The following is a 72,089-nucleotide window of genomic DNA, read 5'->3' as shown; positions in this document are numbered from 1 at the left end:
TTTAGAGTTCCAATCTCATTCTTGCCCGTGTGTGCACAATTTTCTCACACAGTTGTGGGCCGCCCTCTAAAAAAAAACATTTACGACCGGGGTAAAACTTTTGGAATTAAAATTGGGCCCTACAAATCTGACGAGGTATGCATTTTTCACGAGTTTACGGGGCAACGCTTGTGATGCGCGCTTAGCGGAAACTCTGGGCATGAAGCGGGGTTGGATGTAAACGTAATGAGATGGCAGCACGGCTTGCAAACACAATGGCGTGCTTTGCATTAGAGACTTAAATTTTTAACCAACACATCGGTAAAACCGCAACATTTGCAAAAGAACCCTCTCGAAAGCACTCAGGAGTTGATGTCTGACAGTGCTCTCATATTTCGTCTTTTTATTTTTTTTTACCAGCAGCTGATTCGCACGGTCGCTCGCTTCCTTTTTATTTCATTCTCTTTCTCGTCGAGAGGAGCCCGCGATATCGTGGCCTGAAAGCTCTGAAGTCACTCTCGAGTCACTTTGCAGGAAAGTTGAATAATTGAAGGGCACGCTGTGTTGTCAGGAAAAATGACAACCTGCCCCTGCACCCGCACATTACAGCTGTTACCTATGATACGGCTGTCTGACCCCCCCCCCTCCTCCCCTCCCCCATCGCTCGATACGCACGGATGCAGTCGAAAAAACCAAAATAAGCATGTTGCGCCGTGATCTATACGCGCGAATCACGCGTGGCAATTGCTGCGGTTTGATGACCAACTCGATCGATCGGCGGCCAATTTCTGAGACGCGAGCGGCGGCGGTGGTCAATGCGGTTTATCTCGCGGATTGTCTCACCCAAGGAAACAATTTGAAATGCCCTGACAGTCGCTCAACCACTCGCCGTGCTCACCGTCCACTCTGGCTTTTAAATACAGTTCATATGCCGGAGCTGCGGATTTGCACGTGCGACGACGGTGTTTAAGAAAATAAATAAAAACCCTGCAATGCATTTCGAAGCGAGGTCGCGGCGAGTGATGTGTGCTTAAACGATATTTAATCATAAGCAACGTAATTGCCTATAAACAAACGTCTCCGTAGAGGTGTAAGGTAAAATCTACCGGTAGAATTGATGTTTCTGTTGGCAATCTCAACACACACGGGTCGCTTCCGAGTCATGCTTTTTCCTCGCAGGGTTTATAGCAGCGGTCCTCAACCTTTTTGGCACCATGGACCGGTTTCGTGGAAGACAATTTTTTTCACGGACGGACGGACGGTCGGACGGGGGGGGGTCATCATTGGGTCTTTCCCCCTTTTCAAAGAAGCTCTCCAGCGACGTTTGTTTTTTACTCATTGTGGCTACTAGGGGTTAGCAGCTTGTGGGCTTACCAACACTGTGACTGTGACGAGTGCGCAGTGCGGGAAAGAGGCGCGGACGGAAGTGGTCAATAATAAAATGATGGGCGCGGGTTTCACGCGCGGACTCACCGCCCTCACCTCCTGCTGCTGTGCGGCTCGGTTCCTAGCAGGCCACGGACCCGTAACGGCCCGCGGCCCGGGGGTTGGGGACCCCTGGTTTACAGAGACTTCAAGCCCCCTCAAAGGCATACAGACTAATGGGGCAAGTGCGATTAGGGAGCACCTATTAAGGCCAGCACAGCACACAGGGGGATGGATGGCCAGCACCACACCCAGCCACCTTTGTCTCCCCAGTGCCGACGCTTACAAAGCACACCAGCTACTCATTTGGGGCTGGAATCGACCTAGGGGAGGCCCAGGACCGGTAGAGATACTCTTCTCCGATCTTGCCCGTGAGCTGCAATCGAATTCGGATCGCCGGCTTCGTGGCACAGCGTGCCAACCAAAGCGCCACCGCTCCCCAAACTGGCCGTGCGTATATACACAAAGACAAAAATCCCCCAGAGAGCCTCAACACACTGTCGGGTCAAGTGCTATTAGCGAGCACCTATGAGGGAGTGGCCAGTACCACACCCGACCACCTTTGTCTCCCCATTGCATACGGGCACACACACACACGTGGGGGATGTCTGCTCGGTTAAGAAGCCAATATGTATGCAGGGAAACACAAAAAAGCACTCGGCGCATGTTTACATTGATCAGCGGCTGCGGCAGTGAGGAGCACGGCCGCACGCGCCTCTCGGTTGCACGCGTCGAGTCGGGGCCGTGCGGCTGCGTGGGGAAGATAGCCGCTCCCTCGCCTCCTGCCTCGCTCGCTCCACGCAGCAGCAGCAGCAGCAGCCTGATGGTGTTGGGGCGTCGTCTGGGGAGAACAGCTGAGAAGCTTTTGCTGCCTCCAACTCCACACAGCAAGCCTCGCCACCGGCAAATACTCACTCACCTCCACTCACTCACTCAATCACCCTCCCCACACACACAACACACGCTGCGGGGAATTATGCGTGCAACATTTTCAGTTCATCGCGTGAATAGTTGTTTTGAAGCGGAAATTGTTTCGGATTTGGCTTTGTTTTGCTGTTTGTCAAATGCTGATGGCCCAGGTAACTCTCGCAATTGAGACTCCTAAAATTGTCCCGGTCTCCCGAGCTCTCAGCAGCTCAAACGAAACGCACTTGAACTTTCGCTCGAATCCCCATTGGCACAGACTCACCACATCTTCCCAGCTCCTTTCCTCCCATGGGTTAACACGTGGCGGGGAAAGTCAGGGAGGGAAGATGACATGCTGCTGCTGTAAAGCTGTGTGAACCCGTGTCTGTGTGTGTGTGTGTCCGTGTATATGAATGTGTGCAGGGCTTCGTGTCTGACCGAATATATTATTCGTCGGCATTGGTGTGCTGGAGTTGTCACGTGACTTCTAGCCACAGCCGTAGCACAAAAGCCATAGCCATAGGTATACTGGATGTGGTGTGCTGGGTGTGTACGTATTTTTACAGTCGACGATCCGCAAAGACCCCATCTGGCTCTATGCCCCTCTGTAAACGTGCGCTTGACAGTGTGCAGTGGTGGCACGGCAGTTAGCAATGCAATGGGCTTTGAAATTGCTTTCAGGCCACGGCTAACATCAGTAGCAAGCGATATTAGAACCAGTCCTGGGCCTCACCTGGGTCAACTCAGCCTTAAGCAGAGGTCGCAACCAGAGGTCGCAACCGGGTTGCGACCTCTGGTGCGGCCGGGTACGGGTACGGGTATGGGTAGGCCGTGAGTCACTGGTGAGTAGCCGTTTGTCACTCATTTCGGGTAGGGTACGGGTAGGGTACGGGTAGGGAACGGGTACCCGCGGGTACGGGTACGGGTACCCATATGCGACCCTGGTGCGGCCGGGTACGGGTACGGGTAAAGAATCAAAACCCGTTTGCGACCTCTGGCCTTAAGTGAGTACTGGGTGCTTCGCCTAAACACCCGCGATGTGGCGACAAAGGTGGCCAGGCATGATGCTGGACCCCACCTGCCCTCCTTGTGCCAACCTGAGTAAGGGGCTTGCGAGCAGCGCTTAGGCTGACGAGTCTGTAAAGGCGAATTGGAAATCTATTTCTGTACATGGGCAGTGCGCCTGTGCCTCTGTTTGCCCTTTTGATGTTGGCGATATTTGAACACATTTTGTATGTGTGTAGTACTCCCTGTACATGTCAGATTGTATTATTAATGTTTGATATTCTTAAAAACTGTGTCAAACGGGCAAATGGAATTTCGGATTGCTCCAAATATTTGGTGGCGACCACAACTAAATAACGCATTAGGAAGTGGAAGTTATCCATTCTTTGGAACTAATGTGACAGGCCGTTATTGGTTTGTCATGGTTAGATCGCATATGAGTTACTGTAAGAATGCAGGATGGTTTTGAAGCCATGTTGGTTCGTTATATTCTCTTGACATGTTCCGCTAAAACTGGGGCAACGATGGAATTCGGAACCCATGTCATCCCATTGCCTGGGATGCATTCACGCTCGTGAGCCTTCCCGTCACATTGATTGCGTGCGAACGGGTGTGAGTGTGTGCTTAGGAACGTAAATGTACATGTTTTGGGCTGTGAAATTGTTATCGAAGGACATTTAGCATATTTTTTGCACTTATTTTTCGAGTTTTGCACCTCAGTTTGGGATGCGTTGAATAATTAACGAGGACGACACCTCGTGCCGTATTAAAATTAGCTTGACACGTAAAGTGTGCGCGTGGGGCACTGCCGTGGCCATATTTTTTGCGAAAAAAATGCGAGCGAAAACCTTTTTTGTTCTTAACATATATTGCTCTGATTTATTTTGTTGCCAGGAATCGTTTACACGAATAAGGACCTTGCTATTAATCATCCTCATCAGCAGCCATGGCCAATCCACTGCTAGATGAAGGCCGCTCTACAAGTCACCACGATGATGCAAATCAATATTCAACCAGTTTTACTTTGAATGGTTTCGCCATTGAAAAAATAGAATCGAGTTAGATAACGTACGGTCACAGTTGGTGTGACCCAGAGATGCTAGTCCAATACTCGCACGTGTTCCACTGCAACACACACACACACAAAGCTGCCACTTTCACAGCAACCGTTACACCGCTCGCTCCACTCACGGGTCTACATCCACAACGTCTACATTCACTCGGACGGAGTGGTGGCGCAGTGGTTTGCACGCTGCATTAAAATACCCCGGGCAACTGAATGATATTCGCAGCCAACGCTAGGATCAGTGGCAATGATCTCTGAATTGGTCTCTGGCACTTCTCCCTCCTTGGCCCCCCAACACTCCCCACCGCCCCGATTGACCCCCCCCCCGAACTATTGCATTGACCAGCTTGGCGAAGTATGGTGAAGCAAGCCACCATGGCCGGCAATGCGTGGAGAGACCCCCGGATCGACAACGCGCCGCAAATTATAACTTTTATTTTTCATCATCCCATACGTTTAACGCATAATTGTAAATGGCTGACTTCAAAATAGCCACATTTTGTATTTACCGGACAGCGTGCGAGCAAATCGTATTTTGCCGTTTGTGCGGGTACACCCAGATATCTGTACGCGCATCCTGCGGGGGGCCGGTTTGTTGTGTTTTGCGAGCTGTCCTGTGCGCTCCACGGTTACCCTGCGCGGCTGTCTGTGTGGCCCGATAGGCAGGGTTGTTTTATTTTTCATTTTTTTTTCCTTTCTAAATCCGCCATAGGGGAAATGGATCTTTCCAGAAGTGATCCGAGGGTAATCACAGCCTGTCTGGCGACAAGCTTCTCAGAGCCAACCAATTGATCGCCCCAGTCAACAAACTAATCACCTTTTCACCCTATCGGCCTCCCCTCGGCGTGATATATCTATTTAACGTCTATCAGCGCGCGTGGAGTGCTATGATGGGACTTTCCTAATCCCCGCGTATGAGGATGGCTGCGATCCAGCGGTGAGTGTGTGATACGGGGAGGCTGCCCTTGTGTGCGCCGATGCCATATCAGATAGGGCCCTGCCAACTCTGCCTTGCATTGACTTCTTATGACCACGTGCGTGTGTGTGCGTGTGTCATTATAGCGGGAAGGGTAGTGGTTAACGCGCTGAGCTACGAACCCGGCGACTCGAGTTCGATTCCCGCTCACGGCTAACACCGGTGACGATTATCTGAACTGGTCCTGCGGCCTCCCTTAGATCGACTCAGTCTCAATTAGTTACCTGGTGCGGTGTGTAAACATCGCCACTCGAAAGACAAGGGTGGCCGGGTGTGGTGTTGGCCACCCACCCCATCGTTCTAACCTGCCGGACTTCATAGGTGCTCGCTAGCAGCAATTGCCCCAACAGTCTGTTAAGGCTATACGGCGGGATCGTTGCCTTTGTCATTATAGCTCCGGTGCGTTAGCTCCTCTGAGAACCGCAAATTAGTTTTTAAACAGGCGTTAGAGTGCGGCGTCATCGTTGTTATTGTCATCGTCGTAGCCGTTGACATTAGTGGCGTTGTAATTGTTATGCGCGGTCCCTAAGATGTATATGGAGCACACAGAGAAAATTGGTCAAATGCCCCAAAAAAAAATCCAGCACACTATTTTTGCAGTTTCACATATCGCTGTTTAAGTGAAAAAAATAGAGATTTTAAAACTTTTAGAACATGTTTCGAGATGTTGGTATTTAATTGTTAGCTGCAGTGCATTCCACGGCTTTGGGATTAAATACTCGAATGTTGAAATAATCCCTCTAGAGTTGGGCTATCTGGTTATTGTAGTAATTTATTTCTCGACCGATTATCATTTTGATTACTCAACTTACTCTGATAACATTTAAATAGTTTAGCACAAAAATCTCGCCTCTCTTCTCACACGTGCCGCTGGCCGGGAGGTCATATACAGGTCTCGGTGACATCATCGGCCATCTCACGCTGGGTGTGGCTTCTAGTGAGGTTCCCCGCCTTCGGGATGCAGATTGTCAAGGCAGCCCCCATTATTAAAAGGGGCCCAATTAATCAACGGCAAAACGAGAAGGCGATTAAAGTTGTTCGTCGATTAATCAACTTAATCGGCGAATCTTCCCTGCTCTGCATTCCTCTCACTTTTAACGCAGCGCGGTTTTGCTCGCACACGTGACCACTGCTCGCTTTCGCTGCGATTGTTCCCCGCGGATAGCAAGGTGCGTGGCCGTTCCAGACCTTCAAAGTCATGAACACCTCCGTACTGTATTTCTTAAAAAAAATAATGATCAATTATTTGCACGTCGCTACCGCGTGGGTGTTCTCGGTCATGCTCTACAGCTGACTCACGACGTGCTGTTCTGCACGATGTCCGACGGTTCTCTCCACGTGCTCGATGTGTCTTCAGGAAGTGACTATTTAGAAACATGCATTGAGATGATTTGGCTGCGATAAATTTGCACGCGATGAGCCACTTCGTTGAGCTATCATTTGTGGTCAGGTTGCTTCTGTAAAAGAGCTACGTAGCCCAGTGGGCCTTACCTGGTAAAATGAAAACACTTGTTTCGTTTGAGTGTTTTTAAATTTGTAGTGATTTGTTTACCTTCCCTATACTTTGCACTCCTATCGTTTTTTCTATTGTTTGTAGGATTTCTCCAGGATAAATAAAGATTCTGATTAAATAAATACACTACGCTTCAGATTACATGCCTAAAAATGCGATGCTTCATTGTAATTCGTCATGCGCACCGTATATTCTTGTGGCTTCTCAGCAGTGCTTCTGATGACTGTAATCTCATTCAGAATAAAGCATATGCTGCATGCAAAGTGATTAACGGGTCGATAATGTATTGAACGTCTTCATAATTTGAAGCAGTATTTTTTGTTTTGCTTTCTGTGGCCCATCTCCCCGTGCTTCTCTCGTTATAATCCTCGTAGCCCTTGAACTGAAACAAATATTTAATGGGAATTTATACTGATATTTATCTGGCGTTGAACGACAATTGTTTTACTCTCGGGAAATTTATGAACAAAAAAGTTTTTCCAAAGTCTTCAAGTGTCGTTGCTTTAAAGATATGTCTGCCACAGGACCGTTTGCGATGTTCTGCAGTGAGTGCTTCAGCAGAAGGGTACATTGCTTTCCCTGGTTTAAAACCATTTTGTCAAATGTAGCAATTGAATTTGATGGCCTAAATAATCCCTGACGATGACAGCTCCTTCACATGATGTTGAAAGGTTACACAGATCTGAGATTTGCTTCGGGCTATAGCTATGCTCTCACTCCATGGTGAGATTCTTTACGTATCAGAGATGTTTATTTAGTATTTATCTAATTTTCAAAATTGTCGCATTTTTTAAATAGTACAATTTATTAAAATACGACTATAATTAGTCTATTTTAAGTTCGATCATGTCGGTTATTTCAATATGGAAAAACTAAATTTACATTACAGTAAAAATACATTGACAATATATTTCCACGATCTAACCCAAAAGAAACTAATTATGAATCATCGTGAAAGCCTATGTATAAACTTAGGGAAACGTTCTTTGCACAGGTTTTCTGTTGGGAAACCAAGGTAGTTGTACAGTGGTTGTTTCACGTTTTGCTGTAACGGTTCACTCCCCTGCGCACAGTCAAACCTCCCTAACGTCCTGCCAGAATGTGGTAGCGTGGCAAAAGATGCCCTGACGGCACAATTTGCCACTCGGATCAAGGCAGAAGAATGCGATAACCCGTTGATATCCAACACGACACGCGGACACGTTTCTGGCGACGCGTTATGGTTGCCAAGCGATCGGTACGATAGGGTCCATCAGGCGAAAATGCAGAGAGAGGGAAATAAGAGGACAGTGAAACGTGCCGACTCCAGAATTTCGCACGGAACTTTCCACAGCAGCTTGTAATCCGGGAGCGATTGTCTGGATGAGGCCGACGTGCCGAGCGAATTCCTTCCCTCGCTCTGTTCCCCCCCCCCCCCCCACCACGTGCTCGCTATGGGCATCTTCCATTCCACCACTCCAGAAGGTTGCCCGCAGCAGTGGCCGGTGGTGAGGGCTTGCGAGAGAGGAAACGCTGAACGCGTGGCCCAACTCCCTCCCCAAAAAAACCACACTCGGGGGCCAACTCGGCTGATGAAGGTGAGGGGGAACACGGTGGGAGCTCGAACTCAACACATTGGTCAATAATATTCACCGTAAATGGGGGATTTTCTTCATCATATATCTATAAAAGGTGACATTATGGACAATTGTCCCACTTCATAGCAGATCGGTGCACAGGAGCAGTGTTATTGACGCATTTGCTGAGTTTATTTACGCAGTTTATAACGAAGTGGAAAACATGTTTGCGGAAGGATAATTCAAGTTCAAGTTCATTTATTAGGTATAATCCTGTGAGCCATTCGGCTCTTGAATCGGGTGCAATCGCAACAAACAGAAAACAAAAACATGAACAAGAAAACATCTTAAAGTGACTATGTGCAAACATAAAATCCAAGAAAAGACAGCTAAATATTGCAGAAAAAGCACCGTACACCAACACTGTGTGCAAAAATCCCAGTGGGATGCAAGTCAAACAACAACAACAACAACCACAAGACAACTTAGATTAAGGCCATCAGTCTAACTCTGTAGTACAAAAACAAACATGGCCAAACCAAAAAACTTTTCGAAAATCACCAAAATAAAGCCATAAAAGCAATGAAACAGTGATCATAGGAACTGTGACCGAATTTTCACAATAAACGACGTCAACAACATGTACTACCGTCGCATCAGGGACGGGCGTCAAACATCCTTGCGCGCCCTCACGCCTCGGCGTCTCTCCACCGAGAATTCCTCCACTCCACTCCACTCCATCCCCTTTATGAACGTCTCTATTCACCAGTGGCCTGCTCCGACTGATCGCAACAGCCCCTCCCCCCCCTCTGTGCACGAGGTAGACGAGCGCTGTCTCCCTGGCGAGGCTCGCCGTGGCCCAAGCGAGAGCCGCCCGTGGTGGCTCGCGCGATACGTGACCATCGGCCGTGGGGCGGCGTTTCTTCGCCCGCGCCTGCCGTGGCAAGGGGCGGGCGCTGTCCAAATATTGTCAGGTCCGAGCGGGCGCCGTCACTGCTGCGATGACATTGATCAATGGTGGCGCACCGGCTGCAACAAAAATAAAATATTTAAAAATACTTTTAAAAAAAACACGCTTTAATGAAATGTACCGTACTCGTAATGGCAGAACTCCACGACTCCAGTAAGTGGCCCCGCAGCTTGCCACAGCGTAAAGGAGCCATGGTGAGTTACAGCCAACGTGAGTTGAGCGTGGACAATTAGAACCGTAAAAAAGATCGTTTAGAAATATATATTTATAATTTTTAATGATAGAATATAGTATTGTCATCAGTATGACATACCTATACCAAGTTTGCAGTCGATACGACATTGGAAAGACGGTTGAAATTGAGTTACAAGATTTGAGGATACGACAACAGACGGAGTGAGTTAAATAAAAGCGTGTAAAATGTTTTAAAATATATTTTAATTTTTTTAAATGATAGAATATAGTCTTGTCATCAGTATAACATACGTATACCAAGTTTGTAGTCGATAGCACATTAGGAAGCGAGTAAAATTTAAGTTATAAGATTTTTTTGACGATACGATAACAGACGGAGTGAGTTAAATAAAAGCGTGTAAAATAATAAAAAAGGGGTTCTACTAACTTCGGGGGGCAAGCTGTTGGGGCTTTGGAACGCAGATTGTCATTACTCTTTGGTTATTTCGGTAAAGTCACGTATAAAGAGAAAATAATAAATTAAATAATAGCATACGATGTTTCGATTGCAACACAAGCAATCATCATCAGGTATAAATGAAATAGAAACACAAATCTAGTATACTTAGAAATGTAATGTAATACAACAGAGAGTCGGATAACATAACAGTCACCACCCTACCTGGTTGATTACGTTCTTCCTGAGAATGCTAAATTTGAGAGAGAGATAAAACACAGAACCAGAGACATATAGACAGACATATACGCAGACAGATATCACAGAGATACATAGAGAGAGGCACAGATTGTCATGTTTATTACCGATGGGATTTACATCCTTGTGTGTCTTGCGCGTTGTGGTTGTTCACGATGCCCGCTGCCCACGCTGTGACTTCGTCCACTCGGCGATGCCATTGTCAAGAACACGGTAGCCATAAACCCCAGGTGTGTCCGACGCAGTGATTCATAAGTATTGTTTAATTTTTCACCTTTGGCGCTTCGTCAATGAGAGAGAGAAATGTGTCGTGCGGATGAAATTGCGTCGACACGAATTCGCCTTACAGCCGAGCTCCGAAGTTTGTGTCGGGGCTGATCGGCACGGTTGTGCTGTACAGGAAAGCCTTGCCCGATGCAACTTCATCAAACGTGTGTGTTCGGCTCTGCACGGTTTATCTCATGAGGTCTGTTGTTTTACACGATTTTATTTAACTCACTCTGTCTGTTGTTGTCGTTGTTGTATCCTCAAATCTTGTAACTCAATTTTTACCCACTTCCCAATGTTGTATCGACTACAAACTTGGTATACTTATGTCATACTGATGCTAATACTATATTCTATCATAAACAATAAAAACATATATTTTTAAACATTATTTTTTACATCTTATGTTTCGGCTTGGCTGTAATTGTCCACGGTAAACTGACGTTGGCTGTAAATGACCACGGCCTCTTACGTTATGGCAAGCTTCGGGGCCACTTCCTGGAGTCGTGGAGTTCTTCCATTATTAATACGGTACATTTCATTAAAGCGTGTTTAAAAACAAGTTTTTAAAGGTAGGAACACCAGTTCCACACTGCCCACCAGGGATTATTTGTCGGTCGTGCATAGCCCCTCCCAAATTTGTACGCTCCCGGATTGGTTGAAGTGCGTCACGTGGCTTTCTGTCGTGCACGAATGCGCCGTCCAACCAAGTTCCTACCTGCCCACTCCGAAGGAACGTGTTTACAAAATATTAGTTATTTTACGTCACACGGGGTGATGCTTTGGCTCAACGCGGTTCGACTCTGCTAAGATTCTTACCTCCGCGTCGAAAAGCAGTGCCGTGGGAGTGCTGCCATTTGTTGGAAGGTGTGAACGAATCGACTGTGACAACGGATGAATAACCACGTGTGTTTCTGCGCGTGATGACGCAACACACTCGACATGCACAAAAGCACGTGTTGCCTCATGCATGGAGGTGTCCACTTGTTGATTATACGGACGCCTAGGCGGCAAATCATCTCATGAATACTCTTTGGTTCTTTTGATAAAGTCACGTAGGGTTTTCCCACCTGACGATGATTGCTTGTGTTGCGATCGATACGTCGTGATGTAATTTAATTCATTATATACCCACGTGACTTTACCGAAAGAACCAAAGAGTATGGATCCCCTGCAGTCACGAAAACTTCAAATCTAAATTTCATGAATGTTCAAGTGACAGTGTTCGGGATGAGTGTCGGGCTGAGTTAGGGGTGACCGTGATTGAGATCGGGGATTTTGAGTTGAGGTCAAAGAAAACAAACGCAGTGTACACACACACACACAATACATGGAGAGCGACTCAGCATCCTTTAGTATCATCAGAAGGGCAGGAATGAAGAATTGGTTAAAGGGGTGATCATTTCGAAACCCAGAAACGCAACCATATTAACCCCATAAGGGGTCGTCCATAAATGACGTCACGCACCTGGGGGGGGGGGGGGGGGTCTGACTTTTTGTGACGCCGTGTGACGAAGGGGAGGGGGGGTCAAAAATCGTCCAAAATCGCGTGACGTCATTTATGGACGGCCCCTAAGTTATATTATTTGTCGAACGGGGTTTTTCCCAGTACGGCATTTCCCAGAAACGTAACACACACGCGCTCGGCGCGGTCTGTATGTATGCCTCTCCGACGTGTTTATGGGTTGTACTGTGCGGTGTTCAGCACGATGTCTGATGTTTCACTCCCTGTGCTGCGAACTGCTTCAAGGGACATATTGCAGAGCCATGTAGTGTATTTTGTCTGGGCAGGGCTGTCAGTCCGGGCTCACATTGTTTACAACTGGACGTTTGTCAAGGTTTTTGGTGTCATGCGAATCATAAAAAAAAAAATTCTCTTGGAGGCCTCCGCTCTGGAAAATAGGGAGCTCCTATGTCCGTCTGTCCGGTGGTTTGGATGTTGTTTACCTAAAACAAAATCAATCTGGCAGGGCTACATCTTCACATCATCCACTGACCCGAGGCAGCCATATTGGATGACAACTGCACGCACGAACTGAACGAACGCGAGCGTCACAGAGCCACGACAACCCATGGCTGTCACGATCACGTTACTCCATGGTGAATGTTTGGGCGAATTTATTTTTTTCGGACGGTCATTTCACCTCTTGAGCCACGCTTCAGTGTTTCTATTGGCGACACGAGAGCACCGAGGGAGATGGGGCATCGCCAAACAGCCGTCTCACCACGTGACCTTGAGCCAATTCCCAAACTAAACGCTTTCAAACATTTTATTTTATTTTACCAGGTAAGGCCCACTGAGCTACAAGCTATTTTTCAGAAGCGACCTGGCCACAAATGACCGCTCAACGATGTGGCTTATCAAGTGGAAACGTGTTGCAGCCAAATACCAAATGTGGAGGGAAGAACCGGGGGACCCGGAGACAAATCCACACGACCGCGGGGAGAGAGACATGCAAACTCCAAAAATACAGGTGTCCGGGTCGGGATCGAACCCACTGCCTCTTATATACCAGGTAATGGAGGTAACATCTTGTCACCACGGTGGTGTCCCCCCCACCCACACATACACGTACAGCCATAGAGCATGTCGGCGCATTTAATAAACGTAGAGGTGCGAAGAAACGTTACAGCCTCAGCGGTGCTTTCATAAGTCTCATCAAATGTTTTCGCACTCATAAGCTTCCACTCGTGCGGGTTATGTCATCGCAAGAGATCATGAGAGGTGGGAGTGGAGGCTTGTGGATGGAGGTCTCCATCTAGCAGTGGATCGACCATGCCTCATGGTCATGATGGATGATGACATTTTTTAAGCATATGCACTTTTGACTTTAAACTTTCGTGACTGCAGGAATTCATATTCTTGGTTTTTTCGGGAAAGTCACGTAGATAGAAAATAAAAATAAAAATAATTAAATTTAAATTTGAAATGATGAATTGAAAATAATAAAAAAAACCCCGTCTTCATCAATTATTATTTTTATTTTCTATCTACGTGACTTTTCCGAAAGAACCAAAAATACAAATGCACTCCATTGGAACCTCATTTGCCAGAAGAAAAAATATGATAATTGTTTTTTTACCCTTTTATCTGGCAACAAAACTGACACTTTTTTTTTTACAAGGAGTCATGTTTTCATAGACCACAATACTGTACCTGCAGTCGTAATGCAAACAAAAAACATAAGTCTGATAATGTATACACTGTCCTTGAAGTTGATTGGTCCACACCCGAGACAGCTTTCCTTAGAGCCTAGTCTCACGTGGTGTTGGACCAAGAGGAAAGCTGTCTCGGGTGTGGACCAATCAACTTCAAGGACAGTGCATACATTATCAGAGTTATGTTTTTTGTTTGCATTACGACCGCAGGTATTGTGATCTATGCAAACATGACTCCTTGTAAAAAAGGTGTCAGTTTTGTTGCCAGATAAAAGGGTAAAAAAAACAATTATACATATGCACTTTTTGAAACAAATTATTTTTACATCACTTTTTGTTCAAACGAATGACCCTTGCTGATTGCTGTTATATGAGAATCTAGGGTAAAGGTATTGCTTTATAAGTCCGGCTCTTTTCTCTTCCCCCCAGCGTGGGAAGCAGAGGAAAAGAAGGATTATCCGCCGTGTCTTGGTGACAACCGGCTGAATCCTCGGAGGGAATCCACGTAAGTGGATTGTCCCCTCACCCCTCCCCCCACCACCTCACCCCCACCCTCACAGCCTATAAACTAAAACTATTTTTTATTTTATTTTACCAGGTAAAGCCCACTGAGCTTTATTGCTCATTTTTTTCCAGAAGCGACCTGGCCACAAATGATATCTCCACGAAGTGGCCTATTGTGTGGAAATTTATAGCAGCCAAATACTCGGAACGCATGTTTCTAAATGTGGAGGGAAACACGGCGAGAGAGACATGCAAACTTCAAATATACATGCATCAGGGTCGGGATCAAACCCACGATCTCCTGTATACCAGGCGAGGCAGTTAACATCTCGTCACGGTAGTGCAGCCACGAGCACAAGTTCCACTCTTCACCATTTGTCCAGTAAAACGTCACATGTGCGAACGTCACATGTTTTCCTTTACCGAATTAACCGCCCACATCCAGTGCATGATTTGCTCATGGTGGCATAACTGTCATTTTCTATAGATGTTTGCAAACGTGACCTTTTCGCTTTCTTTAAATTACATACAACATAACAGTAATAATTTGGTTATTGTTACATTTGTAGTGTCAGTGAGACGGAGACGAGGTTTGTAGAGGCACCTTCTTTATTGAACACTCACAATCTCGCCTGCACTTACTCTACGTTCGCTAGCCTATACACAGCGCTAGCCGTCTAACACCGACGGCGCTGACAGAGACAGCCAACAACTATCTAGCAGCGCAATGTCGAACAAAGACGTTTAGTGACGATGGGGACGGGACTACAGCAACGACGAGACGATCCAATCCCAGAACCGGCAGCCTTGAGCTCCCCGCTCTCGGCCCCTTTTATGCTCGCAGCGCGGCCTGACCCCGCCCTGGCCATGCCTCCCTTCTCGAACCTGCTAGCAGGTTCCAGGGGCTTCCAGATGGGGGCCTCCATGACCCTTGCCCCAGTTCCTCTACCCTGCCGACACACTTGTGCATATGCTCACCGGCGTGTGTGCTGTTTGTCCACCGCAGTTGCCGCTGCTGGTCACCAGCCGGCGCTATTACACTACACGTTTCTAGATGCTTCAATTAAATGGGCCGCATCAGATATTTAAGGTAATATTATTTCAACTTGTAACATGCCGCACAGTATTTTCTCACTCTTGAAGAGAGAAGACGCGAGGGACCACAGATAAGCAGGAAGGCAGCCACGCGACGAGCCGCCGCAAATAATTGCCCAAACTCTGTGGTTCTTGATATACGAAGGTGTTGCCGGCTAATTAATGAGTGTTTACAAGTGGGAGGAAACTGGAGCACTTGGAGAAAACACACGCGTCCGAGGGGGACAACTCTTTATCTCATATTTTTTTGGTGAGCCTAGGTAATGCCTCCTCTACTCCCATGGGAAGGGAGTTTCGCAACATTTGTCTGATCCAACAACTCTCATGCTGGATTACAGGCCACGTGCCTAGCCGCCAACTGCCCAGCGGCAGAGGTGTGGACTCGAGTCATGTGACTTGGACTCGAGTCAGACTCGAGTCATGAATTTGATGACTTGCGACTCGACTTGGACTTGCATAACAATGACTTTGTCCCACCTATGAGATGTGGACTCGAGTCATGTGACTTGGACTCGAGTCAGACTCGAGTCATGAATTTGATGACTTGCGACTCGACTTGGACTTGCATAACAATGACTTTGTCCCACCTATGAGATGTGGACTCGAGTCATGTGACTTGGACTCGAGTCAGACTCGAGTCATGAATTTGATGACTTGCGACTCGACTTGGACTTGCATAACAATGACTTTGTCCCACCTATGAGATGTGGACTCGAGTCATGTGACTTGGACTCGAGTCAGACTCGAGTCATGAATTTGATGACTTGCGACTCGACTTGGACTTGCATAACAATGACTTTGTCCCACCTCTGCCCAGCGGTGCTTATGTCACGGAGTGCACAGGCATTAGGCATGCATCGCGTATGCATTGCTTTCCAGCTAGGGCGGGTTGTTTGGGAGCTGTGTACTGTTGTTCAGCATCGTTCGCCGTGAAATATGCATGCAGCCCTCTGTGAAAAGCAATTCATTAACACAAGTCGTTGAGCTCGCTTCTCTCCATACATGTGTTCTCGTAAAAGATTGATGCACGGACAGTATCGCGTGGCAGCCAGAGTACGTCCTCAAATGTAAAACACGCCAGTGTGTGTTTGGCACAAGTGTGCCTGTAAACATCATTTGAATAAACACCGCAAAGTTGAAACGTAGACGTGCTTTGGAGTCTACGAGGGGAGTAACGGTTCAATCGCAATCGCTCCTCCCCCCCACTCCCACTTCCGCAAACAGTGAAAAAAAGGAAATGTCACAATGCCAGGTTCATGATTCGATCGATAACAAAAAATGTCATCTCGTTTCTTCCCGTCTCGGCCGGTGGTGGCTTTGCTGCATGTGGCTGCCTGTGATCCAGCACCGTGGAGGCAGCAGCAGCAGCAGTGAGGGTTGGTGGGTCACTGCACAGATCATGCACAACTCCCTTCCCGTGGGCGATGAGGCGGTGCCATACCCCTGGCTCGCCAGGTGAAGGAAGTACGGCAAGTGGCCTAATCGACATCTGTTTCCATTTGTACAGGGGTAGAGTGTTGCCCCCTCATGAGCGTGGATTTTCTCCGGGTGCTCCGGATTCCTCCCACATTGTACAATAAACGTAACTCATCATTAATTGGCTGAACATATCTAAGAATTAAAACCTCATCCATCAGGACCCCCCTGGATAACAAAATAGAGTCCTATGACGCACTGTGGCTCTCCTAAATGGATAGATAAGTAAATAAGCAAAAAGTAAATTGTGCTCGTTTGTTTCTCTTTCTCGTAGGCTTTCACGACCAATACCATGATTCATGAATGTTTTTTTCTTTTGGGTGAGATTGTGTCTGTGTGATGTCAGTTTTTCAACACGCATATTGACTAGCAAGCTGCAGTACACACAGCCTGTGCAGTCTTCATTCATCTTAGCTTCCTGCCCAGTGCACTGACTTCCATTTTAATAATAAAAAAAATTCCTTTCACATTTATTTACCCAGGAAAACCTCACCGATTTTCAAGATTCGCTTTTAGGCAGGTCGTGCTAAGTGTCGTAGTAGGGGGGAAATGTTGCTACGCACCTCCGATTAGCATGGTTGGTTACTTACGGTGCGAACAGCTTAACATACACACAAACGTATTTAATTTGTGGGTAATTGTCCAAATTTATCCGATGTGAAGCAAACAGTGCATAGTTTAATGGTTAACCAGGGCTGCCGGCGGACGCAAACCACAAACCTGGACAACAAGCGGCCAAGTAACACCCCTTGATAGCCAATCACAGGGAGCCAGAAATATGATTTCACTAGTCATGTGACTGTAAGAGGCCAATCAGCTTGTCTTGCACCACCTTCATGCTTGTCAAACAATACAGGGTGCGAATTCAAAAATAAATAAATAAATAAATGAGTTCATCATCGCTGATACCCCTTTGTTCTGAATCCACACATGAATGCAGTTTTCAAACCAAAAAAGTTACAATTATAATTTTTAAAAAAATATATCTTGTTTGTCAGCATAAAAAAATGTGTCCACTCAGCGATTAAAGTCTAACCACTGCCCCCGCCCGCCTGAGGTCAGGGAGTTTGGGGGCCCCATAAAATATTCCATGATAGATGAAGCCCTGCGTTCACTGTTTATCGTTGTAGAAAAAAACATATAAAATGATAGTAATAGGTTTTTACCCTTTCAACTGGTACAAAAACTGACACCTTTATACAAGGGATCATGCTTGCAATAACCACAACACAAGCAGTCAAAATGCAAACAAAAAGAAACAACTCTGAGGATGATAATGATATGCACTGTCCTTGAAGTTGATTGGTCCACACCCGAGACAGCTTTTCTTAGAGCCTAGTCTCCATTGGTGTTGGACCAGATGAGTTGTTTCTTTTTGTTTGCATTTTGACTGCTTGTGTTGTGGTTATTGCAAACATGATCCCTTGTATAAAGGTGTCAGTTTTTGTACCAGTTGAAAGGGTAAAAACATATTACTATATTTTGCCACTGGTATGTATCATAATAGAAAATGATGTTGTGCTTAGGGGAGCTGCATGTGGAATAAATGGCAAGCCATCGCAACATTTTTACTCGGTGAGCAACGAATTTTCAGCACCTGCAAATGTTCTGCAGAACCGCTGCATTCCAGAGCGAACCAGTTAATCAAGCAGGTGGTGATTAGCACTTTGCCCTGTCTTCAGATATGGACCAGGGCTGACAGCTTACCTATAGCCATACGTGATTAATGAGCGCTCCACCAATCTAATGACTACCCTGATGAGCTGCACTATCTCGGGGAAATACAATTTTTCCATCAAGTGTTTAATTTTATATTTTAGTGATATTATTGTAATTTTGGGTGTTTTTTTTTGGTCAAATTAATGAGCAGCATTAGCATTTATGGAAAAAAAGTGCGTTTCATTTCATGGACACTTTGTCGTCAAGCGGGAGGAATGGCCTTTTGTGAAATTCCTGAACATTACAAGAAAAACAAAATCGATAAGTAAAATATAAAATAGAGATATAATTACAATCTATGGTTCAGTTTGTGCATGTGATGCTTCCAATAGAAAATACTGGCAATGTAAGTGAAAACTCTTGAGATTATTAAAGATGGAATTAATATTTATGGAAAAATAAATGTTTTTTTCTGCCAGGGTATGCAGAGCCAATTGGTGAGTCGCTTCATCATTGAATATTGAACACATCCACAACCATCTCAAAGGACATGCAGGTGCCTATTTTTAAATCCTTTATATTAAGTTCACTTGCTTGCGTGCTTGCTTGCTTGCTTACGACCGTGCAAATCTTTCGGTCGTTTTTTAACCCACTTCCCGTGATCCAATCGAGCTGACATTTTGCACACAGACTCGTTGTGCGTGACAATTAATTTTCGTGAAAAAATTTTTTCAAAAATTTTACACTGTTTAGGGAATTTTTAAAAAATATTTAATTACCAATTGCTTAATGGTGGCAGACAGTCATCTGACCCATAGGTGGCAGCCATCTCAAGCCAGAGGACGAGAGGACTCTAGCCGCCCGTTTCATGATGACGCAAATGTTGACTAACCACATGGCATGAAATCCCTGCCCCCACGCTGTACAGTGGAGACTATTTATAGAGCAGTTACATTGAAGCCGCCAGGTTCTTGAAAGTGGTAAAACGGGTCAACGCTAGTGCCCTCGGGAATATACGGGGCATGTCAAGAGGTGATCTTTCATTTTTAAATCCTTTATATTAACTTCACTTGCTTACTTACTCAAGAAAAACAGAAATGAATAATAAAATGAAACCGATGCCATGCATATAAAGGATTTATAGTGAAAAACTTTGTTTTTCCGGGTAAATTTTTTTTATTCGGCTTGCATTAATTATTTTAACAAGTCATATACAATCTGTATTTATCTCTATATATATAGAAGGCAAAGTTGTGATTATGTGTGTCTGTTCAAAATGTTTAGCGTACTTCCCGACATGCAACAAACTTTAAATTTGCTATGTGGGTACTTTCCAGACTGTACACCATGCAAAAAGTATTAAAATACACTTTTTGTTTGGGGGAGGGGAGCTCAATAATGCATTTATTTTTTGCACGGCAAGTGAGCTGTGACGTCAAATCTGTCACGTGACCCGCGCATGTGGAAGCATAACGCATTGTAGTGTAGTGGTTAGCGTGCTGCGCTACGAACCCGGCGACCTGAGTTCGATTCCCGTTCACGGCCACCACTGGTGACGATTATTTGAACCGGTCGCGGTCCTGGGCCTCCTCTAGGTCGACTCAGCCTCAAACGAGTAATTGGTGTGGTGTGTGAACATCGCCACTGGGGAGACAAAGGCGGCCGGGTAGTTAAGCTCGTACAACATATAGATGTTACTGCATCTCGATATGCTGTACAGACACGGGGCATATTATTTTAAATAGGCAGCCAATCGAAGGTGGAGGAAGAACGGAAGGGCTTGAGCACCGAGTCAACAGCATGATGGCTGGGAATTCAAGACAGGGGGGGCAGCACGCGAGAATAAGTGAATGCTGACAACAGGGGGCTTCAACAGAGGGCCTTGCAGGGTGCGTGAAGGAGAGCAGAGATAAGTAGGCAGGGGTAAAGAATTAATGAAACGAGATCTTAAAGAAGGAAACGATCTGGGATTGGATTGGGAGTCATCAGAGAGGTTGGAGTGTTGGGGTGATGTGGTCATATTTATGGGTGTGGGTGAGAGGTCCGGCAACGGCGTTTTGGACCTCGTGGGAGATGAGTTGCAGTCGTTGGGTCGGGATGTGATGAAATCATGGATGAAACAAAGTTCGCGCGTTTAGCTTGGAGGGCCTATTATTTCTAGATTTGAAGCTTTCGTGACTGCAAGGATTCATATTCTTAGGTTTTTTCGGTAAATACAGCTATCGTGCTGTGACGGTTCCACCTGAAGACGGAAGCTTGTGTTGCCTCCGAAACGTCGTGATTTTTATTAAATTTTTTATTTTACTTTTATTAATTTACATTTTTTACCTACGTGACTTTACCGAAAAAAACCTAAGAATATAGGGCCTATTATGCCAACCGTGCTTGGGAAGAACTTGGCAGCACTCGGGGTGATGTTAAGTCCACCAACGCATCTGGTGGCCCTCACCTTACGAGTGCTGGTTTACATGAAAATAGGTGCTCGTTCTAGACTGGCTTGACCTGGAGGAGGCCTTCCTCCAAACCGTGGTACAAGCAGAATGTCCTCGTATCATATTCACAGCCATAAATATAGCTTGGATTGATGGGTTCTTAGTGCTGTGCCCTGACCTGTCACTGTATTTGCTTGATTTTAACCTGAATATTTGAAGCTGCATTTGAAACACGAAATATTTTTTTTATGTTGAACCATGGAAATGAGTTGTTAATCCAACATTCATATTATTTTTACCCACAGATAATTATTAACGGAGCGGTGGCACTGTGATCTGAGTTCGATTACCAACCACGGCTAACATCAGTGGTGAATGATGTCTGAACCGGTCCTGGTCCTGCTTGCACACTTCACCAACCCATACTGACCAGCGTGGCGAAGTGTGGTCAACAATCCCGTACCCTAGATGGGGAGACGTTAGTCCGGCAGCGGATTGACAATTAGGCTGCAATTTATAATTCTGAATTATAATAAATGGTGGTGAGTTGCAAACATGTGTTGCAATTTTGGTTTAAATCTTAATCCATGCGAAAAAATATATTTTAAATATATAATTGCACTTTTGAAAAAACAAAAAAGATTTGTTAACATTCGGCAAAGCCTTGACAAGTCATTTGGTTTTGCGATGAGAAAAAAAAAACAGGTACGGGAAATGAGTTCAGTTGCCAATAACACCCAAAGGAATATATCGCTACGTTTAATGCAGACAGGAACAAAAACTAAATCTGCGCAAGTGGTCCCTAAAAAAAAAAAACTCGAAACCATTTAGACATCCTGAAGGCATCGTCGAGGCGATCTCTCGGCCTATCTTATAATTTTACAAATGTCACGAAGTTCCTTTTGTTTTTGCACAGGAGTTATCAATCCTGAAGATTTACCCCTCTATTTTGGCGCTGAGCAGACGTCGCATTCAGGAAAGGACATTAAGAATAGAGATGTCAGGAGGCAGTGAGACGGGATGACAAGGGTGATTCCATTCACAGATAAGGCGGGTGACGGCAAATGAAAACGTTTTAAATGCAATTTTTCATGTCATTTCAAAGTGATGGGATAAGAAAAGATCGAGGCGGATAGAGTGACGCCAACGGAGCACCGTGATCACGTGGCTCGCCGCGGCCCTGCCGAGTCGCCGCGCACTCCAGCACCGTTTGGATTAACCGCGGATGCAAAAACGCATTTCTATTAATTGAATTTTCTCTTGGCAAATCGCATTAGCGATGCGCAGATCCTGCAGAGGATTTCATTAACAAACACAAACTGCTGTGAGAGCGCCGTGTTTAACGGGCGGCTCACGTGGTACAGTTATTAAGCACTTTGCAGCTGATAAGACTCCGCATCGCTCCGCTTGTTTGCTGCGAACACGCCACAACATGGGCCACCAGAGCCGTGTAATTGCGAGGACGTATAATTGTTGCATTGTGCCCACCCGCCTTTGCGTACAGAATACTTATCTGGGCCATATTTAATTGGCAGATGCAATGCCGTCTAAAAAAATAGCAGCAACTCTGGATTTGTGCCTATATTTTGTTCTTTTTTTTTAGCAGGTGCAGCGCTTTTTGACTGTTTCAATGTATTCAATGTTTCTATTTATGTAATTGACACGAGCGTCAATTATTTAAATAGTGGTCAGTGAGTGAAATAGTTAATTCAACTAAACAATTTTTTATTTTATCAGGTAAGGCCCACTGAGCCTTATAGCTCTTTTTCAGAAGTGACCTGGCCACAAACGATAGCTCAACGAAGTGGCTTATCATGTGGACATTTATAGCAGCCATACACTCAAAATGCATATTTGTAAATGTGGAGGGAAAAACCCAAGGACCCGGTTAAAAATCCATGCGATCACGGGTAGAACATGCAAACTCCAATGATACAACAGGCGTCAGCAGTCGGGATCGAACCCACGACCTCCTGTATACCAGGCGAGGTAGTTAACATATTGCCACTGCGGCACCCGAGAAAGAATCAGAAGGATTCGACATAACAAGTTGCAAAAGCAATGTGTACTATTTCCATTTCCCTCTGGTGGTTGAGAAGGATACTCGGCGTCCTTCCACAAAGTTCGAGAGATTTGTTTTCAAGGTTTGCATGTCGGAGCGCTTTTATAAAATATATTCCAGACACCCTGAGACACGGGATTTCTGTTACAGAGTGGTATTAGTGGGCAGAGTTCATAACACACGTGGGTAATGTGGCAATGCTACGTGTGGCGGGCTGGCTTTGAGGGCTAATACCATGTCAGAGCACTGAGCCGCCCATCGCTGAGATTCGGGGCTCAAATCTGCGTGACCACCCGTGATGTCACCGGGTTCTCAAGTGTAGTGAATTGATGGCCTCAGCACGGTCACCGATGACTGCACAGAAATAACTTGACATTAAATGTTGGGTTTCACTTATATTGGGCATGTTCCGGCCCTGAGAATTAAAAATGTAAGCTTTGTTGACATGTGACGAACTCTTTGCAGGTCACATACATGTATATGTATCTAAAGTGGTACGCTGCTTTTCTCGATAAGTGGGGCCCTATTGAACCGACCACAACAGTAGTTATGTGATGTCATCTTCCTGGGAAATATTAGGTAGTACACTGCTCACTGTGCATGTTCTAAATTGTAACGTCTTCCTGTCATCGCATAATGCTGCTAATAGTTCAAGGTCAAGAGGTCATCGTGGCCAAAGCCACTCGTGCCACCGTCATGCCTGTTCGTGAACGCTTTCTCCCCTCCGCCAGAAACCACAGTTGCTGTACAGTAGAGACACACAGCGACCTGGAAGGGCTGCCCTGAGAGTGGCCCACTAACACGGGGCTCTTCACAAATTTTCAGAGGGGGTGCCACTTTTGCCGATGAGACATCAGTGTGAGGGCCGCCACACATTTGAAACCATTGGGTTTGGCAGCACGATGGGGGTATTTTCACACGTTGTGTATTGTCGGGGCCCGCACGAAAGGCCACAAGGGGCCGCCAAGTTAGCTGCAGGCCTTGCAATGAAGAACGCTCCACTCGTAGCTCTGCTGGGATATAACTTTGGCAGAAAAAAAAGAGCAAAACAGGATTCAGGTGCGTGGGTGGATTGGTTTACTTTAGGGATTTCAATAATTGTTCGTGTGTGTGTGACCTTTGGCAAGTCATGGAAATATGTAGTTAAATATCCCTGGCACAGAAGAGGGGTGTGAATGCTATCAACACTTTTAGGACAGGGTTTATTTAAGCCAAGCGGGGAAACAAATCAAGGATAGAATAAACTACCAAGTCAAAACAGTTGGGTGCCACCAACCCTGAAACGTGAGGTTGCTGTTTGGTGATTGGCTATTGATATACAGTAACATCAGATTTTGCATCAGATCACAGTCGTATAATAATAATAATCTGGGGAATTGGTGTCCCAGTGGTGACTTCACTGCCCTGTTGACTTGCGTTTTATTCCTGGTGACAGCTCACATCGGTGGTGAGCAAATATCTGAACCCGTCCTGAACTATCCTCCACCTAACCTCGCTGACCAGCGTGGTGAGGTATGATTGAGCAGTTCGCCCATGTAACGGTGTGGGGAAACTTTTTATCTAGCAGTGAATTATTAGCAAATGCCTGGATATGGTAAATTATGTATTTTTTAATCCAGAAATTTTTCATGACCAGTTGAGCCTTGATTGCACTCGGGAACTAAACCTGACCAAATTCAAACTACACGTGTACAAAAGAGGAACCTCTTAAAATAATGCTTCATTATAGCCACACTTAACACTGAGGCACTTTATCAATTACATGATCAGCACACAAACACGGGGCTTAGATTTAATCCTCATTACATCATTGCAGTATTCATTTGAGTCTCGTTTCAAAACTTTTTGACCATCCCTCGAAAATTAATAGTAGATTTCGATTTAAAGCTTTCGTGACTGCAGGGATTCATCTTCTTGGTTCTTTCGGTAAAGTCACGTAGAAGGGAAGTAATAAAATAATAAAAATAAAACATAATAAAACAATTCTCACGACGTTTCGGCCACAACGCAAGCAGCCATCCTCAGGCGAAGAATGAAACACCCCAAGCTTGGAGCGTATATTTAAGCTGGGTTAGAGGGGGGGGAGGTGGGAAGAAGAGCGCCTAAACAAAATAATTTGCATATCAAGAGGAATTCAGCATATGGAAAATGCGTAGGAGGTGGGCGGGGGGGGTTCCAAATCAATACTATGCCCGTGCATTATGCAGGATTAGCAGCATCAAAGGGGGGGGGGGAAGGGGGGGAGCATTAACAAAGGAAAGGAATGTTAATAGTATGTAGCTGTAGTTACTAAACAACCACGTAAAAAACTACAGTATAAACTGCATGACAAACTAAAGTATAAACTACATAGCATCATCAGTAAACTTACTATACTCTACAATAAGCTGAGTTACTAACAGTAAGTAATACATGAAAAATTCTACGTTGTAAAAAATTATATAATATGCTTCCATCTAAACTTTATTCTCTTACATCACACGCGTCTATACCGTACTATATACTTCCATAGGCAAAACCAACATTAAATTACATACTGTATTGCTATAAACCACCCTATACCTTATACATTTTTAATATAACACTATGTATTATTCTACCCACCCTAATGTGTATCAAAATGGTTTATTACGTCCTTCCAGTGATTGCTAAGCCAGAAACCATCTTCTCGGTTAAAATTGTCTCTGTGTTTGTAAATGTGGATCGCCTCATGTACGAATCTCTCATGATAGCCAGATGGCTTGCAGAGAACCTCTGTCTTGGAGAAGTCAATGTCATGTGAGCCCACTGAGTTGTAACAGTGATCTGCCACGGCTGAGGTGTTTGTCCTACAGTGTTTCAGGTCAGCTTTATGTTCACGGATGCGGTCCGAGACATGTCGTTTGGTTTCCCCAATGTAACTGCTACCACAGAGGCAACTTAGTTTGTAGACACCAGGGTACTGTATGTCTGGAACCACATCTTTTACAGACGGTACCAGATCACGGATTTTATGTACTGTGTTGAATCGGACCTGGATCTTGTGTTTAATCAGGATTTTGGAGATCTTTTTTGTGACCCCAGCAATGTAGGGTAAGGTGATGGTCTTGAAAGGCTCCTCAACAGGATCTTTCTTGGTGGTTGGAGTGATGGCTTTGCGGATTGTGTAGTCGGAGTAACCATTAGCCTTAAGAGCTTGGCGTACGTGTTTGAGTTCACTGGAAATGTGTTCATGGTCGGAGATGCATTGGGCTCTATGATATAGAGTCTTGATGAGAGAATTCTTCTGGGATGGATGGTGGTGGGAATCCGGTTTTAGATAAGCATCCGTGTGGGTGGCTTTCCTGTAGACAGAGTGGCTCATTGAACCATCAGGTCTCCTTTTGATTAGGACATCCAAAAAGGGTAGCTTGCCATCATTTTCGACTTCCATGGTGAATCTGATGGCTGGGTGTATGGAATTGATATGGTCGAGAAATTGGTCTAGAGCAGGCCGGCCATGTGGCCAGATGACAAAAGTGTCGTCTACGTACCTCTTCCATAAGGTCGGGCGTAGAGTGGCAGTCTGGATGGCGTCCGTCTCAAATTTCTCCATGAAGATGTTGGCTACAACCGGAGATAAGGGGGAGCCCATTGGGGTGCCCTCAATTTGCTTGTAGAAGGTTCCATTCCAGGTGAAGTATGTATTGGTTAAGCAGTGTCTCACCAGGGGGGGTACCCCAGCATTCAGTCCTTGATGAACCAAGTCTTCAATGATTGCGATGGTGTCAGGCACAGGCACCTTGGTGAACAAGGAAACCACATCAAAACTGACAAGCAGGTCGTCTGGGGACAGGGCAATCCCCTTGATTGTTGATACCAGGTCAGTAGAGTTTAGTACTGCAGAGGTGGTTTTTCCAGTGAAAGGCCGTAGGATTTCGGACAAAAAACGAGCCAGTTTGTAAGTCGGGGAGTTGATAGTAGAGACAATGGGACGAAGAGGTGTATCTTCTTTATGTATCTTTGGCAAGCCGTACAATCTTGGTGGCCTGGCTGCAGAAGGTTTCAACGAGAACTGTTTGGTCTGATCAATTAATGCGGTTGAAGCAGAAATGATGTTGTTGGTTTTGGAGACGAGGCTGTTGGTGGGGTCTCTTTTTATTTTTGTATAGCTGCCATCGGTGAGTAGTTCTTGAATTTTGTTGTTGTATTCTATTTTGTCCATGATGACAGTGGCATTGCCTAGACACATACCAGTTAATGATATAATTGCTCGAGTAGATGTAGCTCTCAAGGGCTTGAGTCACATCGCTGCAGACGTAGCAAGATCGGAAATCTCTGTAACCCTCAAAAACGCTAAGATGCCAGCTAGCAACATCAGCAAAGATGAGCGTTTTGAATTAGCTCAATTAAAAAAGAGGGATGACATTGTCATCCTCTCAGCCGACAAAGGCAATGCCACTGTCATCATGGACAAAATAGAATACAACAACAAAATTCAAGAACTACTCACCGATGGCAGCTATACAAAAATAAAAAGAGACCCCACCAACAGCCTCGTCTCCAAAACCAACAACATCATTTCTGCTTCAACCGCATTAATTGATCAGACCAAACAGTTCTCGTTGAAACCTTCTGCAGCCAGGCCACCAAGATTGTACGGCTTGCCAAAGATACATAAAGAAGATACACCTCTTCGTCCCATTGTCTCTACTATCAACTCCCCGACTTACAAACTGGCTCGTTTTTTGTCCGAAATCCTACGGCCTTTCACTGGAAAAACCACCTCTGCAGTACTAAACTCTACTGACCTGGTATCAACAATCAAGGGGATTGCCCTGTCCCCAGACGACCTGCTTGTCAGTTTTGATGTGGTTTCCTTGTTCACCAAGGTGCCTGTGCCTGACACCATCGCAATCATTGAAGACTTGGTTCATCAAGGACTGAATGCTGGGGTACCCCCCCTGGTGAGACACTGCTTAACCAATACATACTTCACCTGGAATGGAACCTTCTACAAGCAAATTGAGGGCACCCCAATGGGCTCCCCCTTATCTCCGGTTGTAGCCAACATCTTCATGGAGAAATTTGAGACGGACGCCATCCAGACTGCCACTCTACGCCCGACCTTATGGAAGAGGTACGTAGACGACACTTTTGTCATCTGGCCACATGGCCGGCCTGCTCTAGACCAATTTCTCGACCATATCAATTCCATACACCCAGCCATCAGATTCACCATGGAAGTCGAAAATGATGGCAAGCTACCCTTTTTGGATGTCCTAATCAAAAGGAGACCTGATGGTTCAATGAGCCACTCTGTCTACAGGAAAGCCACCCACACGGATGCTTATCTAAAACCGGATTCCCACCACCATCCATCCCAGAAGAATTCTCTCATCAAGACTCTATATCATAGAGCCCAATGCATCTCCGACCATGAACACATTTCCAGTGAACTCAAACACGTACGCCAAGCTCTTAAGGCTAATGGTTTCTCCGACTACACAATCCGCAAAGCCATCACTCCAACCACCAAGAAAGATCCTGTTGAGGAGCCTTTCAAGACCATCACCTTACCCTACATTGCTGGGGTCACAAAAAAGATCTCCAAAATCCTGATTAAACACAAGATCCAGGTCCGATTCAACACAGTACATAAAATCCGTGATCTGGTACCGTCTGTAAAAGATGTGGTTCCAGACATACAGTACCCTGGTGTCTACAAACTAAGTTGCCTCTGTGGTAGCAGTTACATTGGGGAAACCAAACGACATGTCTCGGACCGCATCCGTGAACATAAAGCTGACCTGAAACACTGTAGGACAAACACCTCAGCCGTGGCAGATCACTGTTACAACTCAGTGGGCTCACATGACATTGACTTCTCCAAGACAGAGGTTCTCTGCAAGCCATCTGGCTATCATGAGAGATTCGTACATGAGGCGATCCACATTTACAAACACAGAGACAATTTTAACCGAGAAGATGGTTTCTGGCTTAGCAATCACTGGAAGGACGTAATAAACCATTTTGATACACATTAGGGTGGGTAGAATAATACATAGTGTTATATTAAAAATGTATAAGGTATAGGGTGGTTTATAGCAATACAGTATGTAATTTAATGTTGGTTTTGCCTATGGAAGTATATAGTACGGTATAGACGCGTGTGATGTAAGAGAATAAAGTTTAGATGGAAGCATATTATATAATTTTTTACAACGTAGAATTTTTCATGTATTACTTACTGTTAGTAACTCAGCTTATTGTAGAGTATAGTAAGTTTACTGATGATGCTATGTAGTTTATACTTTAGTTTGTCATGCAGTTTATACTGTAGTTTTTTACGTGGTTGTTTAGTAACTACAGCTACATACTATTAACATTCCTTTCCTTTGTTAATGCTCCCCCCCTTCCCCCCCCCCTTTGATGCTGCTAATCCTGCATAATGCACGGGCATAGTATTGATTTGGAACCCCCCCCGCCCACCTCCTACGCATTTTCCATATGCTGAATTCCTCTTGATATGCAAATTATTTTGTTTAGGCGCTCTTCTTCCCACCTCCCCCCCCTCTAACCCAGCTTAAATATACGCTCCAAGCTTGGGGTGTTTCATTCTTCGCCTGAGGATGGCTGCTTGCGTTGTGGCCGAAACGTCGTGAGAATTGTTTTATTATGTTTTATTTTTATTATTTTATTACTTCCCTTCTACGTGACTTTACCGAAAGAACCAAGAAGAAAAATTAATAGTAGCTTTTCACCGATGCTAAGAGTAATTTCTTTATCGTATGTTTTATTTTTAACAAAACAAATTAATCTAATTATTCATCTTCGACATGCATATATAATTAAGGTAGGGTTTGCGCGCGCGAGCGCGTGTGTGTGTGTGTTTGCAATTCAGCAGTGATCTGAATTTCTCCACATGGGAGCACAGTGGCCTTGGAAGAGTTGGCGGATGCGGAGAGAGAGCGAGTGCTTGGCGCTGGGCGATCTCGAAGACTAAATCGTGTCCATTGTGCACGGAACAATACGTCTTCAGGGAGAGTGACGGGCGGACGCGCCCCCGCAAGTTATATTATTCATCCATATTTCATTTTGGCTTTACCAGTGACACTGCTCCGATTCACTCAACCTATCATTTTGTGTGCCACAAAGACAAAAAAAAAGTAATTCACTCAGTCACATCTGAAACAACGGGGGGAGAGTGGAAATGTTACACGTCTGACTCAAATGGAAAGTGACAGAAAGCTTTCACGCTCCAAAAAAACACCGCGGCTGCAGGGCTGGCGTTAACATCACGCTAATGAATCCTCCGTAATTGCCGCCTGTCCATTTCAACTTTGGAGAATGAATAATTAATCTGCTTTATTGCTATGCTTTGGATGGTAAAAGCACTGCGTTTAACAATAAAATAAATATATTTTGTTAACAGGCTCGCTCGCGATATCGCAAGCGTTGGCACAGCAGTGCCGACGTGAAGTGTGTGTGTGGCCACGCGGGGAAGGTCATTTCTCAAGACAATATAATCACATTAAGATTACTGCACCGATGCAGTTAAACCGGTAGGATTAAGGCAGATCATGTCCTGAGCCCGTTGGAGGAAGGCGGTGTGACGGGCATCAGCGAAAAGGATGCCTGGCCTTCCCTTTGGCTGTCTGAGAGCTTTGGACGTGGCCTCGGGGATTAGGGCAAAACACCCTTTCAAGTAGATTTTAGATGCAGTTAATTTGGTGGAGAGACATCTCATCGCCAATGGCTAAAGACAGGGTAATATCCACAATATGACACTCACAAGATGAATTGCTATTTCAAGCACATCATGCATTCATATCGTCTCTATTTTTTTGAGTGAAGTTAAAGGTTCCCGCAGTGTTGCTGACTACCCTAGACAGATTAAAACGCTTGTCCGGACCGTAGTGTAGTCGAGCGTGGCTCTGTGACTCCCCACAGCGAACGCCGCTGTGTGTATACGCGTTGTTTTATTGCAGGCAATCGCATTTATTTAAGCGCCGATACGTGTCACGGCGTAATTGCGATTGCGGTTTATTTATTTCAGAACTTATATAAACTCCCTTGTTGTCCGTACACAAGCGTCTTTGTTGAGTTCAGTTTGCCAAGATTAACCTCTTCCCCTCCGTGGCACCGTTGCAAGGGGGGATAATCTTTGCGTTTCTAAGCAGTCCCTGGGGTCGTTATACAAGGATGCACATTCCTAGAAGTGTTACAGCTTGTTGAGTCACCTCTCTCATTAGGCTGTACGTGTAAATCAAACCTCCTTCGCGAGGTGCTGCCCACCTAGTTGTGTTCCTCGGTATATTGCCACTGACCCAGTTAGTTTGGCCGGGCACAATTAGGGTCCTTTTTGAACCGGGCGCTGAAAGAAACCACCGCCCCCCCCCCGACCTCTATATATTAAGAAGCTTAGGCGAGAATTCTCGGTATTTTTAGTCACAGGAAATGTCGATTAAAAAGGTACACTTGCGGTAAGTTTGCACATTAAAATTCCTCTCCAGATTTTTTTTCTGGGTTAAGATCCTTACGAGCTGGTTGCGTAATTGGGAAACCATTGATACATGGCACAGACGATACGCCACCAGTTCATTTAAAATAGCCATGTTTCAGTAACATTGTCGTTTTCGTACGACGATAGATCTCAACGGTATTCTTTTATACAGCCACGTGTCACTCAACTGCTAGATGAGGGCCTCCCTGTGCCGTGTCGTTCATGTGGGTTGTGCGTTACTTGGTGAGTAGAGAAGCCGGCAAGAACCGCTTGAGATAGTCACATGGCAGCGGTGACGGCCATTGCTGGTAATTGAACTCGTATGGGTTGCTGGGTTCGTAGTTGTGGTGTGTTAAAACGCTTTCAAACGGCTATAAAAATCACATATAACGGGGTTTTTCTATTCAGTTAAATTTGACTAATCGACTAAAAGTATAATATCGTTTTTTTTGGGGGTTAGATCTCGTAAATATAAATGTGTCGTTAAACCCGCCACCACCCGACACAGCCAATTAGTAAGGTGTGTCACGTAAACATAGCATGCCAATTCGTTACTAGTGTAGTGACATCGCCGGATGTCACTGTGTAATGCCGGCCCAAGAGAGGCACGTTGTGCGGTGTAGCGACATCGCGTGCACCACGTAAATGTGAGGGGCTCGGTGAGCACTGACTGGCAGTGCTGGATGGCACCACGCTCTGCGTGCAGTGCCGACCCCTACAGGATAGGGTGTGAGAGTGCCGGCCATGGGAATGGGGTTACTATAGGCCGTGGCACTCTGGTTGACCCTAGAGGACACGTGACCGGTAAAGTCTACACAGGGCCCCCAGGTGGGGGCTAGGGGTAGTCACGTGTCAGGGTCGAGATCCTGCTCGAGGGTTCTCGGAGATGGTCGTGGCTAAGGGCGGGGCCAGCCACGTCACAGAGGATAGAAGCCGGGTCCCCCAGAGGGACCGGCTGCTGTTGTTCATCCTGAAGAATCTTCGTTCTACGTCCTACAAGAGTCACCAACACGTGGAGCTGGACCCAAGCTGGGGTCCTGTCCGTCGTAGCTACTCCCAGTGTAATTAGTGTAGTTAGCCCGGTGGTCCACCATCATACGTTGTTATCTGGTGAAGGGGCAGTTACCCCTTCAATAAATGTGTTGCCTCCAAAGAGTACGTCTGCGACTTAGTTGAACTCACTACACTAGTACAGCACACCGGTGTGTTGGAGAGCAGATCACAAAATTTACAATTTGAGTACGACGTTTCGCCAGTAATTACAACCAGCGTCATCAGGCGGACAGCCAGACTTGTGACTAAAAGTAGTAAATCATCAATGGTGGCTGCCCTGACATCCTGCCGCTTGAAGGCAGGAAACCCCCTGCCCTACAGGCCACGCCCTGATGATGATTACGTCACCGTGCCCATCATCTCCCGTCCAGCGACACACGTAGGAACTGAGGTGACACTTTTCCCTGACTATTTTCCTTTTCCCCTATTCCATTCCTAGCTCTACACACACGCAAATGGTCCGCGGAACTCTGTCCTTTGATATCAAGAGGACAACTGCAAAAGCTTGATTTGATGCTCTGTTTTATATCGATTACATGTATGTTTTGAAGGCTACAGTGGTATCGACGAATGTGTTGGGTTTGTGTTTGTTAATTGTGCTCGTGCACCGCTGCCAACGTAGCAACATCACCCGCAAATCATTTAACTTGTACGCATTCGGTGATACAGGCGTTGGCAGGGGAGCACGAAATGGACAACAACCAGAGTCGACGCCATTACATTGGTGTGTTTCCTCGCTCCAGAGACAATACTTTCAGCTTTATTTTGCGTATGGAGGTTGCAAAAGCTTTTGTCCCCTCGGTATCGGCAGTAAATCTTCAGGTGGCGTTTCTGTTGAATTACATTCGAGCGGCGGAGGTTACCCATCGTGAAACATCGCAAACGATGTGTGCAAAATATTGTAAAAAATTAATAATAATCCATTTAAATTTCCAGCGATGCGAGTGTTGAGGATCGTGATGCCACGTGTGGTGACTCCTTGCCGTGCTTCGTCTGCAACCCGGGGATTCGTTGCTCAACAAAGCCGCGAGCTCAAAGGTCGGCAACCTTTGCAAGAAGAAGGAGCCATTTCCCTTGGGTCTTTCGGTAAAGTCACGTAGATATGTTCAAATTAATAAAAAGAAAATAAACAAAAAACCACGACGTTTCGATCACAACGCAAGCGATCGTCCTGATGACGTTGAACCTATCTACGTGACTTTACCGAAATACCCAAAGAATCTGAATCACTGCAGTCACGAAAGCTTTAAGTCAAGGAGCCACTTGTTTTGTTTTTGTCTTTGACCAAAATAGTTCGAGAGCAATGCAACACACGCAGCCGGTCCACAGCAGATGACAAACACATTCTGAACGTCAATAAACAAAATAGGCGATGAAATGAACTGCGTCTATTTTGTTGAGTTCCTCCTTAGTTATTCTTCAACGATACAATTTTGACTGCACATTTTGTGGTCACCAAGACATTCCATAGTGATCACCATTCCCTGCCATATTTAATAAAGGATCTGTACGCTAAATGATGTTTGAGGTTTTTGTTGTTGATTTATTTATTTTGAAAACGGCTGCCCGCAAAGGGGCAGCCAAAGAGTCGCACGGGGGGGGGGGTAGAGGGGGTAGGGGGGGTTAGAGGGGTTAGGGGGGGTAGAGGGGGTAGGGGGGGAGCCAAAGGAGACAGCATGCGGCTCCGAAGCAAAGGTTTGACGACCCCTTGCGCGAGCTGGACGGATCGGACACCTCCCGAAGCTGCCCGCCACGTCTCGTGATCGTGACGCGTAACAGTTCACCTCGTGACACTGGTGGCAATGGAGCCCTGCGAATGCCCCCACCCCACCCTACCCCACCACACCCCTCACCTCGAACGCCGTGTGGTTGATCATGGACATTTGAATCCGGCGGCCGCGTTCCGCAAGGGATCAAGGATGCACCGTATTTTTTTATTTTCTTCTTAACTTTCCGCTAAGGGGCCGTCCATAAATGACGTCACGCACCTGGGGGGGGGGGGGGGGTCAGACATTTGTGACGATGTGTGACGAGGGGGGGGGGGGGTGAGAAATGTGACGTCACATCAAAATACGCAACTTTAAATAAATATAGACAACACATTCTACTTAATTAGATAGACTTTTTAACAAATGTTTTTATCTTACAACATCAGAGTGCAGCGCCACATTAAATACGCACTACAATGACAATAGTTTAAAGCGATTTGAAGCATGTTTAAAAAAAAAAAATTGGGGGGGGGGGGGCAGAGCTTTGTGACGTCATATTTGATTTTTTGTGACGCCGTGTGACGAGGGGGGGGGATCAAAAATCGTCCAAAATCGCGTGACGTAATTTATGGACGGCCCCTAACTTGTAAGGGTTCCATACACGAGTGTGCACATCTCCCTGTGTTCTCAATGTACTGCCCCTGGTCACGCCTCTGTATCGGCCAGCCAATAGGAGATCCAGACTTTAGTTTTATCCCAACGTTGTACTCAATATCTACTTATTCTCGGTTCTTTCGCTAAATTCACGTAAATAGAAAAAATAAAATAAAATAAAAAATAAAAGTAATAAAATAAAATTTAGATAAAACATTTAAATAATAAAAATAAAATTTAATTTAAATAAAAAGTTAAAATAATAGAAATAATACGTTGAAAATAAAAAAGCAAAAAAGACAATACAAATAAAAATGGTAAAATAAATGTATAAATAAAATGAAAATAAAAGCAAAAAACTCACGACGTTTCGATCGCAACGCAAGCAGTCTTCATCAGGCGGAGAGAAAAGAGGGGCAAGCCTCTAAATGAAGCTGCTTATAAGGGTTCCAAAGTGAGTGGAACCCTTATTTTATTTCTATTGTATTAGTTTTAATTTCATTTTTTTTATTTTTAGTTTTCTATTTACGTGACTTTACCGAAAGAACCAAGACTATGAATTCCTGCAGTCACGAAAGTTTCAAGTGAAAATTCAATATTTACTTATTTTGATAATTATTAAAAGGCCGTAACAAAGGACTCACCTCTACACCATAGTTTTTATCTGTATAAGTCCTATAGAATACAACGATTTTGGGGGGGTAACTCGACCCTTGGTAGAAAAACATTTCACCTCGCTTCGCTCGCCACATATGCATTTCCCGGGTGGTTAAAAACGTACAATTTTAACCCCTGCCTAGCGCTTGCAACACGAGCTGATTTCATTGCTCCATCTCTTCAGTGGCGGTTCTCCGTCACTGAAGAGATGTTGGACCCAAATAATATCGCATGCACCCTTACGATGACAGCGTCAGAGAAGACGTGAGTTCGCCAGGACATGCAACGTTCTACGAGTGCCTTGATTTTTTTGATCGAATGGTCGTGTACAGATGTCTCGGGGAGAACCCTCGATGCAGAAGTTCCCCGGCGTCGATCGTAGACGAAGCTCCAGGGCCACGAAACCCAAACCGTGTCCTCTGCACAAAGCATGGCAGCAGCAGATGCGGATGCTTGGTGCACGGATGGAAAATAAACTATTTAACTTAAAAAATATATATTTTTTTTACTAGGTAAGGCTCACTGAGCGATAGAGCTCTTTTGCATAAGCGACCTGGCCACAAATGATAGCGCAACGAATTGGCTTATGTGGATATGTACAGCAGCCAAATACTGAAATATGTGACCGCTATAAATGATGTGGCGATTAAAAACTCTCCGCCAGTGCGCGATTGCAGTCACCCAGAACAGAACCATGGAATGCACAATTCATAAAACAAGAAGGAAGCACCATCACAGAGAATCGCCACGGCAGACACGATCATCCGGCTCAAGTTCCTCAAAGTAAACCTAAAGCTGTCGCTCTACAGCAGCATCAGCCACAGGAAGAGGAAGAGGAGGAGGAGAGGGGGGGACGAGAATGAGAAGAAGAGGAATGAGGAGACGAGGCAGGAGGGAGAAGGAGAAAGAGAAGATAAATGATGAGGATGAGGAGGAGAAGAAGGTTCAAAACTCACCGGGCAGTTCTGCAGCTTGTGGAGCAAAACGACGGACATTGTTACGGACAATGCGCGTCACGACCCGGAAACCCTCCAGGTATTCCATACGGCAAACGCCGCGAGAACCTTTGCTAAACGTTTCTAGTAATCTGAACCAAAGACGACGGTTATAATATAATCATAAATCATAGCATTCTTGAATTAACAATGTGGGTTCACTTTCATACCAAGTGAATTGGTGTCAGCATTGCAAGCTTACGTTTCATAATTGTGTTATCTGCATTGGTTAACTAAGAATATTAATAAGTGTGTGTTAGTCTATAATGAAGTTTGACAAGTTGTACTGGATGTGATGATCATGTTGGATAATGATGCATTGATATAAATCGCAACAGGCAAGTACAATTTGATAACAGGCCCACTTAATTAATTTGTAAAAATCTTTGGACTCGGCAGCAGGGCTAAATTGCTCAATAAATAATTTCTGGCTTGCTGGCAGATTTGAGTTAACACGACTCGTAAGCCATACGGCCATGGCGAGTGGTAAACTGGATGTGATCACATTTTCCCGCGTGGCCTATCCAAACCAGACCTGGGTGATATGACTCCCTTGCTCTGTGGCACGTGTAGGGCACAGCTGAGCTTGACTTGCACACTTGCTGTAGGGCGCGCGCTTCGTACGTTGCACGCGGTCTGCAAACGATCACGGTTTTCCTTTTTTTCTGACAGCCGCAGCTGTGCTCAAACCGTGCTGACGTTGCAGCGCTTGCTGGCTCCACGAATCTATAAGGTGTGCTCATGTCCAGACATTTCTCGTGGAGAAGCTGAATATAAGCACGCCTTATAAAAGCACGTTTCTAAAAATGCCAACATTTATTGCATTGACATTACGCTGGTGGGTAGCGCGGGGGGGGGTGGAATTGTCAACTTCTTATACAATCACACTTTGGAAATAAGCACACATGTCCTTGCTCTCAAGGGCTATCATCATCATCACCATCCATGGTCAAGCGACTGCAGGACGAAGGCCTCCGCAAGCCGCCACCACTGCCTCTCATGATTCCTCCGATTAAATAATCCACACAGCACCTACTGCACACGAGCCGATTTCCATTGCTCCATCTCCTCGGCGCCGACGCCCCTCTGAGACCAGTTCATTTCCTTCGCTGCCAACTCACAATATTTCTCGACCATCGGCCATCGCCCCTCCCCCCCAAACCCCTCCGAGCGACGCATCCTACCCTAGGTCACGACGTGCGTGCCCTGTTCAACTTACGTCCAGCGCCCACTGGATGTAAATCACGATGAGCTAACACCGTCAAGGGGTCTCGATCCACGAGAACAGTGGCAGCACAAAGAGCACGGTGAAGAAGGCCCTCTCGGCGCATCGATGGCCTTCGTTGTTGAGGTGGCATCGCCTGTGGCGCGTGGTGAGCACGTGCACACGACGCTTGCGGTAACGCACGTAACGATGCGTCAGATAGTCGCTAAATTAATAGATTACTACACTCAATGTACTCGCGCAGCCAACTTGGCAATCCACTGCTGGATAGAGGGCATCCCAATGCCGTGCAGGCTGTGAGGGGGCTAGAGGGCCCATACTTGGCCAGACTGCTCAGTGCGGGTCGGTGAAGGCCTGCCCAGGGAACTTGTTTAGATATCTCTCTCTCTCTCCCCACAGATGTTATCTGCTGCCAGGAATAATTATGCCGCTCACTACGTAATGAAGCTGTGTTGAGACGAGCCGGCGATATCAACAACAGAGGCGATGCAGAATGAGCTTATTGTGAAAAGTCGTATTAGTGGCACTTCAAAACTGACGACTATGATCATGTGTAGATGTCATTCTGCATTATTATTGAATACGATGTTGGTGACTGTCGGGCAATTCATGTTTTGTTTTATTTCCGCATTCACATACTTTTGTTATTTGTAATATTGCCTTTAATTTGAATGGCCTGCTCTTGACAAGATAATGCCATGAGGTCTCTAACCTCAGATTGATGGCAGACATCACGCTCTGGTAATTCTTTGCATAAATTACCAGGCAGCTGTGGAAATTGACTCATGATGAACTGGCTCAGTAATGAATGCGATGACCACTAGGAAATCCAGCCACTTAAATACAGAGTTGGATCGCAGTGAGGCTTTATTTTTGTTTAATTGCTTTATTAATATTATTACTATGCACTTCGTTTGCAGTTGCCAAAAGCCAGGGCTTTATAAAATAGAATAGACGGGGCTTTATAAAGGAAAACAAACAAAGCATTTCTGAGGATGCTCTGATTCCAGCATTTTTTTTTCTTTCAAGAATGGAATTTGCAAGATAATGGCGGTGATTTTATGGCCTTGCTTGCCACCAGGTTGCCAATCTCTCAAATGAAAAGCAACTTCATTTAGCCTCGCAATGCGCGCCGTGAGAATGTGCGAATATAGTTTCAACATTGTCGGCGATAATGCATTTCGGATCACGAAGGGGAACAGTGAAGGATGGAGAAGGGGCACTTACTCGAGTGTTCACGTTTCAGCAAAATAGTTCTCCATTTTTTCTGTTCAAGTATGTCAAAGCCGGTGCATATTTTGCAGGCTTTCATTTTAGATGCGCGACCTTTTTTGTTGTTTTGTTTCTGCGGTGCCCTTGAGTGGCGTTTGTGCATTTTTAAAACACGGATACATGTCCATGCGAGAAATAATCCCGCGTTAAAACTCGAGGCTTCGACGAGATGACGGCTCATTAACATGGCAAGTGTTTGTTTGTTGTACACTATCATCAAGGACGCGTGTCAGCGAGCTCTCGATTGCAGAGCGACGCATTTTACAGAGCGGCGTTTCTTTGCAGTGGGGAGGTTCTTTATGGCCGAAATGTGTGTGCGGTTATTCTATTCGAGTAAATATGTCGACAGACCTTGACATTTGAACATTTATTTTCTTGCAAGGCGGAATTTTTCCAAGACAATTATGATTCCCCAAGACGTTGAGTGTTTTACGAAGAACACGGAACGTTTGCGTGGCATGCCTTTCAATGCACGCTGCTCATGATACATGGACCACTGCAATGGTATGTGGTAACATACCAATCTTACAGGTATATCAGAACAAACCTCCTTAGGTACACATTTTCTGCTGTACGCTTGACCATTAGGCTACTCACCTTTATCCTGAACCAGAGTACAGTACAGAATTATTGTAAACAATAATATCGTGAATACTTATCGAGAAAAAAAAGACACGAGTCACGATTTAGCCGTACATTTGACTTCGTAAACAAAATTATTTACAAAATATAGATTTTTGGGTGAGATCGCGTAAGTATAAATGTGTCGTAACCCTCCACCACCGGACACAGCCAGGAAGGGTTGTCACGTAAACAATACCCCACTGCTCAACGTTAGAATTCACCTTTACTGGACAGTAATACATCACATAAAAAAAAAATAAGGGTTCCACTCATTTTGGAACCCTTATAAGCAGCTTCATTTGGATGCTTGCCCCCAGTGGCGGCTCCTGCAAAATATCTCAGGGGGGGCAAATGTCTGGATGATTGATAAGGTCCACCCATGCAATGGATAAATTAACAGCTTAAGCATGTAAAGTCAACTTCACTTCTTTAATATTAATGAAAAATAAAGTGACTCTTACAATACATCTTGTTTGTTTCTATACTCACTATTAAAACAAACCACTCAAGTTTCTTTTATTAAAGATTCCACTAGGTGGCGACAAATTATATTGTTGGATGAAACGTGCTTACGTATGATGACGTAAGCACGTATGATGACGTAAGCACGTTAGGGCGAGCCCTCCCGGAAGCCATAGAGAATGCATTGCAGCGCCCCCGTTCGAAAAAAAACATCTTTGAATGTAAGTCTATGGGACCACTCGGGGCGATTCTCAGCTGGAGGGAAATCGCCCAAAAAGAGGCGGTACTCCACAGAACGTGACATGACGCTGATTGAACTATATCCAGAGGCACAGTGACGGCTAGCGTGACTCTGTGGTTGAATGACATTGGTGGTGCGTCGCCCAATCGCCCTAATGAAGAAACCGCCCCTGCTTGCCCCCTCTTTTCTCTCCGCCTGATGAAGACCGCTTGCATTGCGATCGAAACGTCGTGGGTTTTTTGCTTTTATTATTTTCATTTTATTTTACATTTTATTTTACAATTTTTATTTGTTTTGTCTTTTTAGTATTATTTTCAACGTATTATTTCTATTATTTTAACTTTTTATTTAAATTAAATTTTATTACTTAAATTTTTTAATTTAAGTTTTATTTTTATTTTTTATATTTACGTGACTTTACCGAAAGAACCGAGAATAAGCAGATTTTCAGTACAACGTCGTGATGCAACTAAAGTCTGGGTCTCCTATTGGCTGGCCGATGCAGAGGCGTGACCAGGGGCAGTTCGTTGAGAACACACGGAGATGTGCACACGCGCGTATGGAAACCTTACAAGTTAGGGGCCGTCCATAAATGACGTCACGCGATTTTGGACGATTTTGGACGATTTTTGACCCCCACCCCCTTCGTCACACGGCGTCACAAAAAGCCAGACCCCCCCCCCCCCCTTAAATATATGACGTCACAAAGCTCTGCCACCCCCCCCCCCCCAAGAAAAAATAAAACATGCTTCAAATCGCTTTAAACTATTGTCATTGTAGTGCGTATTTAATGTGGCGCTGCACTCTGATGTTGTAGGAGAAAACATTTATTAAAGAGTCTATTTAATTAAGTAGAACGTGTTGTCTATATTTATTTAAAGTTGCGCATTTTGATGTGACGTCACGTTTCTCAACCCCCCCCCACTCGTCACACATCGTCACAAATGTCTGACCCCCCCCCCACCCCTAGGTGCGTGACGTCATTTATGGACGGCCCCTAAACTCAGCCAATAATTCTGTTCATGATTTGACCCCGAATTGACCCTCGTAAGAGTCTGCTCTGAGTCACACGTTGGTGCGGTGTTTTCAAGGTATGGCTCATGTCACATACCACTTTGTCAGCCACGTGGTGATTCGGTATGTACGTTTACAACTTGATGATAAAAGGCGCAATATTGTTATTGTCATTTTGTTTGTTTCGATACAATCCATCGTTTAAATTACGATTTAAAGCTTTCGTGACTGCAGGGATTCGTCTTCTTGGTTCTTTCGGTAAAGTCACGTAGAAGGGAAGTAATAAAATTATAAAAATAAAACATAATAAAATAATTCTCACGACGTGTCGGCCACAACGCAAGCAGCCGTCCTCAGGTGAGGACGGCTGCTTGCGTTGTGGCCGAAACGTCGTGAGAATTATTTTATTATGTTTTATTTTTATTATTTTATTACTTCCCTTCTACGTGACTTTACCGAAAGAACCAAGAAGATGAATCCATCGTTTGCCGCAGACGTCGTCCCGAGTGCTTGTGCAATCACACGGCATCTTCGATTCGTCTCACAAAGAGGAGCACACGAGATGTTCGCGAACAAGATGAACCCATTTCGTTCTCATCACCGTGGAACTCGAACGTGCCACATTTCCCCTCCAAGTGTGCAATGCGTGTGTACACACACCAACACGTCGCTTACCTCTCGACTCATGTGGGTCACGGTACAGCTCTCTGTCAATCTCGCGCTGGATGAAGGCCGTATCGGTCACGTGTCTGTCAAACTATACTTCGCCAGGCTGGTCAGTGCGGCCTCATGAAATTGGGGGAGGGAGAGCAACACGACTCCTAGGTCGGCCCAGCCTCAACTAAGTACCTGTACTCAACATCGCTACTGGGGAGACAAAGGCGGCCGGGCGTGGTCCTGTCCACCCACCCCCTCGTGTGCCGTGCCGGCCTTCATAGGTGCTCGCAAACAGCACTTGGCCCAACACTCTGTTAAGGCTACACGGGGTATCTTTGTCCATGTGTGGACTAAAAGGATTTGGTGGGAAGTGGCCGCGCAGCGTTTTAGGTTCGACTCACGCTCACGACCGCGAATAACTGAGCCGGTCCTGGTCCTCCCCTAGGTCGATTCAGCCTTAAACGAGTAACCTGGCGCGGTGTGTAAACATCACCGTTGGGGATACAAAGGCGGGCGGGTGTGGTGCTAACCCTGCCCTCAAAGGTCTGTTTGAGGCTATGGGGGGGGGGGGTCTTTGCTATGAATGGAATTGTTCACTGAAGAGGACGCTCGTGGTCTCTCTGTGAGAGGGTAGAGCGAGGTGCCCCTGGCCGTGGTGTCCTGCTCTCAACCCCCGTATGCAGCCCTGAGCCAGTGGTGGAAATTCCACATTCATTTGACGGGGTACGAAAATACCAAAAAGATGACTGTACTGTTGACCTCCGCTCAAAGTGGGTACTCAATTGTATCGACCCAAGGAGAGATGATGGGCCGAGTCAACCCACAGCCAGGACGTGAACTCACAACCTTCCGATTGCGAGCCGCTTGCTTCACCGCCGAGCCACGTGACCTGACCCTCCGCCTTCTCACTCGTCGATTATAATAATCGATGTGACATTCGTCCGAACCCTCACTCACACCTATTGCGCAGTCCATAGCCCTTAAACCCTAATACCGTAATAACCTTCATCCCTTTGTCGTCGGATGAGGGTTGCCACCCCACCGCATTTTCGATTCGAGGGACTTTTTGGACCATACTTCGCCCCGCTGGTCATGGCGCCCGGTGGTGGTTAACTGAGCGCTGCCAACTGCGAGTGCCGAGCGAACGTCGCTCCGCTTGCACTCCCTCGTTGATCTCGTAAAATTTTACGAAAAATAAATAAGCATATTTCCCTTCGTGCGATCGAATTTAATGGTTCATCATCTCACGATTAAACAATCCATCGCTGGATGCCGAAACCTTGTCCAGAGTCCACTGATAGTGGCACTATCTTTGAAAAAAAAAATTGCGAATGCTCCAGGCACGTGTCCATACTTGCGAGTAAAGCAATTACTGTTTGATATTGCTCGTTAATTACTCGCTTTGGGGATTCTGCACACCGCACCGCATGGGGTTTGGACAAAGTAACATTTAAACGTAACTTTTGATGATCGCCATCATGATGATGATGGTGAACATTTTTTTTTTAGCTAAGGGGCACGTTTCGGTAAGCGCCCCGACAACTGCAGTGCACGCTACGAGATTACAAGGACGAACGACATCGCGCACGTGATTGCGCGTAGGTGCAGTCATGAACACGTCCGTACATCGTAGCCTCGTGACACCGTTGCGGTTTTTTTTACGGAGTCTCGCGCAGCGGCTGATGCGCCAGGGAATCTCGCCGTCGTCCAAAGTGTCCGCTCGTAGTCCCCGCCGAAGCGGTGACGTGGCGATGTCTGTCGGTTGTTCGTTGAGCGGTTGAGATCATAGAGGGAGGCGGCACGGGTCGCAGACTCGCGTGCACCACTCGGCAGCTTCCTGAGCCGCCTCTGATTCATCCCCGTCACGCGCTTCAATCTGCTGCTGCCACTACTACTGTCGTGGACTTTGCTGCTGGAATTTAATTCCTCTTCCCATGTCGAGGGCTCGGTCTTAACAGGCAAGACTGTTTCGTCTACTGTGTTGAATCGCCACCCCAATGCAGGAATCAACAACACGCTCAACCATCCATGCGTCCATGAGCTCACTCACCCTGCCAATCACTCACTCACTTGCCCAACCACTCACTCACTCACCCACTCACCCATTCACTCACTCACCCACCCACTTACACACCCACTCACCCACCCAGTCACCCATTCCCTCACCCATCCACCCACTCACCCACTCACTCACCCTCTCACCCACTCACCCACCCACTCACACATGAACACACCCATCCACCCACTCGCTCACCAACTCACTCACGCACCCACTGACTCACTCACCCTCTCACCCACTCACCCACCCACTCACCCATTAACTCACTCACCCACCCACCCGCTCACCCACTCACTCACCCTCTCACTCACCCTCTCACCCACTCACCCACCCACTCACCCACTAACTCACCCACCCACCCGCTCACCCACTCACTCACCCATTCACTCACACATGAACTCACCCACCCACTCGCTCACCCACTCACTCACCCACCCACTGACTCACTCACCCTCTCATCCACTCACCCACCCACTCACCCATTAACTCACCCACCCACCCGCTCACCCACTCACTCACCCTCTCACTCACCCTCTCATCCACTCACCCACCCACTCACCCATTAACTCACCCACCCACCCGCTCACCCACTCACTCACCCTCTCACTCACCCTCTCATCCACTCACCCACCCACTCACCCATTAACTCACCCACCCACCCGCTCACCCACTCACTCACCCTCTCACTCACCCTCTCACCCGCTCACCCACTCACTCACCCATTAACTCACCCACCCACCTGCTCACCCACTCACTCACCCTCTCACTCACCCTCTCACCCGCTCACCCACTCACTCACCGATTAACTCACCCACCCGCTCACCCACTCACCCACACTCTCACTCACCCACCCACTCACCCATTAACTCACTCACCCACTCACTCACCCACCCACTCACCACACTGCAGGTTCCAACGCTTCTCGTTCTGCTTCACTCTCCCCGCACTGCTCGACGATAGAATTCCCTCGCATCGTCTTTCATCCCAAACTCTGAGCAGAACCGCTGCTTCTGCATTCAATAAGCGCAATCACCGTTAACTGGGGAAACTTTCATCATGCTGTGAGTTGCTGGCCGCTTGGCGTGTTGTTAGTTTGGGCCTGTACTCATTAAGCGCGGCACGATATACGGAGTCAAAGAGCACACGTCACCACTTGTAGAGCGGGGATGATGTCGCGGGGTGGGTGTTAGACGAAGCTGCCCGCGACTGTGATAAGAATAACAGCACCACTGTCTAACACTATAATTCACGTTCCCGTGTAAATCCGCTGTTTGAATGAACACGACCCCACGCCGCGATAGCCGTGATAATTGTCTGCTTGTACGGACGTTGCACTTTATTCGCACCGTACGTAGCCAACCGTGCTACGTACGAGATGGTGCCTGACCATACTTCATCACGCTGGTCAGCGTGCGCTGGTGAAGGGAGGGGAGGGGTTTCCCAAGACCGGCTCTGATATAACTCGCCACTGATGTTAGCCGTGTCCAGGAATCGAACTCGAATCGCCGGGTTCGTAGTAGCCCAGTGCGCACGGGGCTTTTCCTGCAAGACTTTTGCTGTTTTTCTCCTGGATTTTTATGTTGCGCGTAGTCACTTTAAGATGTTTCTTGTTCATGTTCTTGTTTGTTGCGGTTGCACCCGATTCAAGAGTCGAATGGCTCACAGGGCTATACCTGGTCAATGAAACTGAAAACTAACCTAACCATTGCGCCCACCGCTCCACCGACCGCGAGCTTATCTGTGGTATATATATGAAATGTGTGTGTGTGTGTGTACAGGCACGTGTGTACGAGTGCGCCTTGCTATAGAGCGTTCGTGGTGCCGCTCATTGGCTCGATCGCGCAACGCGGACTGCGCGGAGTGGAATCGCAACACGCGCGTCTCCGTGCGCGTGACGCGGAGCGGTGGCGCAGTGGTGAGCGGCGACTGCGCTCTTCACGAACCCGGCGAGGATGAGTTCGGCTCGCGCTCGCGGCCAACATCAGTGACGAATATTCTTTGGGTCTTTTAGGTTAAAGTCAAGCAGATAGGTTCGAATAAAATAACAAAAAAAACTCACGACGTTTCGATCGCAACACAAGCGGTCGTCATCAGGACCGCTTGTGTTGCGATCGAAACGGTTTTGTTGTTGTTTCCTTTAAACCTATCAACGCGACTTTACCGAAAGACTCACAGAATACGAATTCCTGCAGTCACGAAAGCTTTAAGTCAAGATCAGTGACGAATATCTGAACTGTTCTCCGGGGTCTACCCCCCCCCCCCCTAACAAACAAAAAGGCCGACTCGGTCTTAGACGACTGTTCCACTTCACTCGTGCAATAGGTGATCGCTGACAGCGCTTGGCCCGACAGTCTAATGAAGGCGAAGATGGATACACGCTTTTCGTCTTTGTGTTTTGTGCGCGTGCTGCTAGCCAACACAGCATGCACAACATGCAACGCGGCGCGACCTTGTGTGTGTGTGTGTGTTGGTGAAGTGCAAGCGATGCTGAAACGAACCGAGGAATGGTTTACGCGTCTGCTAAAAACAAACTCGACGGCTAGGAGCGGTGGCGCCAGTGGTTAGCGCACTGCGCGATGCAACCCACAAACCCGAGTTAGAATCCCGACCACTGCTCTCCGTCAGGAGCGAGCGATATCCGAAGAGCTGCTGCGCCAATCCCCCCCCCCCCACTCCGATACTCCCTCGTGACTTCACCAACTCGCATTGACCAGCGTGGTGAAGTATGGTTCAGACAGACAACCCTCGTGTACCAACGCGGCTTTTGGCGGTCATCATCTGTAAATGTCTATTATGATATTTTTAAATTACCGCGCATGAAAACATACGTGTCCTTTGTCGCATGCATGCTATCACACATCGCACCTAGTCCGCACTGCATCACACCGGCCGTGAGTCAAGTGGATGCCAACAATGCAAGTCGCGCTCCGTGTGAACGTTCCCCACGCGCTGAACAAAGATCTGCCCTCTTGTATTTTCGGACGAATATTTTCTCAAACAACATTTGTTTAAGCAAGAAAAAAACTCTGCGACGGACTTGGTTTCGACCTTCCGGCTTTCATCAGCAGAGTCAGGCTTTATGAAAAATAAAAAAAAGCTGCTGAGTTTAGCAGATGCTATTGGCAAGATCACTCCGTGCAAACTTCAATGCAAGAAGCGATGGCATTGTTCTTCCGGTGTCATTGTGCGTATCTGCCGCGAAAGGGATTGTGTAAGCTCACACGGCCACGCGCGTTAGAACAAGAGGCACAACCTCCTCCAGCAGAGTGTACCATCATCAGCCACGTTTGAATCCACTGCTGGACGAAGGTCTCCTCAAGCCGCCGTCACCTCTCACGATCCTGCGATGGAATTATAATCCACCCAGCACCCTCGACACACGAGTTACATCAATCGTTCCATCGCATGACCTTGCGAGATGGTAGTTGCTTGGAATTCGCCTTCATCCGGCGGTGGATTTAACCGAGGCTGCTTCTGCTTGTGCTGCTGCTGCTGCTGATGATGATGATACGTGTTGATGGAATGCTGCAAACACGCTAACCCTCCGCACCGCTGCGTGTGGTGGCTTTCGGAACACCCAATGCGTTTCAACTTTTAAAAGTCCGCCTTTGTGCCCCTACAACTTGCGTGTGCGTTGATGAACACATCAGCCACGCACAGCCGTACGAGTCCACATTCAACATTTAATTATGGACACGTTAAAAAACAGTTATTCCTTCGACAATTATACACCAAAAGCAGTCGAGCTCGTTCTTTGTTTGCTCCCTTTGAAACGTTTAGCCTTGGCCGCCTTACATTAATTTCCTCTGCTAATGAAGAAACAAGGGAGGGCAACAGGGGGCTGTGATCTATGGCGACGGCATCATAGTTATTACAGTATTGCAGTCATCGCCTTCATGGCAAATTAATTAATTGTCGAGAAGTCAGCTCAGATGGCGACTTAAGGCCATCGGTGCTTGAGTCAGCTGCAAAGACAAAGACCACCCAGGTAGCCGTGACAGATTATTGGGGCAAGTGCTGTTAACGAGCACCTGAGAAGTCCGGCACGGCACGCGAGGGGATGGGTGGCCAGCATCAGGCCCGACCGCCTTTGTCTCCCCAGTGGCGATGTTTACACACCGCACCAGGCACTCATCTCAGGCGGAGTCGACCTAGGGGAGGGGGCCCAGGACCGGTTCAGATAATCGTCACCGGTTGTTGGCCGTGAGCGGGAATCGAACTCGGGTAGCAGGGTTCGTAGCCCAGCTCGTATGTCTGCAGGGCTCTGCGCCTAAAAGACTATGTGTGTGTGAGCGTTTGCGTGTCTGTATGTATGCGTGTGTGTGTGCTGGCCTTCATAGGTGCTCGCCAACAGCATTTGCCGCAACAGTCTGTTCTAGGCTATACGGGGGACCTTTGTCTTTGTGGAGCGGTGAGCACGCAAACACCAGTGACGATTATTATGAACCGGTCCTGGGCCTCACCTAGGTCGACTCAGCCTCAAAATGAGTATCTGGCGCGGTGTGTAAATATCGCCACTGGGGAGACAAAGGCGGTCGGGCGTGGTTGCTGGCCACCCCACCCTCTCGTATACCGTGGCGGCCTTTATAGGTTTGTCGCTAACAGCACTTTCCCCAACAGTTTGTTAGGGCTATAGTGGGGGAGCTTTTTTTCGTGCAATTGTGTGTCTTTACGCGTGTGCGTGTGGGTATCTATGTTTGCGTTCGTGTGTGTCTGTGCGTAGGTGCGCGTTTGTGTCTACGCGTGTAAGCACGTTTTCGACGTTTGTGTGAGTGTGTATATGCACGTGCGTTAATGTGTCTTTGTGCGCGTTCATGTGTCTGTGCGTGTGTATGTACGCTTGGTGTGTCTCCGTGTATATGCATTTGTGTGTCTGTGCCGTGGTGCGTTCGTGTGTCTGTCTTTTGTGTGCGTTCGTGTGGGGAGCGGTGGGTGTGGTGGTTAGCGCTACGCTGCGCTACGAACCCCTCGACCGAGTTCAATTCCCGCTCACGGCCAACACCAGTGACTGAACCGGTCCTGGGCTTCCCACGAGGTCGACTCAGCCTCAATTGAGCACCTAGTGCGATGTGTAAAAACAGTGCCACTAGGGAGACAAAGGCGGCCCGGCGTCTGTCGTTCCGGCCTTCATAGATGCTCGATAACAGCACTTGCCCCAACAGTCTGTTAAGGCTACATTGGGGGATCTTTGCCTTTGTGCATGTGTGCGTGTCCCCCCCCACCCTCTCTACATGCGTCGAAGAGAAGTGTCAACATGCTGCGTCTCCTCTCCACGTGCGGCACGAACGCCGCTGCGTTTTGACGCAACTGAGTCGTCAGGCACCGAGAGGGGTTCTGCACTTCACTCCAAAGCGCTTCACTTCTCGTATGCCAGTGGAACGTCCCACCGGCCGTCTGCCCGTCTGTCTGCGGCGTGCCCTCGGTCTTGACGTCACGTCCAACTCGTCTGTACTCGTGTCGGTCTGACTGTCCGCACGTCTGTCTGCGTGACCCTCCGTTCGTCCGTCATCTGTCGGTTCCTTTCCGTCTGTGCGTCTGGCTGCGTGTTTCGTCGCTGACTGTCGAGGCAACTCGCGCAACGCACGCGCGGCACCGCTCTGCTGGCACGCGTGCGCTCGGAGGCTGCCTATTACACGTACTCGAGTGATACCTGATGCGAGAGAGCGATACAGCGAGCGAGAGAGTGCGGGTCGCTACGGTCGAGGACTGCGTCCGCACCGGAGGGGAGGGGCGGGGGGCGTCGTGGAGGTGAAGGAGGAGGCAGCGTCCCGATTGAACCCTCAACCGCTCAACCACCAACTCACCCACTCACTCACCCACTCACTCACCCACTCACGCACTCACTCACCCACTCACTCGTGCACACATTAACCCACTCACTCACTCACTCACCCACCCACTCACCCACTCGCTCACCCACTCACTCACCCACTCGTCCACACACTAACCCACTCACTCACCCACTCACTCACCCACTCACTCACTCACTCACTCACCCACTTACTCATCCACTCACTCGCTCACACACTAACCCACTCACTCACCCACACATTAACCCACTCACTCATCCACTCATTCACTCACTCACTCACTCGCCCACACATTCACCCACTCAATCATCCACTCACTCGCTCACACACTAACCCACTCACTCACCCACACACTCACCCACTCACCTACACACTCACCCACTCACTCACCCACTCACTCGCCCACTCACTCATCCACTCACTCACTCACTCACACACTAACTCACTCACCCACTCACTCACCCACTCACTCACCCACTCACTCACTCACTCACCTACTCACTCACTCACTCACCCACAAACTCATCCACTCGCCCACACACTAACCCACTCACTCACCCACTCGCCCACACACTAACCCACTCACTCACCCACTCGCCCACACGCTAACCCACTCACTCACCCACTCGCCCACACACTAACCCACTCACTCATCCACTCGCCCACACACTAATCCACTCACTCCCTCACCCACACACTAACCGACTCACTCATCCACTCGCCCACACACTCATTCACCCACTCACTAACCCACACACTAACCCACTCACTCACCCACTCGCCCACACACTAACCCACTCACTCACCCACTCACTCACCCACTCACTCACTCACCCACTCACTCATCCACTCACTCGCTCACACACTAACCCACTCACTCACCCACACATTAACCCACTCACTCATCCACTCACTCACTCACTCACACACTCACCCACTCACTCATCCACTCACTCGCTCACACACTAACCCACTCACTCACCCACACACTCACCCACTCACCTACACACTCACCGACTCACTCACCCACTCACTCGCCCACTCACTCATCCACTCACTCACTCACACACTAACTCACTCACCCACTCACTCACCCACTCACTCACTCACTCACCCACTAACTCATCCACTCGCCCACACACTAACCCACTCACCCACTCGCCCACACACTAACCCACTCACTCACCCACTCGCCCACACACTAACCCACTCACTCACCCACTCGCCCACACGCTAACCCACTCTCTCATCCACTCGCCCACACATTAACCCACTCACTCACTCACTCGCCCACACACTAATCGACTCAATCCCTCACCCACACACTAACCGACTCACTCATCCACTCGCCCACACACTCATTCACCAACTCACTCACCCACACACTAACCCACTCACTCACCCACTCGCCCACACACTAACCCACTCACTCACCCACTCGCCCACACACTAACCCACTCACTCATCCACTCGCCCACACACTAACCCACTCACTCACCCACTCGCCCACACACTAACCCACTCACTCACCCACTCGCCCACACACTAACCCACTCACTCACCCACTTGCCCACACGCTAACCCACTCACTCATCCACTCGCCCACAAACTAACCCACTCACTCACCCACTCGCCCACACACTAACCCACTCACTCACCCACTCGCCCACACACTAACCCACTCACTCATCCACTCGCCCACACACTAACCCACTCACTCACCCACTCGCCCACACATTAACCCACTCACTCACCCACTCGCACACACACTAACCTACTCACTCACCCACTCGCCCACACACTAACCCACTCACTCACCCACTCGCCCACACACGAACCCACTCACTCACCCACACACTAACCCACTCACTCACCCACTCGCCCACACACTAACCCACTCACTCACCCACTCGCCCACACACTAACCCACTCACTCACCCACTCGCCCACACACTAACCCACTCACTCACCCACTCACTCACCCACACACTAACCCACTCACTCACCCACTCGCCCACACACTAACCCACTCACTCGCCCACTCGCCCACACACTAACCCACTCACTCACCCACTCGCCCACACACTAACCCACTCACTCACCCACTCACTCACCCACATAGTAACCCACTCACTCACCTACTCGCCCACACACTAACCCACTCACTCACCCACTCGCCCACACACTAACCCACTCACTCACTCGCGTGCGCTCCCAGACGCCTGAGACGGCCCGTGCCGCCTCTGCCTCCGTATTTCCCCCACATCGCCTCCTCTCCGCGGCGCTCTCTCGCTGGGTGCGAGGACACGGAGGAAATGCGAAGAGACAATTCTCCCTCCCGGTGCGCTCAAATCGATTTAATTGGCGGTCGGCGTGGACGCAAATGCATTATTTAAGGCGCGCACTGCATTGCTCGGTGCATGCGGCACACACACGCGCGCGCACACACTCACAAAGACGCACGCACACACACACACACTTCACACACGCTGTTGCAGCAACCGCGCGCGGATGATACGGGCAGAGCGGCGCTTTGCGCTCCCTCCAGGATCGGGCGCGCCAACCACGGCGCACTGAGTGCGCGCGCGCGTCCTGTCGGGCTAATTCCGTCGACGGGCAAGCACCCGGGACCGCTCCTCCGGTGTTTGCGTGCTTGGCACCCCGCGATGCGCGCGCGGCTCAGCGGAGGCGGCTGATTGGCAAGGCTGGTCAGAGCTGCCGTGTGCGCCTAAAGGGAGCCGTGGAAGGGAGGAGGAGGAGGGGGGGGCAGTTGAGGGGTTGTGGCGGGCAGGGGAGTTTGGGGGGAGGGTGAGGGGGTAACGGGGAGGAGGAGGAGGGGGGTAGAGAGAGAGAAGAGGGGTGGGAAGGAGGTCGGGGTAGGTATACCGAGTGAGTGGGTGGGAGGGAGTTTGACAGTGATGGGGAGAGAAGCCATGGAAACCGGGGCCAGACAAGCCATGGAGGACCAATCAGAAGTCGACCCTCTTTGCCACCGAAGAGCTGGGGCTTCGCATCCCTCCTAGCTGCTGGAGACCGGGCCTCGTTCCCCGAATAAATAAGGCTGGGGAGGCCCGCTTTGCAACATAAAACGCTAAGCGCAAGCTTTTTTATTTTTTCTCCCGGGGGGTTTAAGAAAGCGCCGCTGTGCATATCCTCCGAGGCTCGGGATAAGCGGTTGTTTAAATCGTAGTCACGACGCGTGGCCGCAAATCGCTCGGAGGAGACGGTCGGGTCGAGCCGCCGGTACCCGAGGCATCAATGTTTCACTTGCCGATCCTCAGCTTCTCCCCGCAGCAAGTGGCGAGCGTGTGCGAGACCTTGGAGGAGAGCGGCGACATCGAACGGCTCGGCCGCTTCCTCTGGTCTCTTCCCGTGGCGCCGAGCGCCTGGGAGGCCCTCAACAAGCACGAGTCGGTGCTCCGCGCGCGCGCCGTCGTGGCATTCCACGCGGGCAACTTCAGAGACCTCTACCACATCCTGGAGAACCACAAGTTCACCAAGGAGTCGCACGCCAAGCTGCAGGCCATGTGGCTGGAGGCGCACTACCAGGAGGCTGAGAAGTCGCGCGGCCGTCCGCTGGGGCCCGTGGACAAGTACCGAGTACGTAAGAAGTTTCCGCTGCCCAAGACGATCTGGGACGGCGAGCAGAAGACGCACTGCTTCAAGGAACGGACGCGCAATCTGCTGCGGGAGTGGTACCTGCAGGACCCGTACCCGAACCCGTCCAAGAAGCGGGAGCTGGCACAGGCGACTGGCCTCACGCCCACGCAAGTGGGCAACTGGTTCAAGAATCGGAGGCAAAGAGACAGAGCTGCGGCAGCCAAAAATAGGTGGGTGATGAGTGGTGGTGGTGGCGGTTGTGGTACTGCTGCTGTTTTGCGTCGTGCGAAGCGAAGGGGAGACTCGAGAAAGCCGCGTCATTGTCATCGCCCGTAATGTGAGTTGCTTCAAGCTGCACGAGTCAAGCGGCTACTTTTGGTACGGCGCGTCCCGATTAATTGTAACGATACTCGCGGTCTCTCTCTCTCTCTCACTCTCTTTCGGTGTTCGTTCACATTCAGAGCCGACCGGTGTCGTGGTAGTGGTAGCTGCAGCAGCAGCAATACGAATACTACGTGATAATAAACGACGACGAGAGATGATGATGATGATGATGATGCGAGTGTGATGCATAAAAGTGTAATGTAGATGCGTTGGGATATTTAGGCAACGCGAGTGGGTTGTTACAAGAGTCGTCGCGCTCTGTTGACGCTGCGTCGTAATGAATGCTTGCGAGTGAATTCGGCAGAGAGAAAAAAAAGGAACAGGCGCGTCTCCCGTCGCGATATCAAGGCCGTTGTTGTTATTGTTGTTGTCGTTGTTGTTGTCGTCGTTGTTATTGTTGTCGTCGTTGTTGTTGTTGTCGTTGTTGTTGTCGTCGTCGTCGTCGTTGTTGTTGTTGTCGTTGTTGTTGTTGTTGTTGTCGTTGTTGTCGTCGCTTTTCAATGCGTCAACGGCCATGGCAGCGAGCGTCGAATTGTATGCGAGTGACCGTCGTGCACAACTAACAGCACACGTTGACGTGGGGCCCAACATTTATTTATTTGCTGAAGAATTAAAATGTTTTACAGAGTAAGTAGCGGCTTTGGTTTCTAGTGAAATGTGTACGATTATCTGCAACGCGTAACAACAAGGGCACTGTTGGGTATAATCCGCTATAATTACTTACAATATTAAATATTTACAACGAACATTATATACCCTAGTGTTGTTGTTATTATTACTGTCGCATTGTCAAAATATAATTTTCAACGTGGTATGTAGGGAAATAAAGTTGGATGTGTGTGTATATATATATGAATGCAGGCCGTCACTCAGAAACTACACATATATATAATATAAATACCTCGAGTGATTTCGGTTGCAATTCGTCGACTTTGCGATGGGTCGCTGTTCGTTTTCAATTGGCAAGGTTCCTAATTTCCATGCCATACGCGGGGATAGCATCGGGCGTCTGCATCGCCTGTCGTGATAAACAGATCGGACAGCGCCTCGGCATTCTCGGCTGCGGCGGTGAGCAGATGTTGCCGGCATTATTGCAACATTTCCCATCCGAACGGGCGATCTCGCGATTATAAATGTGACCCCTTAGAGGAAACAAAACCAAACAAGAAAGTAACGTTTGCAGAGAGAGCTGTCAAGATGCATTGTTGAGAAAAGCGCAGCGTCAACTGTCGGAGGCTTCATCATCTCGACGTTCGCTACTTTTGCGGTCGCTATGGTCCGTGTCGATTGTCCATGACAAATGAATGGCTGTCATACATATTGTGCGCGTGTGCGTATATGTGTATACACAAACACATAGATCTACGAGCACACGCACTGCACCCATTAACGCAATCGCATTGTTCCTAGACTTGAGTCAAATGCACAAATTGTAATTAACGATGGAATTACAAATAATGATAACGTCACTACGTTAGGATATTAATAATCACGGTGCTATTAATGCCGTTTATTTAACTCTTTCAAAATAAGCCCACCCCGATGTTACGGCAATGTTTTGGCCAAATTATAAAAATATATAGCCGCACGCGGTAACTCTCCTTAGCATTGCCATGCGCGAAGCGAGCGATGGTTGCGCGGCGTTCTGAGCCCCTCGGGGTGAGTGAGGGTCGTGGGGACGACACGCGGAGGACGACACGAGGAGACAGGGCGTGAGCCCCGTGGGGCGCGCGCGGGTGACATCCACCGACTCGCGTGACAAGTGGGGCGCGGCGATCATTTGATTTCACAAGTAATGGCACTTGGAACAAATATATATATAAATATGTGTGTATATGTATATCTCTCTCTCTCTCTCTCGAGTAAAAACAAATGACAACAGACATTGCACTTGAATTAATATGGTACGTTTTATATGATGCGTAGGATCCATTTCAATAACGCGCATTGCTTTCACGTTTGAGTAATATGGAAACAAAGCAAAATTGTCACTGAAACCCCAGAGTTCCGATTTCAATTGTGTCCTCGCCTTAAAAACAAAGTGATATTCGTATAACATCCTCATTTAAAATCCATACATTTTCGCCTTTGTTGACTACACACGGCCGAAGAAAACACACAATTACTCCACCCGGGTTTCCATGTAAACAACAACAGCCCAGACTCGTGACCCCAACGAGCTTAACAAGCAAAGGGCATCTGTCACGAACGATAGTTTATATTGACCGCCACCAGGTCACACGCGTACCCTGCTTGTTGGCTCAATTACAGACCAGGTGCAGTGACTGTGAACGCGAGCCAAGCCAAAAGCTCCCCAGGTGAATGTTGGCACACTTCGTGGCCTCGATCACGTGCTTGTTGATGCTATTTTTGTTGGTGTTGTCGTCCTTGTTGACGGAAGTTATTGTCCATGCGGTTTTCTTTGGTGAACTCGTGCGCTCGTCTCGAATCACAATGCGGCAACGGGAGGAGAATCTCCAGGGCGGCACGAGTTGCGGTCAGCAACGTGCGCGCATTGCCGGCCCCAAGGTGCCCGATACGACTCGGTCCAGTCTCAGGTTACAGGCTGCTGATTGCAGAAGGCAAAGGTTGCAGCCTTGCAGGGTGTGCACTGCAGAGGGACGCTTTGCAAGTTGTTGATTGCAGCAGTCAGAGGACATCGATGCACGGTGTATTTGCAAGGTGTACTTTGTCGGTTGCTGGTTGCAGGGCGGGGGGGGTAGATGACAACGAAGCAGGGTGTAGCGTGCAGGGTGTAGACTGTAGAGGGACACGTGGTAGTTCGCTGATTGCAGCACTTGCATGTACGGTTGCAGATGTTGTTGCTGCTGCTGTTGCAGACCACCAGCCGCTCAGCGTCAGCCTTTGCGTTCTCCTTTCTTTTCTCCCCGCAGGAGGTGATGCAGGGCGTCGCATGACCGAGCTGTGCGTGTGTGTGTGTACTGCACGCCGCTGCTGCCGCTGCTGCCGCCGCTGCGTTGTGCGTGTCGCTGTCAGGCTGCAGGTGCCCATAGCCTTGTGCTCGCCGGAGCGCTCCGCGCACCCGGACTCGCGCGTCTATGGCGCGGGCGGCGAGGGCCGCCAGCTCAGCGAATCTCCCGACGCCGTCGCCAGCCCCGGCACCACGAGCCTCTCCAGCCTGAGCGACCGGCCGGCCGCCACGGCCTGCACCACGTCGCCCGCGTGCAGCGAGAGCGACTGCGAGGGCTGACGGAGACGCCAAGGAGCCCCCCCTACGCTCCCCGCCTGCACCCAAATCCCGTCTCCCAGACGCGTTCGCGTGGCGGAGGAAACCTGCTCGTCTTGTGGCGCGCCACGTCCATGGGCCATCCTCGTCATCATCTTCTTCTTCTGCTTCTGATTCTTCTTCCTTCTCCTTATTCCGCGTGTCTCATCTTTGTCCTCTTTGCGCTAACTGCTCCACGGTGCAAGTGAGACGGCGGTGGTCGTGCAGAGCGTGCTGTGAGAGATGACGGACTTGCGTTGTTTTATATTTTTTGTGGGGGGGGGGGGGGTTATTTATCATGATGCTGAATCGCTCGGTCGTCTTCATTGTCGGGTGTTTTTACTCTCTTTGTTTTTGTCATGAGCGTTTTCTCGACAGCTGCACTGTCCCACCTTGTCTTTCTCTCGTGTCCCATCTTCATCTCGGTATCTTTAGCCGCCTATTTTTTTCTCGTTTCCATGGACTTGGCGACCTTACATCTTTTTTTTGCACGCGGTGCAAATTCATGGATGTATCCACGCGACAGCACACGTATACACATTTTTAAAGAAATATCTTACAAAAATAACATACGGAGCAAAACAAACACACACACACAAACAACAATACATACCAACTTGAAACAGTCGATAGCACTGGAAAATATAACTTTTATTTGTAAAACAAACCGATCGAGGACTTGTATTCATCATGTCATGTTGGTGTGCTTCTATATATACCGCGTCTTCGCCCCAATACCACACATCGTGTGACTAAAGCTGTATTTACGATAATTACATCATCCATATGTTGACAATCACCAATGCACGCCTGTTTCCTCTCTATGCTATATATATATTGTCGCTAATCGCCCATTAGCCAATGAGGTCTCAATGTTGTAATTGTAAATATACAAAAAAAAGATGTTTATCTACATTATATTTCATTTTTGTTAAAAAACAAAACTACAAACGAACAAAAAAAGAACCAGTAACGAGATAAGGAATTACGTTCATTGTCCGTGCACGAAGTTTGTGTCTCTGTGTTGTACATACAATAAAATGAACAAAAACAATGCCATCGAAACCGCTGGGGTGGCTGGGTGGGTGGGTGGGATTGGACAATCATGCGAATAAATTTGCTATAAAATGTCTCTTCTGTGGAAGTCGCCGTGTGATGTTTGCGCGCTCTGCACCCACGCACGCCGAGGCCGCCTGATTTAGATCTCGGGATTTCGTCGTCGGTGTCAGTGGTGATCACTGTGAGCGCGACAACGGAGAAGAGGGGAAGAGAGAGAGAGAGGGAGAGGGGGGCCCATAACGCGAGTGAATTCCCATCAACGCGACGTTCAGTGGACGTTCTCTGTACGCTGCAGTAATAAGTCCTACTGCAGCCCTTTCACACCGCACGTGTCTGTCTGGCTCGGTCACTTAAGACGTGCATCAATACCAACATACGTTTTACAATGGCTCATTTACACTGTGTGTGTGTATATATATGGACAGCACTTGCCCCAATAGTCTATTAATGCTATAGCGGGGATCTTTGTCTTTGTGTGTCGTATGTGAAATATGTACGAATTATTGGTCATTCAAGATGCATATCGATACTAAATGCGTTTTACAAATACACTGTGCATGCGCTGTGGTAAGTACATTATACATCTCCAGTTGTGTTTATCCACTGCTGGATGATGGGTCTCCCATCATCGCTGCCGTACGGGGTCGTCCGCTGAAGGGCGAGATGATGTGGCCATACTTTACCACGCCGATGCATCCATGAATGATTGGTCATATAAATACAAATACTTACATTCAATCGGTATGCGTATCAACGTTAAAACACTACTTTGTCAATATCGCATATACACTGTGCATGTATTACGTAAAATACGTTTGTTTTAAATTATACATGTTAGTTCGATTAATGTGTGCACGACGGTGCTGCAATTCCATATCGAATGCGACGTGTAAGGGTGGATACACGCCCAACACGCCTGATCTTTGTTTTACCTTCACGAACATCGAAAGGCAATTCGCTGGAGGTGGCGGCCGCGATGGCAGCTTGGAGAGTGGCCGTCATTCATCAGTGTATTGACCATGGCGGTATGAACATTATGAATGTGTGTGTGTGTATATATATGTGTAGGGAGCGGCAGTGCAGTGATTAACACGCTGCGCTACGAACCTGGCCACCCGGGTTCTATTCCCGATCACGGCCAACACCCAGTGGCGATAATGATCTCAACCGGTCCTGTGCCTCCCCTAGGTCGACTCAGCCTCAAATGAGTACCTGGTGCGGTGTGTAAACATCGCCACTGGGGAGACAAAGACGGCTGGGCGTGGTGCTGGCCACTCACCCAACTCGTGTGCCGCGCCGGCGTTCATAGGTGCTCGCTAACAGCACTTGCCCCTACAATCTATCCAGGCTACACGGGGGATCTTTTTAAATGTGTAAAGTCCGTTCTCAGCGAGGCAATTGGAGGCAGCCTCAACCCCTGTTGTCAGCACATGTATGCGCATCCAAAGAGTGTCGCTCGCTGTGTGCACGGTAACTGGACAGAGCGTTGTCGGTGCTTCACGTCGAACCCGGGCGCAAAGGGTGGCGAGCAGTAGAGAACGAGCAGGAGAGAACGAGCGGGAGAGACACATACACAGTGGCCAAAGCTCACAGAGACCATTTCTCCCCAGAAACTTGGGGCTCCCTTTGTTTGTCAATTGTTCCCCCCCCCCCCGTTAGAGCCTCAACAGACTGTTGGGGCAAGTGCCGTTCGCGAGTATCACATGCGAAGGGCGGCACGGCACACGAGGGGGTGGGTGGCCAGCACCAGGCACACACAAAAACGAACACAATTCCGCATTACCTTCCCAACGAGGACAGTTTGTTAGAATGATTCTAGTCGTCGTAACGCATTTGTTTAACCCACCCAGTGCCTTGAGCTGGTACACATGTCCGAACAGGTCATGCCCACACCTCACCCAACACCGCCTTGCACTGACAAGACCTACGTGGTGAAGAAGAGTTACACCCCACCCACCACACCCCTCTGAACCGACACGGCGTGGGTGGGTAGGACCTTAACAAAGGTGTCGAAAGTATTTAACAAAACAAATAATTGCAACTGTTTTAATTGTCATACTATTCAACACACACACACACATGAATGGAACGCGTAGCGTCGGAGCCTCTGTATGCCACTGGGCGTTCCAAGTTACAATAATGTTACTAGATGGCGGTAGTGAACGGGGCCTGACTCACACAATGGACTGGGACACAAAGGGACTGTGTGAGTGCGCATAGGGGAAGGGGTCGCCACGTGCGGCCCGCATGGCCCGGAACCGTGGGCCAAGGGACAGGGCAAGGAGGGGGGGTGAGATGCCATTCACAAGGATCTACACTTGCATCTAGGCTTCGGAGGGGAGGGCGGGGGGATTTTGGCTGTGTATCCCGTGGTTATTATCTCATCTGATGATCGTCTTGTTGTTGTTGTTGTTGCTGCTGCTGTCCTATCATAGTTCGAGATGTGAGATCGGTGCCGTGCTGGAGCGACGATGTCGTCAGCTCGCGGGGCTGGAGGTGGGATATTATAGCGCGCGATTGTGCACAGAGGTTGGTGGTGGGTTTAGGAGGAGGAGGAGGGTGGGTGGGGGGGGAGGTTCTTCATCCAGCAGTGGGTTGAGCCTGACCGCCGCTCCAGCTGCTGTTGTATACACATGTACCGCATATTTTATGTAAGTTCTATTAACATTTCACAGACAGTGAAATGTAACTAGTTTACTCTTCCCCCCCCCTCTCCCACTTGATCTAGCTAAGATTTTAAATGAAAATAAAAACACGTGTTTTTTTCATTACAAATAAATTCCATAAATTAAACGCGTACAATTTAAGCTGAATGTGTAAAACAAATACAGTCACAGTATACATATATGCACGCGAAAGGAAGGCACACACCAATCAATTGTTAGATCTCCCCACGTCCCTCCGTGAAAATGCCCGCACTCTGCACAGATCGGGATGCCCGTGATGATACGGGGAATGGCGTGGACGGGAAGAGCTGTCCTCCCAACAGCAACTGTCGCCCCAAATTGGAAACGTGCTACTTACGCAATGAGACTAATTCAATCATTTGCTGCCAGTTTCATTTATTTATTAATGTTATCACGTTACGTCTACGGAACTTCATCTGGAATGCTTAGGTGTATTGAACGTTGTATCCTGTACGAATCGCAATCCGTGAGGGTTGCGATTCGTACAGGATACAGAGCGATCGATCACCGCCGTACCCATTGAGCAGCGTTACAAACAACGCGTGGGTGATACATGTGGAAATGTAAGAAGATGTGAAATATAACCTTCGTGAACTCGGTCGCCTAATTTAATCTCGTCATTCGCAGCTCGTCAGGTACATGCATTAACTGATGTGCAAAAAAAACCTACCTGATCGTATTTTGTCCACGCAAAGACAAAGGTACCCCATATAGCCTTTGACAGACTCTTGGGGCAAGTGCTGTTGGCGAGCACCTATGGAGGCCGACACGGCACGCGAGGGGGTGTTAGCGGCGAGGACCACGCCCGGCCTCCTCCGTCTCCACACTGCCGATGTTTGATGCACACCGCAACCAGGTACTCATTTGAGGCCGAGTCGACCTAGTGGAGGCCCAGGACCGGTTCAGACATTCACTGATGTTGGCCGTGAGCGAGCCTCGAAGTCGGGTCGCCGGGTTTGTAGCGCCACCGCTCCCCCGTCCACACGCGCGCACATTGTCCGCCTTGTTTTGTCCTTTATTTTACCCCGATTTAATTGAGCGAGCCGCGAGACCAATTACGCCACCATTGCTCGCGACAGCAGCCAAAGCGCTTTGACTTCGCGGCGGCGGCTGCATCGCAGCTCTGCACGCTGGTACGGGCGGTCTGAAAAATGGGCCAAATAAAAAAAACAAGAGGAGAAGAGAGGGGCCGATCAGGCGGGTGGGGGGGGGCGAGGGAGCAAGGGAAGGGTGGGGGGGCGAGAAAAGATGGGGAAGAAAAACATCAGCATAGCGTTGGTGAGTACTAGGACCAGAGCCCGCGAATTGTGGGACTTTCTTCTCGTTCGCCAGACTTCCGCACAGCGTCGCAAACTCCACCATGTGTCTCTTGGCATCGTGGTGGGGTGAAAGCTCACCGGCGGCACATCGCGTCCTACTTGCACCGCTGCACCGCTGTCAAATAATAATAATAGGAATAAGAGATCAAGCACCACCGGCCACTCGTCGCCTGGAGCTGCCATGCATCGCGTGTGGGGAGCGGTGGTGCAGCGGTGAGCGCGTGTGGGGAGCGGTGGTGCAGCGGCGAGCGCGTGGGGAGCGGTGGTGCAGCGGTGAGCACGTGGGGAGCGGTGGTGCAGCGGTGAGCACCGTGGAAAGCGGTGGTGCAGCGGTCAGCGCGTGGGGAGCGGTGGTGCAGCGGTGAGTGCGTGTGGGGAGCGGTGGTGCAGCGGTGAGCGCGTGTGGGGAGCGGTGGTGCAGCGGTGAGCGCATGTGGGGAGCGGTGGTGCAGCGGTGAGCGCGTGGGGAGCGGTGGTGCAGCGGTGAGCGCGTGTGGGGAGCGGTGGTGCAGCGGTGAGCGCGTGTGGGGAGCGGTCGTGCAGCGGTGAGCGCGTGGGGAGCGGTTGTGCAGCAGTGAGCGCGTGGGGAGCGGTGGTGCAGCGGTGAGCGCGTGTCGGGAGCGGTGGTGCAGCGGTGAGCGCGTGTGAGGAGCGGTGGTGCAGCGGTGAGCGCGTGGGGAGCGGTTGTGCAGCAGTGAGCGCGTGGGGAGCGGTGGTGCAGCGGTGAGCGCGTGTGGGGAGCGGTGGTGCAGCGGTGAGCGCGTGGGGAGCGGTGGTGCAGCGGTGAGCGCGTGGGGAGCGGTGGTGCAGCGGTGAGCGCGCCGAGCTCCGGACGCGGCACAAACCCGGGTTCGATTCCCGCTCACGGTCAACCACCAACACCCACCAGTGACGATTATCTGAACCGGTCCCGGGCCTCCCCCCCCCTAGGTCGACTCAGCCTCAAATGACTACCAGGTGCGTTGTAGAATCGTCGCCACTTAGGGAGACAAAGGCGGCCGGGCGCGGTGCTGGCCACCCATCCACTCACCTCGTGGTGCCGTGCCGGCCTTCATAGGAGGTGCTCGCTAACAGCACTTGCCCCAAAAGTCTGCCAAGGCTATACGGGGGATCTTTGTCTTCTTGTGTGTGTGAGTCAGTGCGCCTGCGCCACAGCCCGCTTAATCCACAACAAATTAGCAAATCGGCCCGCAAGTTCTAAGACGATTAACACACTGTTTTCTAACATTACACGGGGCAGATTGAAAAGCAAATTTCATGCCTTTTAGCCTGAGCCCTCGTTTAACCGCCAGCCAGAATACTTTCCCCTCGCAGAGAAGAGACAGCGGCAAACGGCGGGGGTGGGAGAGGCATGATAATGACTCCGCAAATTAGCGCCGGCGAACACGAGACAAATTTGATTGCGCGCAAGATAAGCAGTTAATCCCCTTAACATTGGACAATACAGTTGCTCTCGGACAGATAAGGCGCCGGTGTTGGCTCATAATTCGAGCGGGCCAGCGTCCGCTCGCCTTGCCCCTCCATTCCGCCGCCTCTAATCTCGTTGCGGCATCTGAGGCTCGCTCGTAGCGGCGGCTGCGTCCTCGCGATATCGGACCGAGCCGGGCAGATGGCGGTGAATCGGCCTCGACTTTATTAATCCTGACAAGTTCCTCCCCACTAACGGCGCAAAAAATAATAATCATAAAAAAAATAAACGACCGGTTCGCTCCGTGTCCTCTCGCCGGCGCTCATTTGGCGCATCGCAAGGACCCAGGGCAGACAGGCCCGCACGTGGTGGTGGTGTCATCTGGCATCACGGAAGGAACCAGGTAGAATCTCACGCACGCATCTCGCGGTGACATTCCAGCCGTGGACTTCGGTTTTGTGCGTGGCCGCTCCACGTTCTTGTAATGCACAAGCGGAGCAGTTTTTTTAATGGTTGTGCGTTCTATTGATTTAATGGATTAATGCGGCATTCATAGCTTACCTTGTTTGTACTGTCCACATGCACCTGCGATTAAGCAAGAGTGGCTACCCGCGGTGCGAAAGAAGTTCAACATACATACATATACTGTAGAAAAAAAACAACATAACTTGCATGGGATGCCGAGTCCAGGTAATGTTGCTGATGTTTTTCTCTCTCGCAGATTTATTGTGATAAAATTGTCAGGTTCGGATACAACTAATTTTTTTCGAGATGTATACAAAGCACGCACATTAATGTCCATGTTTATTCATGTTCTTGGCTCATGGTGCATAGAGTGATTGCTACGGGAGTAGACCTTTGCATACACAGCCATATTCAACAGCAATCGTTTTACAAACGTTCGTGCAAGACATTTTTAAACATATCCAACCGTGGCCATCATTGAAAAGAAAATCTCTCAATATCGTTGCAACGTTGCCCAGAGGTGTTGTTAAGGGTCCCGACAGAGTAACGACGTTGCCATTCCTGGGCGAGAGCGTGATTCACAAACCTCGGTCCCAGACAGACATTGTCTGTACAGTACTTACGCCACATGCCACCGTTACTATTATTATGAAATACTAATGACGACGAATTGCGTTCCCATCTATACTGCCCGCTGGACAAAGGCGGGAGGATTTCAAAAACTTGCAGCATTGCTTCAAACGAGAGATCCAATCAATCCGACGACCTCTGGATTCATTGTCCAGCGCGCCGCTAACCATTCACACCGGAGCAGCATCGCATATTTTGTTGTGTTCTCACTGTACTTTACACACACACCAAACAAATACATTGTATTAGCGGTCGATTGCTGATTGTGTGTGTCAGCCTACCTTGGAGTGAAGCGGGCTACATAGTGGTTCTCCCGATGCTCCGACAGAACCCGCCCTGTGGCCACGGTTCGGATGATGCATCACGTTGGGGACGCATCCGATGACTTCCAGAAAAAAATAGATCTGCACCGCTGCGAGGCTTTGTTGTGTGCTCTGTGTCTTCGTTCGTGAGCCGTGGTCAATCCACTGCTGGATGAAGGCCCTCCCTCCTCGACCCGCAATCTGCCTCTCGTGGTGTCGCCGTCCGCCTAAGCACCTGCGATACGGAACCGATGCCATCATCGCTCCATCTCCTCGGCGGGCGTGGTCGCTATCGCGTCCTATGCACTGGCCTATCCACTCGGTTATTAGTCGTGTTCTTGACCATCGATCGTCATGGCCAGCGGCTCGGACGATGATGATAATGCATTGCGCGTCGACGATTCTTATTCTTCTTCTTCACGTATTCGCGTCGTGAAAGACGAGTCGAAACATCGCCTATTGTTGTTGAACGCGTTTGCGCGCGCGCGTGCATGGGCATGTGCACGAGTGTGTGCATGTGCACGTGTGTGAATGGACACGTGAGTGTAGATGTACAACTCACGTGTACACGTGCGTGGGCACGGACACGATCGTGTGTGTACGCGAGTGTATGCGCATGAACACGAGTGTGTGCATGAACACAACTGTGTGCATGTACACGTGCGTGTGCATGTACACGTGCGTGTGCATGTACACGAGTCTGTGCATGTACACGTGTGTGTACATGTTTGTGTGTCTATACGTATGTGTGCATGGACACGAGTGTGTGCATGTACACGTATGTGTGTGTGCATGTACACGTATGTAAGCATGTACACGCATGTACACGTGACGGAGTGAGTGAGTGGCAAACAATTAAGGGAAATGAACGCGTCCGAAAGAGTTTTTTTTTCTTCCCAACCGCGGAAGGAGATGGAACGATGAAACCTGGTAAAACTGTTACACCGCGAACATCGTGAGAAACTGTGGCCGTTTTTTTGAGTGGCCTTTGTTCATCCGGGCACCCAGCAGTTGGTTTGCTGCTGATGCTGCTGCTGATGCTGCTGCTGCTGCTGCTGATGCTGCTGCTGCTGCTGATGCTGCTGCTGCTGATGCTGCTGCTGATGCTGCTGATGCTGCTGCTGATGCTGCTGATGATGCTGCTGATGATGCTGCTGCTGATGATGATGCTAGCGACGAGCACACACACGCGCGCGCACGATTCGCTAAGGCGCAATGCCCTCGCGAGCGGCCGACGGAGAGGTTCACATCCCCGGGGTCGCTCCAACGCAGGAGGTTGTTTTGATGCCGAAGGAGTCGCTGATGCATGGTACAGAACCCAAGCGCCCGTGGCTACGGCGCAGTGTTACACTCGCAAGCACAGCTCCATCAGCCAGGGTTCCCCCGCCCCTCCCCTCTCCCTCCCCCTCTCTAAAAGGCCTTGCTCTTTTTCATTCGGCCATGCGATATTTTATTTTCTCTCGGCGGCTCTATAGAGGAACCGCCGAGGCCAGGGTCCAGGAAGGAGAGAGTCACGCGCCGCCCGTCTGGGTATGTGCGCAAGCAATCGGCTACTTCTCTTTCCACACACACACACCCACCAGCGCGGGAGAGGTGAAACATAGTTCTTGCTCAAGTGAGCATCGAAGCGGTGTCCGGCTCCCGTATACAGCTCTGCACCAGTGGTGGAAATTCCGCGTTTCTATGGCGGAAGGAGAGTTAAATTCATAGGACAACCGCTGTTGGCCTCCACACTGAGTGCTACTAATTGTATCTATCCCCGCAGGGATTGTGGGCTGAGTCAACCTCTTTACCTTACAACCTTCCGATTCGAGTTGCTCACCCTACTGGTTGAGTCACCTGGCCGGGGGGAGCGGTGGCATAGTGGTTGGCGCACTCCGCCTGCTCTCAATAGTTCGTTCGATTCCCGTCTACGGCTAACATCAGCGGTAAGTGATATATGATTTAGATCCACCCACCACCACCACCACCATCCCCTTCACCAATCCGCACTCACTAGCGTGGTGAAATATGGTCAAATAACCCCCATGACCTTCGCCCAGCAGCTAAACTAAACCACACACACGCGGCGTTTAAATAATCACGCACAATATGCATCACGCATACGCGCTCGTGTACATATTAAAATAGATATATGCTGACACGGATTAACCCTATGTCATTGTAACCACGTGAACCCACAAAACAAATTTTTACGTTTTAAATATTTACTATTTTTCGAGCCCATGAGTTGGAATCGTTATTTAGATATACAGACTGTAGTATTCACCTTCTCACAGCACATTTTCGTGTACACGCATACGGACGTGCATGCTCTTCATACACCTATTGACTATCTCAGTTCGAAATATATTGACTGCATTGTGTACACGTCATAATATGGCACATATGTATCTGCGTATGTTAAATTAATTAGTCTTAACGTAAGAAAGACGTCAGCTGTTAAATACGTGCGTTTTGGTTCAAAAAAAATATCGATATATTGGGTTTGTTCATTGTTTTAAAATAAAATTAAAGCATATATGGTACGTACTAATAATAATGTAAACGATACGGCCATATTATCAGCAACACACGCGCGTGATGAGTGTGCGTGTGTCTGTGTTGCACTTGCCCCAAAAGTCTGTGAAGGCTATGTGGGGGATCTTAGTCTTTGTCTGTGGTTAATTAGCTAGTAAGAATACTGTATAACACTGCTGCTTTTGATCAAATAAAACCAAACATATCACGCATAGTGGGATTTAGAGATAAAATATAGTAAATGTTAATAATTCACAGTGCAACGGAGGTCAATATCGAAAATTAATGCGACTAAATATGTCGTTATCCAACGCGTTTCCTTGTAAACGAAACATTTATCGGATGAGATGTTTTACATTTTCTTGGATTGTTCTATTTTACAATCAACACTGTATTTACATTGTTTTGTGTACACATATACGCAGTGCTGTTGAAGCAGGTCTATTGCACACAATGCGTGCACGTTACTACCGTCGTGCTGAATGTCAACAGTACTGCCTTCAACATTTAGTCATATAGACAAACCGAGGATCTTTGCATAAAAAAAAAACACAATTATATATACACATACATATATCGGCATGCTTTAGAAAACATTGTTTCTACAGTATATATGTATACGCACACATCAAATGTATACCAACGTTGTGCGGTGGTGGCACAGTGCTTAGCACACTGCACATGTGAGCTCAGCTCATACGAGTTAGACTCCCGGCCACGGCTTAAACACACACAAAAAACCCCATTCCATGATGAGTGACATCTCAATCGGCCCTGTCCCTCTCTCCCCGCTGGCCCCAGGCCCCCCCCCCCCCATCGAGACCCACAACCCGCACTGACAAATCGTGGTAAAGTATGGCGAAACAACAAAACACACACACCCCTAAACCGACGCGAGGTGGAGGGAAAAGGGGCGTTCGTCCAGCAATGGACGAAAAATGAAAACGTATCGACTTCAAAAAGGTGAAATGCCTACGACGTGAGACCCGGGGTCTCCGGCAGCGGAGTTACTGCGGCGTGCTTGCCAGCGACCTTTGGATGAATTCTGCGGCCAAGGACGCCGAGTCGGTGGATGGGAGGAGGAGGAGATGCCCTCTCGTTGCCGCGTGTTGGCAACACAAGGCGAGCCCTTGTTTGCGCAACACCCACGGCTGACGCCACGGGGGTTATTCACCACCACCACCATCGTCGCCATAGCCTCCGAGAACCGCACGCGAGCGAGCATCATCGTTACCATCATCGTGATCATCATCATTACCATCGTCGATACCATCATCGTTACCATCATCGTTACCATCATCGTTACCATCATCGTTACCATCATCATCATTACCATCATCATTACCATCGTCGTTACCATCATCATTACCATCATCGTTACCATCGTCGTGACCATCATCGCGACTCGCACGCGCACTCTGAACACGCACAGCCGCGTCATGTTTATGCAGTCACCAACACGATCATCGTCGTCGTTGTCAGCATCGGCCATTTTCTACCTACTGCTGGATGAATGCCTCCCCACGCCGCGCGCCATGAGTTGGTCTCGTTGCAGCTCCGCTTCCTCCGTTGTGGTTTCCCTTGTGGCGCGTTCCCTCTCTCTTCTCTTTGGCTGCCATTCCGTCTCCAGCCTCGCCCATCGACAACATCATCACCACCATCGTCATCATCATCACCATCGTTATTATTACCATTATCATCATCATCATCACCATTGTCATCACCACCATCGTCATCATCATCACCAGCATCATCATCACCACCATCGTCATCACCATCATCATCATCACCATCATCATCACCATCATCATCACCACCATTATTATTATGATCACCGCCATTATCATCATCATCATCACCATCGTCATCACCACCATCGTCATCATCATCACCAACATCATTATCACCATCACCACCATCGTCATCACCATCATCATCACCACCATTATCATCATCATCATCACCACCATCGTCATCATCATCACTACCATCGTCATCACCACCATCGTCATCATCATCACCTCCATCATCATCATCATCACCACCATTATTATCATCATCACCAGCATCATCATCATCATCCCTTCTCGTCGTCGTTGTGTCTTGCATTTAATCGTCGGATGAAGCAGACGAATTGATTTGTGTTTCATATCAATGCTTTACGGATATTCATTATCTATCGATATTCATACGTACACGTACAACGCTTATATATGAAACACGAAAACACAAAGATCCCATTGAATAGCCTTTGCAGACTGTTAGAACAAGTGTGCCGTTAGCGAGCACCTGTGAAGGCTGAAACGGCATTTGGGGGAGTGGGTGGCCAGCACCACGCCCGCCTTTGTCTCCCGAGTAGCGATGTTTACACATCGCACCAGGTACTCATTTGAGGCTGAGTTGATCTATGGGAGGCCGAGATCAATCGGTTCAACTAATTGTCACTGGTGTTGGCCGTGAGCGGGAATCGAACTCGGCGCAGCGCTAACCCCTGCTGCACTCCCGATATATGAATCGCACAACCACACACAAAGACAAATCCTTAACCAGAATATTAGCGAGCATCTGTGAAGGTTATCATGGCAATGTAGAGGGGTGGTCCAGATGTCTTGTAACCCCAATGAATTGATCCCGAGCATGTGTTTGTTTCTTTGTATATTCGTTTTAGTTTTAAACAAACCTCAGCTAAAAAAATATATATATTACGTTTTAGAGATTAAACGAGGGTCACATGACACCCTGACCACCACCACCCTGTACATCGATTTAGCTTGCAGCATCAACTTCGTTTCGCAGAAAATCCAACCCTCCGACACGCTCGGAGACAAGAGATCTGGTGCCGTATTTACGCGGACGCTAAATGTGTGTTTGTATAAAAATACCCCCCCTCTTTTTCTGCATCTCTCTCTCTCTTTCTCTCTCTCTCTCTCTTTGTGCTGCAGGTTGCAACGCCGGCGAAGCCCTCGGTCGCCAGCCCTCGCCTCCCTCGCCGCCTCTCTCCGCCACCTACGGAGAGACGCAGGGGGCAAAATCAGGAAGCGATTAGGAGCGGAGGTGATTCTGTAAATACTCTTAGACAGCGCGACAAAGCGCTGTTTGTCGAGAGCTTATTAGCACGGAGCCATTATAACAGCTGTCATGTTGTCCTTTCTTCGCTCGTTCGCTACCCCCGTTTCGCCTCTTCAATGTAGGGGGGGGTGGGGTGGGGGTGGGGGGCACTCTGAGGACCCCGTATGGCCGCACCGCCTTTGTCTGCGCCTGATGGGGCGGAGACTTCGAAAGGGGGGGGGGGCACAAAAAAAGGGGGGTAGTGGTGGTGGTGGTGGAACTACAAGACACACACACACAAAAAAAATAACCTCTCTAATTACACAACGCTTGCATTGCTCTTCGCGGCGAGCTCCCCGCTACCGCTAACGACGCGCAGGGAGGAGGGCCCCGAGAGCTTGGAGGAGGAGGGCCACTGAAAAGCGAAAACTTTTAGCCTCCTCCACCGCCGCCTTTGTGTGTCCGCAAGCGGCGAGCTGCAGAAAGCGGCGCGCTCGGCACAATGGGAGCGAGGGCGGAGCAAATGAAACAGTTTAGCTGCGAGTGGGGAGATGAAGAATGGGGGTGGGGGGGGGGTCTTTATTTGGGGGGGGGGGGGCCGGTAGAGAAGGAGGGTAAAGGGGGGGGGGAAGTTACGCTCTTTTTGTATTGAATATTCCAAACACAGAACTACGACTACACTAACGTCGCCTACGCGAGACGAGGTTTTTTCTTCTTCTCCCCCCCAAGCGAATATTGTAGCCCGCGACGCGCGCGCGCGCGCGCACGCACTGCGCACCCGAATGCGATTGTCGCTCTCGTGGTGGAATCATTGCAACGTTACCACCTTTGTCAAGCCTCTGAAGCGACGTGCATTGCAATCTATGACCGGCTGCATCCGAACGCAGCGTGCAGGTGTAGCAACAGCATCGCTCGAAAATAAAACCTGTGAATCGTTTTAGCTTGTCTTCTTCATTTAAGCTCTTTCATTATGACCGTGTGGAGTTGTTCGTTGTTTTTGTTCACTGGCGTTATTGGACACGCGGCGCCTGCTCGTAGCAAGCAGCAGCAGCAGCAGCAGCAGCAGCAGCAGCAGCAGCAGCAGCAGCAGCAGCAGCAGCAGCAGCAGCAGCAGCAGCAGCAGCAGCAGCAGCAGCAGCAGCAGCAGCAGCAGCAGCAGCAGCAGCAGCAGCAGCAGCAGCAGCAGCAGCAGCAGCAGCAGCAGCAGCAGCAGCAGCAGCAGCAGCAGCAGCAGCAGCAGCAGCAGCAGCAGCAGCAGCAGCAGCAGCAGCAGCAGCAGCAGCAGCAGCAGCAGCAGCAGCAGCAGCAGCAGCAGCAGCAGCAGCAGCAGCAGCAGCAGCAGCAGCAGCAGCAGCAGCAGCAGCAGCAGCAGCAGCAGCAGCAGCAGCAGCAGCAGCAGCAGCAGCAGCAGCAGCAGCAGCAGCAGCAGCAGCAGCAGCAGCAGCAGCAGCAGCAGCAGCAGCAGCAGCAGCAGCAGCAGCAGCAGCAGCAGCAGCAGCAGCAGCAGCAGCAGCAGCAGCAGCAGCAGCAGCAGCAGCAGCAGCAGCAGCAGCAGCAGCAGCAGCAGCAGCAGCAGCAGCAGCAGCAGCAGCAGCAGCAGCAGCAG

General features: G+C 48.5%; 1 protein-coding gene across 1 annotated transcript; it reads left to right on the top strand.

The window, feature by feature from the left end:
• Positions 1-52,939: 52,939 nt before the first annotated feature.
• Positions 52,940-57,269, top strand: LOC144933268 (homeobox protein SIX6-like). Its single transcript, XM_078857956.1, has 2 exons — positions 52,940-53,665; positions 56,817-57,269. The coding sequence occupies exons 1-2, from the start codon at positions 53,094-53,096 to the stop codon at positions 57,028-57,030; spliced, it is 786 nt and encodes a 261-aa protein (XP_078714082.1). The 5' UTR covers positions 52,940-53,093; the 3' UTR covers positions 57,031-57,269.
• Positions 57,270-72,089: the final 14,820 nt, after the last annotated feature.

This window comes from Lampetra fluviatilis, chromosome 7 (genome assembly GCF_964198595.1).
Source record: "Lampetra fluviatilis chromosome 7, kcLamFluv1.1, whole genome shotgun sequence".
Taxonomy (NCBI): Eukaryota; Metazoa; Chordata; class Hyperoartia; order Petromyzontiformes; family Petromyzontidae; genus Lampetra; species Lampetra fluviatilis.
The sequence above is the reverse complement of the archived record's forward strand: the minus strand, read 5'-3'. Positions and strand labels throughout refer to the sequence as shown.

Bases quoted from the DNA above. Each gene is read 5' to 3' on its own strand.
- LOC144933268 (XM_078857956.1), top strand. From the start codon at position 53,094: ATGTTTCACTTGCCGATCCTCAGCTTCTCCCCGCAGCAAGTGGCGAGC. The intron at 53,666-56,816 runs GTGGGTGATGAG...TGTCGCTGTCAG, and splicing joins GCTGCGGCAGCCAAAAATAG to GCTGCAGGTGCCCATAGCCT.